At 39.9% G+C, this 63,253-nt stretch overlaps 2 protein-coding genes across 4 annotated transcripts; both read right to left on the bottom strand.

The window, feature by feature from the left end:
* Nucleotides 1-2,874: 2,874 nt before the first annotated feature.
* Nucleotides 2,875-43,947, bottom strand: LOC143023558 (uncharacterized). 3 transcript variants are annotated; one of them, XM_076182127.1, is made up of 5 exons: nucleotides 43,861-43,947; nucleotides 33,099-33,209; nucleotides 14,068-17,302; nucleotides 7,316-7,727; nucleotides 2,875-6,637 (listed from the first exon to the last, which is right to left on the bottom strand). In XM_076182127.1, exon 3 carries the CDS (start codon nucleotides 17,300-17,302, stop codon nucleotides 14,327-14,329), a length of 2,976 nt encoding a protein of 991 aa, XP_076038242.1. In that variant the 5' UTR covers nucleotides 33,099-33,209; nucleotides 43,861-43,947; the 3' UTR covers nucleotides 2,875-6,637; nucleotides 7,316-7,727; nucleotides 14,068-14,326. The 3 variants fall into 3 exon arrangements, with proteins under 3 accessions (XP_076038242.1, XP_076038243.1, XP_076038241.1); XM_076182128.1 differs by lacking the exon at nucleotides 43,861-43,947 and adding an exon at nucleotides 43,046-43,295 and having other exon boundaries at nucleotides 33,091-33,209; XM_076182126.1 differs by lacking the exon at nucleotides 43,861-43,947 and adding an exon at nucleotides 43,046-43,295.
* A 12,788-nt stretch (nucleotides 43,948-56,735) lies between these two features.
* Nucleotides 56,736-58,547, bottom strand: LOC143023540 (uncharacterized). Its single transcript, XM_076182095.1, has one exon. The coding sequence runs from the start codon at nucleotides 58,545-58,547 to the stop codon at nucleotides 56,736-56,738; it is 1,812 nt and encodes a 603-aa protein (XP_076038210.1).
* Between the last annotated feature and the right edge of the window lie 4,706 nt (nucleotides 58,548-63,253).

Genomic DNA, 63,253 nt, shown 5'->3' with positions numbered 1-63,253 from the left:
GAAGCTGTTACTGAATGTCAGTTCCCCATATGTGAAAAGATGAAGACAGTAACCAAATTTGACAGAAAAAGATCTTGCTGGCTATTGGGGGGTTGCAGATTTCCAATTGGTCAATCTTGAGACAACAGATATAATTCTTATGTTGATATATTACTTCCATAAATTAACTATCAAGACTATTTACAGCAGCTACCATCTTCACTTAAACCAAATTATTACAAGCACCTATCACTAGGAAACATAGACAGAAAATCAATCAATCACTTTTGTGGTTCCAGATCTCTTTTGCAGGAGACCCACAGCTCTCAGGTAACCAGCAACAGCCACCATATTGGCCCATAAGTCACTAAAGGAAGAAATATTGAGTTGTTGTTTAAGTGTAGCTAGGGTGGGGCACTGAATGAGGTGGTCAGTGTCTTCTGTGAGATGGTTGCATCAGGGCCAGTTCATTTCTGTGGTGAGGCTTATTCTGCATTAGTATTGTTTGGATGCATGATGGTGACCTGAATATAGTTGGGCTAGCATGGTTCTTGCTTTTCTTGGAAAGGATTTCTCTGGGAGTCTGAAATTAAAACCCTCCCCCATGAAAATGATAGGCACACAGTTCCATGCAATAGTCATCCTATTCACCCATCTCATTATATAACACAAACACAACTGAATACATACTAACAAGCACTATAGCCAAAATTTGTGAGAAAATCATTAAGAATAGATGGGTAAAACATCTGGAAGATAACAACATAATACAACCCAAGACAATTTGGGTTCAGACAAGGAAGATCATGCACCACAAACTTAATATGCTTCTACTCAAGACCAATAGACATTGTGCAAGAAAGAAATGGATGGGCTGATTGTGCATTCCTAGACTTGCAAAAAGCTTTTGACAAAGTACCACACAGAAAATTACAAAAAAAAAAAACTGGAACACATAGGAGGAATACAAGGGAACCTACTAAAATGGATAGAGGACTTCCTGACTGGTAGAAAGATGAGAATAGTGCTCAGAGAAAAATATTCAGATTGGAAAGAGATGATCAGTGGAGTACCGCAAGGATCTGTACTGGCACCAATAATGTTTGCTATTTAAGTGAATGACATGGTCGAGGATGTGAAATGTTACATGAGCTTCTTTGCAGACGCCGCCAAACTGTTAAGGAAAGTAGAAACTGATAAGGACTGTAAAGCACTGCAGGAAGACCTGAATAAGGTATGGAACTGGAGTCAGAAATGGGAAGTGGACTTTAACACTAAGAAGTGTAGCATAATGGAGTTTGGAAAAAGCAAAAACAGAATATCAGGAAAATATACAATTGGAACCAAGGAGGAAAAGAAGGTACATACATATACCAAGGCTTTTTCCCCCTTACAAGGGAGGTAGCCAAAAAGGAAAAGGCATAAAATCATTCCCACCCATTCCATCCCTGAATACACTCCACACCCCTCCACCCTCCTTCTCATCTTAGCACCTCCTGGATGACGGGTCATCCCTGCACCTTGTCCACTGCCCTGGGTCAGAAGCAGTGTCGCAAGACACAGCACATCCACAGCAAGGCCGCTTCATTAAATTGGCGACCCCCCCCTCTCCGTCCCCCCATGCATAAAAGGAGAAGACGGGGAGAAATCCCTTCCAGCTGCGTCAAATTTTGCTCACACATACTACCTCACTCCCCATCCCCCAGCCCATTCCACCTCATGCATCACAACATCATCCATATACAACCATTCTCCATTCACCCCTGTCTTCTGTCCTCTCCCGTCCTTCCTCAACAGACATTTCCCTCTTCCCCAAAGCCCCCTTCACCCCATCCATCCACCTCATCCTAGGACGTCCCTTCATGTTCACTCCCTCCACATCTGCCTTCCATACCTCTTTTACTAGTCTTTCTTCACTCATTCTTTCCATGTGTCCAAACCATCCTAATACTCTTTCATCAACCCTATCTCCCAACCCCCTTTCCACCCCTGTTTTCCTCCTCACCTCCTCATTTCTCACCCTATCCAGCCTAGTAACCCCCATCATACTTCTCAGACACCTCATCTCAAACACATTCAAACTCCTCTCTTATGTTCCATGTTTCTGCCCCATACAGTGCTGTTGGCACAATCACTCCTTCATATAGTCTCCTCTTAGCATCCATTCCCAAATGTCTATTCCTCATTACACTTTTTAATCCACCAAGGCATTTACTCGCTTCTCTCAATCTACATTCTACCTCCACCTTCACTCCACCTTTTCCTGCCACATTTGCACCCAAGTATCTAAAACTATCCACTTCCTCCAGTCACTCTCCCTTAATGCTTGCTCACTTCCAGACTACTGCCACATTCACCCCTTGTACATCTCATCACCTTACTTTTACCCACATTTATCTTTAGCTTTCTTCTATCACACACTCTCCAAAACTCTGTCACCAACTTCCTCAATTCCTCCTCCGATCCTGCCACAAGCGCAATGTTGTCCGCAAACAACAGCTGGATCACCTCTTTCTCCATTTTCTTTAATCATCTCCAATCCCTGACCCAATACGCTTGCATTTACCTCTTGCACTACCCCATCTATGTATAAGTTCAACAGCCAGGGTGACATAACACATCCTTGACGAAGTCCCACCTTTACCTCGAACCACTCACTCTCTCCATTTCTAATCCTGACACAAGCTCTACTACTCTTATAAAAACTCTTGACAGCTCCGAGAAGCTTTCCTCCTATCCCGTATATCCGCAAAACCTCCCACAGTGCCTTTCTGTCTACCCTGTCTTAAGCCTTTTCCAGGTCCATAAAGGCCCAAAAAACATCCTTCCCCTTTCCTATAGCTTTCTCACATATCTGTCTTAACCCCAAAAATAGGATCCACACAACCCCTACCTTTCCTAAATCCACACTGTTCCTCTGTTCCTCTCCTAATCCTCTCAATCAAGACCTTCCCATAAGCCTTCCCAAGTACACTTAACAAGCTAATCCCTCTGAAACTACTACATTCACACTTGTCCCCTTTTCCCTTGTAAAGTGTATACAGGCACTCCTCCAGTCCTCCGGCACTCTACCCTCTTTCCAGCAAACATTAAATAACCTCATCAGCCAGTCCACCATCACTGTACTTCCTTTTTTTAGACATTCTGCATAGCATCCATCCAGACCAGGTACCTTACCTGCTTTCATCATCTTAACTGCCTTCACTTCATCCTTCCTTATTTCTCCTCCATTTTCCTCACTCATCATGGTCATTTTCTTAGCATTTCCCACTGCAGCTATCTTTCCCTCCCTATCCTCCTTCACATTTAGCAACTCCCTAAAATATTCTGCCCTTCTTCCACTTACTGCCTTCTCTTCCATTATCATCTCTCTATCTGCACCTTTTACCTTTTCTTCTCTACTTGATTCGCCTCCTCTTCCTCTCTTAATTTCTTTCCAAAACATCTTTTTATTACTTTCAAAATTTTCTGTCATACTCTTACCCCATTTCACATCTGGGGGTAATTATCACGAATGACTTGTCCTATGATAAACAGATTAACAAAATTGTCACGGAGGCTTACAACTTGCTAAGATCAATAAAAGTGGCATTTGCATACTTGGACGAAGACATGATAAAAAAATATTGGTTACATTGATAAGGCCTAGACTAGAGTATGCGGCGACATTGTGGTCACCCAGCAACAAAAATGGCACCTGCACTTGCAAACCTATCATATGAGGAGAGATTGGCTAAACTGGAGTTATCGATGCTGGAGCAAAGAAGAGAGAGGTGACCTACTTACCATCTACAGAATCATGAAAGGCACAGAGATACTCGATAGAGAGGACTTACTAAACTGGGACAAGAGAAACACAAGAGGACATGGAAAGAAAATAAAAAAACATTGCTACAGAAGAGAACTGAAGAAAAACAGTTTTTCCACACAGAGTAGTGGACACGTGGAACAAACTGAATAATGAATAGTACAACCACTCCTCATTTAACGATGACAATTCGGACCAGCATCGCCATTGTTAACCGAATTGGTCGTTAAGTGAATGTGTATACATATACGTACATGTACTGTATGTACAATGTCCAGTAATACATGTATCTTTATTTTTGTGTGTTTTCCCTCTTTTATACAGTACATTAAAGTTTTATTTACTGTTTTGATAGTACAGAAAGCCCTCAAATAACGCAGTGGTTAGGTTCCTGAAATTACCGTGTATGACCAAATCCGCGTATGCTGACATTCCATATTAAATACCGGGGTATTTTTTTTAGTTTCGACCATGGGCGCAATATAGCAATAGAAAATTAATTATTAATTTTGTAAATTAAAATGTATCAACGTAATATGCAATTTTGTGGGTGGAAATGAAAATAAAAAATACCTTGCTACAAGCAAATATGCTAACGAATGAAGTCGGTAGCATAGGATTGGGACGCCATCTTGTCGTCTGTCAATTGACGGCCTCAGTACTTCCGACAGTACCTCGCCAGGTACATTTTCTTGAAGGAATGTTATGGAGCGGAGATACACGCATTCCTTCAAGCTGCAAGAACTTTGTTTACCCCGCAAGCTGCGAGAGTGGTTGAAAAGCCCGCCAACGTCTCTCACGATGACGACAACGAGGACGAGCCAGATGACATTTAATTTGCAGGTAATGATTTATTAAACTCAGGTTAGGTTAGGTTAGTTTAGGTTAGACGAATTTATCATCCTTTCATTTCTTCGACATCGGCATCTATCATAACAAACATGGCATACCATTCGTCTGACACGACTTCGTTACTTACGAAATCTGTTTTAGCACCTTTTTTTTTTTCGCTCACAAAATTGCATATTACGTTGATACATTATAATTTACAAAATTAATAATCAATTTTCTATTGCTATACAGACGCTCCTCAACTTATGTTTTAGTTACGTTCCGAACGTGAAAATGAATGTAAGTTGTTACTGTACGTTCTAGTAATGTATGACCGTTCATACTGTACTATACATCCATAAATTCTATTACCGTATCTTATAAAACACCCCTAAATAATTAATTATAAATATAACATTGTAAAATAATAACATTAATTTCAAATAAATTAAATTCAAGCAACATAAAGTGAGATGGTGGAGGAGAAAGAGGGGGAAGAGGAGGAGGAGGCAAGGCACGTTCACTCTGTTGTTTGTGCCATGTAAACAATGGACGCAGCATCATGCGTAAGTATTGTTTGAACGTCTCGTACTACGGAGAGCGCGCTAAACTAAAAAATTCACTAAAAATTTTTTTTTTACAATTTTTTTTTACAGTCAGTTCAAACGTAAAATCGAAAAAATGTAAAACAAATGAACATAGGTAGAGGAGCGTCTGTATTGCACCCATGGTCGAAACTAAAAATTTACCAATACTATATACTGTACCCCAGGTAGTTTTTGCAGCTTGCAGGATGGTAATGTAGACCTAAGCTTCAGAACACTTTACCTCACAGCTAATATCCACCATGCAAGTTCATTTATAACAGCATACAAATTTGCCTCAGCCAACTTATCGCACACGATGTCGTAACTTCAGGAGATTTACATTAAACGAATATTGGTCTGTCATAAAGCCCGTCGTTACTCTGCGTTGTTATTAACCGAGTAGGTTGTGAAACGAGGAGTGGTTGTATGCGCAAAAAACATTCATGAGTTTAAAAGCAAACTAGACACTGCGAAATACAAAGGCGGGACACCACGAGCATAGCTCCCCTTCCTGCAAAATACAACTAGGTAAATACATATTACAATCATGTAAATATATGAAATAACAATAGAGTGGTTGCACTGACATCACATATTGACAGCGGCCATATTGGAGCGTAAACAAACAGATCAGACGTGTATGTTACAGGCAAAGCTTTTTGGAAATTTAACTGTGTTATGATGTTTATAGGAAGACTATATTTCAGCCCTGGCTTTTAAATTAGTTGGCCTGTCTATGAAAACCTCGAAACAGTCAATAATTACCACACACTTATTTCCAAAATGTTTTCTAAATTCCATTTGGATGGCCAAAAAACTAAAGGTTTCATCCTGACATACATCACATCAACAACATCAAACAAGATCCTGCATACAGTTGAGTGAGAAACAGCAAATTAATAAGGTAAAAATAAATCTGACACATTCAGTCTTAACCTCATCATTGTCATAATCAACACCTGAAATTTGCTCATATTGTTTTTTACAGGAAGGAAGGGTTCCAAATAAAAAAAAAATGTCCACAAATTTGGAATGTGGGAAATCCTGTGTAATATAACACTTTCTCATCTTTATCCTTAAATTCATCTACATCATACATAGGTGACTGAGCTTCAACTTTGGCTCGAAGCTCAATGTTTTCAGTTCTCAAATTCTGCAATTCCTCAATCATTGAAGACATCACACCTTCTGTCAGATGTTTGTGTTCCACTTCCTGGAGTAGTAGGTTGGACCTGTGTTGTATCCTTAACTTTATTAAGTAATAATAATGACTCGGCTACTGCATAATCCTTTTTCTTTTGAATTCTGTCTTCTCATCGTTTAAACCTTAAGATCTCTGGAGAAGCAACTGGTAGTTTTGCTTTTGAATCAAGCATGTTTACTGAGGGTACCCAATTAGGACTGTCCCTTTGATACAATTCTGCCTTCTTCCCTGTAAAAATAAATAAATACAATGAAAAAACAATAATTCTAGACTAAATATGACATATTTTAATAGCACATCTTAATCGAGACTTTGTTGATGGACAGATAATGTGTCAATTGTAAAATGTAAAAGTTAGATTTTTCACTAATTAAAATTAGAAGAAATAAACAAAGTTATGATAATAGTTATTCATAATTAATTTATCAAAACATATTATTATCTTGCATTTAATTTTTTATTTACTGGACTTATTTTATTTTTAGATTAAATTGTCATACTTACTCAAGTCTATGTACACTGTTAATACAAAATATTTGTTGTTCCTTTGTGCTTCCTGATAGAATATGGGTCAGGCATAGTAAAAAATAATAATAAAATGGCCTAGAAAGATGAAAGTGAAAAAATGTTAGGTTTAAATATTAGCAGCAGCAGACATAAAGAACTAGATTTTAGTGTACCTACTGCCTAGGCCTAGTATCAAGGTTATAATTATCTATATATAACCTTGGCTAGTATTTATTTCCTGTCCTCCACTGTTGCTCAGATTCAGTGCCAGCTAGGCCCTACACCATATTTATTGCCCAGACATGTTTTAATTAATAGGCCATAGCCTGACCACATTTCAAACCTAATTTATAAGTTATGAACAAACCCGTTATTAAAAATAGACCTGGGCCTACTTACCAGAAATAAAGTGAGCTGAACAGATTCTAATATTGTCCAAATTCTTTCCATCAAAGTTCTGCTGTAAGCTCGCCAACCATAAGCGTCGTCGATCTTCACAAAGCTTTTTCCATTCCAATCCTTGATTTTTGATAACTTTAGGGAGTCTGTAAAACTGCAGTTCTTTCTCTCTATCTGACCTATTATGGCATCCCACAACTCTACAGTAATTCACCATTGTTATTTAAATTTATCGCAAAAGACACAATGAATAAATGACAGGTGAGCACGATAAACAGGTCGGGCAAGCACGTTTGTTTACACGACAATGGCTCCAATATGTCCCAGTCCCAGTTTGGTGACGTCACATGAAACCACACTATGAGACTTGGCTGTTGCTTTCAAGCTTTGATCAACTGAAACACCAATAGACCTGAAAATACATTATAGAATGTAACTTACAGAATATAATATATGTGAAGTCAGAAAATGCCACAGTTTATACAATATTTCTAATATCATTTACTGAACATACAGAACTCATCATATGAGTAGACACAACATAATATATATATACATACATATACCAAAGCCTTTTTTCCCCTCACAAGGGAGGTAGCCAAAAGTCAAAGCATAGAAACACTCCCACCCATTCCATCCCTTACATACTCAACTCCCCTCTATCTTCTTCCCTCCCTCTTATCTTGGCACCTCCTGGATGGGTCATCCCTGCATCTTGTCCACTGCTCTGGGTCAGAAGCAGTGTCGCAAGACACAGCACATCCACAGCAAGGCTGCTTCATTAATTCGGCGACCTCACCTCTCCGTCCCCTCATGCAGAAAAGGAGAAGATGGGGAGACATCCTTTCGGGCTGCATCAATCTATTTTTCATACGTACTCCCTCACCCCCTCCACCTCATACATCACAGCATCATCCATACACAACCATTCTCCATTCACCCCTACTTTCTGTCCTCTCCTATCCTTCCTCAACAGACACTCCCCTCTTTTCCAATGCTCCTTTTACACCATCCATCCATTTCATCGTAGGACATCCCCTCATGTTCACTACTTCCACCTTTTCATGAAAGTGGCAGTTGCCGACAAGATTGACGAGTTAAACACCATATGAGGACGGAGCCTTTATTTGTACGACGTTTCGCTTATTACAAGCTGTAATAAGCGAAACATCGTACAAATAAAGGCTCCGTACTAATATGGTGTTTAACTTGTCAAACTTCCACCTTTGCTTTCCACACCTCTTTTGCTAATCTTTCTTCACTCATTCTTTCCATGTGTCCAAACCATCCTAATATTCTTTCATCAACCCCATCTCCCAGCTCCCTTTCCTGTTCTCCTCCTCACCTCATTTCTCACTCTATCCAGCCTAGTTAAGAAATTAACTGTTACATTGATAAGACCAAAACTAGAATATGCTATATCAATGTGAGTACCTAGCACAAAGAAATTAGAAAGAATCCAAAGAACGGCGACTAAGATGGTACCTACACTATCAAATTTGACATACAAACAAAGGTTGGAGAAATTACAACTGACAACATTAGAGCAGAAAAGGGAGAGAGGCGATTTGTTGACCATTTTCAGAATTATATAAGGAATGGAAGTTCTTGATAGAGACGATCTATTAAAATGGGACAAAAGAGAAACAAGAGGACACACAAAGAAACTAAAGAAAGACAGCTACAGAAGATATCTGAAAAAGAACAGTTTCCCACACAGAGTGATTGAGGTATGGAACAAATTGAACAGTGAAACAGTTAATGCCAGAACTATACACGAATTCAAAAGCAAACTGGACATGGAGAGATACAAAAACAGGTCAAAACAAGCATAGCTCTAGTCCCGTAAAATACAACAAGGTAAATACAACTAGGTAAATACATTCAAATTCCTCTCTTCTTCTCGTATGCTCCATGTTTCTGCCCCATACAGTGCTGTTGGCACAATCACTCCTTCATACAACCTCCTCTTAGCAGCCATTCCCAAATGTCTATTTCTCATTACACTTTTTAACCCACCAAGGCAGTTTACATAATAAAGTAGAGCCAATACACACCAGTGATTTTGTCAGCCTCACACCTGCTCGTGCTATAGACTACCATAGTGGTGGCGGCGGTGGTTAGAGGTGACACGCTCTCTTACATAAACCCATTCCTTAATTCAGTGAACATATTTACAATTAACAATTTACACTATCAGGATTACTCAGTGAATGCAAGGAGTACTATTTAGAAGTTTCAGTATGTCCAAGCTCACCAATAACAGCCACGTGGTTGGACCTGTGAGCCATCAGGCCAGAGAGCTGCAGACGACGGAGGACATTCCCTTCTTCCTCTCATCAAGGATTAACCATCACCCGATGAGTGGCCTCCCTGCATGCACTGATGTTCAATCATGGCTTAGTCTCTTAGAGGAACGGTGGTCCCCAGAGGTACACGATTCAGACAAGATTGCTGTCACCCAGCAGAAAACTGCTGGCAACACGGCGGTAGCCGCTCGTCTAGCCAGGGGTAGGCATCCTAATGACTGGGAGGCTTTTAAGCTCTCGTTCCGCAACTTTTTTTATTCGCCCACTGTGGCAGATTCGATTGCCAACCAGAACTGTCCTTTGCACTGAGGTTGGCTGACATGGTCGCGTCCTATGCCGTTTACCGCCTAGAACGGGAGGACCATGCCGTTTTTACGGCTGTTACTAGGCTTAAGCGGGCAATGCCGGCGCAGTTCGCAAGCACCCTCACTCGCGAACAGGAGTCTTCCATCATAGGTGTCCTCCATGCGGCCATTGATTATGTACACCAACACAGTTTAAATATAAAAACTGTGTATGCGGGCGGCGAGGACTCGCCCATGGCTTTATACCCGGCCACGGGCGCCGCTTCGCAACCATACCCGGCCACGGGCGCCGTTTCACAACCACCCATGCCATCGTATCCTATCTCTACATTACACAGGGTTCCAGACTCTTCCTCGCCTCGCAATTCGCGGGAGACAGAGGCGCATCCTCACCATTCGCGGGAGACAGAGGCGCGGCCTCGAGAGGAAGACACCTACTCTCCTCACAGGGCCGGGGGACACAGGAACACGTGGAGGCGCAACCGCGGCCGTGGTAATCAAAACAGGTGGCGCCCCTACTGCACCCGTTGCAGGAAAGTGGGCCACTCGATTGACTCTGGCTATTTTCGCCCACGTGGTCACACAAGCACGTGTTGCCAGACCTGCGGAGGCGCAGTTCGGGTAAGGAAGGCTGACACCAGTGTCGGTCATGAGGGCCAGTTGGGTTTCGCCGAGAGTGGCATCTCAAAAAAATTCCCGCGCAGGGGGTCTGCCCCCAAGGTAACTGTCGAGCAGGAGACACACGTGGAAATTGTCCACGTCGACTTTTCCGGCCCCCGTGGTGCTGGAGGGGGTTTGGCCATGGTGGCAGTTACATTGTTAGAGCCAAACGCTACTCAGTCCGTTTGCGCTCTCCTGGACACGGGAGCGGCGGTGTCTCTTATTCATAAGAGCGTCCTGCCTGTTACCACGAAAGGCTCCCAGGTGGGTGCAATTAGAATCATAGTGGCCGATGGTTCAGAGATGCCTAATCTTTGCAAGTTTACCATTAGGTTTGGTCTAGCGGGTTTCCAGTTTGAACATTCCTTCTTCATAATCCCTGCTGAGAGACTTCCTGATAAATTGAATTTGGGTATTGACTTCCTTGCTGCGCACAAGGTGACTTTAACATTCCGTCCATTAACATTCAAATTCGAGGGCAAGGATATTCCGGTTATCTTTGCAAGGACGGCTGATCACATAACACCAATGCTCACCTTGTGTGAGGAGACCCAGAGTCGTCAGGGGGTAAGTGAGGCAACCACGTTCCCGGTTAAAACCATTGAGGCTCATTGGGTGCCAGGTTTCTCAGGCAGAACATTGGGACTAGTATTAGAGAGGGCAGACAAGCTTGCTCCCACGGGTCAGGCCATCTCAGCGCTGTTCATGGCATGGACATACGCCGAAGGTGCCAGCCTGCTCGGCCAGGGAGTAGTAGAGCTGCTCAGGACGGAAGATGGTGAGGCCTGGTGCAAAGTCCCATTTCTGAACTTAGGCCCTGATACCCTTGAGATCCAGAAAAAACACGTGGTTGGGGAACTTACCCTCTTAGGGGGGATCGCGCTGGTAGATGGCGGAACTAACGTATCAGTGGGAATGGTGCAGGCGTCTAGGGAAGTGGATAGCTCACGTGATGGTAAGCTACGACAGGAAGTAGGGAAATTTTTCCCAAATAGAATTAGGAAGGAAAGTCTAGCTTTGACTGCTTTGGTCAAATATGGCAATGTTTTTGCCTTACCAGGGGATCCACTTACTGTGACACCTCACTTCTTCCATGATATTAGGACCATTGGACCGCCAGTATACTGCAAATCTTATCCCATTCCTGAGAAATACAGGGAAGAGATACGGGAACTGATTGGGGATATGCTTCGTAAGGGGATCATCTGCCCATCCCGTTCCCCTTACAATGCTCCTGTCGTTCCAGTTGTGAAGAAGGATAAGACCATTCGCCTGTGTCTCGATTTTCGAGCGCTAAATCAACACGTGGTCGATGATAGGTTCCCTCTTCCCCATATCGACTCGATGTTGCGGAGTCTCGGCGCCAGTGTCATATTTTCACTGTTAGATCTTAAACAGGGGTATCTCCAAATCCCGCTGGTGGAGAGCAGCTGCGAGAAAACGGCATTCTCGATGCCCGAGGGTCACTATGAGTTTACATCCCTTCCTTTTGGGTTAATAGACGCTCCATCCTGTTTTCAAAGGGTGATGAACCAGGTGTTGATGGGGCTGTTAGGGGTTAGTGCAATGGTGTACATGGACGAAATCATTGTTCTGGGAACATCGTGGGACGACCACCTCAAGAACCTTGAGGATGTCTTTCAGAGGTTGCAAGATGCAAGCCTCTTGTTGAGGCTGGAGAAATGCCATTTCTTCCAGAAGGAGGTCACCTACCAAGGGCATGTAATATCCCAGGAGGGGATAAAGCCTCAACCAGAGAAGGTCCGAGCCATCAAAACTTTCCCACAGCCAGCGCATCAGAAAGAGCTGCTCTCCTTTTTGGGATAAGCGGGATATTACAGGAAATTTATCCCAAACTTTGCCGAGATTTCGCTGCCTCTGGTGCAGTGCTTCTTAACCTGGGGGGCATGACCTTCAGGAGAAAAATGGATTTTTTTTCTCAGTTATATGTGGTATTATCTTGATAAGAGTGTGGGCAGCACTGTGACGATAAATGTATGAAATAATGTTGTGTGTAATCATTTAAAAAGTGTGTTTAATAATAGAAAGTGTGTGTGATATTTGGTGCAACGTGATACAGCGTTCCAAATTCAGAGCGGTGGCATGATGCAGCATAGAAGTTTTGCAACAGCGGCCCAGTGGAATGCCGGGGATGGGGCTCGGTTGCCCGCCACGGTGGCGTGAATTTGTAGGCCGCTGACTGGCTGTGTCTAGTGGCGTGACTCTTGCGCGTGTCCGGCGGGAATAAATGACTGAGTTAGCGACGCGAGACAATCGTCATCATTGTGCTTGAAGGTGTCATCGCACGAGGTAAGAATGCAACTTGAATTTTTCCATGCTTATTTTGTTAGATTTCTGTGTTTTTATGTATAGCTTAATTTTTTCATAGCCACTAATCCACACATTCCAGTCAAGTGATTTGCAATCAATTTAAAGTCCGTCCATATTCGATTTTGAACTTGAGTGCATGTAATAATCGTGGTATTTTGAATCAAATGCCTATTGATGTGCACCAAATGTAAGTTGTTTTGATCTTCATACGAAGTAGTATCAAATGCAGGGGCTTACATAATTTAAAAAAGAACTAAAAAATGTGGCTCTGAGAGGAGACGACGGGGGGTAACAAAGACACAGTACAGTACCTTTGGATCACAGCCCAACAGCCAAAACTGGTTTACCACCACCACTTCATCACATGATGACCCCCTCCCATCAACCATTTAAGACATATGTATACAGAGCAAAAAAGAAATCCCTTTGGGTCATCATTTCCTCTTCTATTCACAACCAATTTCCACTCGCACCTATATTTTTCCTCTCCCTTTCCTATTCAACAGACATTCCTCTTGCATCCAGTGCCACTTTTACCTCATCCATCCACCTCATTCTTGGTCTTTCCCTTAAGTTTCCTCTAATCGCATCTGCCTTTCACTTTCTTTTTGTATCTTGCTTTACTTACTCTTTTCACATTCTTTAAACCATCCAAGGACTCTGATCAACCCTATCTGCCAGCTCTTTTTCCACCCCTGTTCTCCACAGTCTATCCTCCACCCTTCCATTTCATCAACATTATCATAAAATTTGTATCTATCTTTCAAATAACTCGATTCATCAACAATGGTTTTACCTCTTCAGTGCTACATTACTCCCAATGATATGTTGGTTACTGTTGACATAATACGTTATAACAAATGATGAAAAAGAGATAAGACTCCATAAGCATAGTTCCTTTCCTGTATACAGTACAATTGGGTAAATACATACAGACACATTGGAGTACAAAACATAAAACTTTTTAAGTACTCATACTGTCTACACATACCATTTTCCTTTCATAAAATGAAACTAAACCTACTGCACAAACTTGGGATAAGTGTAAGGTGGGTGTATGTTTTGATTTGGCCACCCTCCTTCGAAGGGGGAGAGGGCTTTATCTAAATATGTACTAAAATCTTCAAAAACTTTCTGTAAAACTTACCTGCAACATAGAGGTATGAGCATTTCTTCTCAGTTCTTTAATTCTTTGTAGAGTTGATTGATTTTGACCATGAACAACTGATGAGGAGATGTTGTCAAAGAGACTATAATGAAGTGGTATAGGTTCTTTCTGGTAATTTGAATTAATGTCTTCTTCCAAGCTTTCCTCTTCAGGACAAACTGAAATGGTCTGTGAGGAATTCTGCAAGTGCTTCACAGGTCTTAGGGGATTTTGGAGACCATTTTGCTGCAACATCTTCTTATGTGCAGAACTTTTCCCATTTGTGATTACCATCACCTGTATTCCTTCTACATTCTTTTTCATGATCTTTCATACTGGTACCAAGATCTTTAACTATCACTTTCATGGGACTCTCAACATTTTCTGTTAATTCTCTACAGAATTTTCTCTTCCACACTTTGCATATTGACACATCATCCATGTCTGTGTCTTCCATACCATTCCCACTACTTGACTGTATTTCTCTTTTACTTGGCCTATAAATATGTGATAATTTCCTTTTACCTTTCTTGTAAATTCTCAGTAGTTTAATTTCAGGATGTATCTTTTCCTGGGTTCTATTATTTTCCATCTCATTTTCAATATCTTCTTTTACTTGACAGGTATTGTTCCCTTTCACATTCTTTCTGTCTCCCTTATCTATCCATATTGTATCTTCATCCTTACTCTCAAGGTCAATAACATTACCAAACTGATCACATATTTCAGAGTCTTTCCTGATGTCTTTTCTATCTATTTGAGAACTATCATTTGCATCTGAAGTTGATTCTACTTGTTCATTTTGAGCCTCCAATGGAGATTTATAAAGTTTTTTGGATATGCTTTTCTCTTCAGATTTTCTAAATGAATTATAAAGAGATGATGATGAATCAATCATTATCATCTTTTTCTGGGCTTTATTTTCCATCTCATTTTCAATATCTTCTTTTACTTGACAGGTATTATTCCCTTCCACATTCTTTCTGTCTCCCTTATCCATCCATATTGTATCCCCATCCTCACTTTCAAGGTCAATAACATTACCAAACTTATCACATATTTCAGAGTCTTTCCCGCAGTCTTTACTATTTATTTGAGAACCATTATTTGCATCTGAAGTTGATTCTACTTGTTCATTCTGAGTTTCTACAGTAAATTTATCAAGTTTCTTGGATATGCTTTTCTCTTTGGACTTTCTAAATGAACCCATTTCTTTTTTGGTTTTTGTTTGATTTACTTTACAACATTCTTTTTTATTGACACTTCTTAAAGAATCTCTTTCTTTCTTAGTCTTCCTTTTAGTTACTTTTAATTTTTCTTTTTTATCAACACTTCCTGGTGATGGAGGACTGACAGGACTTTCTTTAGCTTTGGTTCTCTGTTTTGATAGATCCAATAAATTTTCTTGTGATTCTGATATTTCTGTTATTCTTAAATTCTTACCATCATTATAAATGGAAAGCCCACAAATATTGTGCCTATTTTTTTCTACACCAGTATGGCTTGTTACATTTTCTTTAGTCAAAATGTGTTCACCAATTTCTTTTTCAGCCACTGAACCCACTCTACAAATAGAATCTTTATCACTTCCTCTCTGACTAACTTCTTGATTCATCTCATAACTTTCACTATCTCTACTTTGTAACTTGATCCTTTCAAAACAATAGAGAGGTATGCCATTCAAGTAATTTTTTTCTATAACCTCTTTACCTTTAGTGCTACAATTGAAATTCCTTACATAAACAGTAGACAAATCTTTCATTAAAAGAATAGCATCCACTTTGCTTTTACATGAACTCTCTCTATTCTGCCCTAGCTTGGATTCCTTCTCACTGTCCTGATTCAAATTGGACTCAAAGGTAGTTTTCAATAGTGATCTGTTTTCCCCATCTACATGATCTGTTTTATCTTTTCCACTCCTCACACCAGAATAGTCCTTATTCAACTGAGAGCTTTGGTTTTCTATTGGCAAGCATTCCTGATTTTTTCCAGGATTATCATTGTCATCAGAATTTGCAACTGAGACAGGCAGTGTTGTCTTACTGGTAACTTCTTTCTTCTGTGTACTTATCTTATCTTTTTCATAAGCAGTACTACTAGGTTTCTTTGTTTTCTTAGTTTTTTGAATACACATATCATAAGTGCCCAACAACAACTGTAAATTAACAATGTTATTTTGCAAAGAAGTGTTGTTTTCAAATATACTCAAGGCTTCCTTTGGTCTGGCTTCTGCAGTCTTGCTGGTACTTGCTATATTTTCAGTGACAACTGGCAATATTTTTGCTTTCCTGTTGGTTTCATAGTTTTTGTTGGTTACTTTACATTCCAAACTATCTTCATCACTTTTTTTTGTACAACTGAACTTAGAACTACCTAATTTCTTTAGAGATTTTGAATGTTTATCTGACACTCTAGCTTCAGTACAGATGACCTTATCATCTACTATTCTTGTTTCACCAATAGTAGGTTTGGTAGCATTACTAGAAAAATTACTAGCTGCCTCTGAAGGAATATTTTCTGATATACTCCTTGATTTACTATGGGTCCACCTTTCTGAGGTCTGCAAATCTAATGGTTCTTTAGATTGTGCACTACCTTTCAATGGCTGAGATTCTACATCTACAGCACTATCATTACAAAGGTTTTTTACATTTCTTGGAACTTTTAACGTTGCTTCATTTTCCCCTTGCAAGTTATTTGTTGACCTTCTACTGCCATAACCTTTATAACGATGATCTCTTTTACTTTTTATATTTCGTACTGATTTTGACACTGGATTTTTTACTCGGAAAGATGTCTTTTCACCCTCATAATCCTCATCATCAAACGACTCATATAAACTGTCCAATTCCAATACCTTTTGACCTGGGTGATTCACTTCATCAAATATTTGCAATCCAAGCTGCTTTTTCTTTTCATTTACAGATTTTTCCATCTCTCTGGCTATCTCATCTAATTCTGTTAACAACTTTGAGTCATCGACATCATTGGCTTTTTCTGGACTACTTTCTTCCTCCTCCTGGACTTCAAGCCAACCTCCATTGAGGCTATTCATCATGGCACTCCGTTTCCTACTCTTCTCCAGATATGAATCCAAAGGATCTTCTTCATCCAATGGAAGTCCATAGGAAAGATTAGTGTACTTATTGATGATACCTTGGAAGACATTGTAAGCACTTGAATTAATGACGCCCATCACCTTCTTAAATGTGTTTCTGTAGCCTGGTTTCTCCATCTGAAAAGAACAGAAACTGTGTCAGACATGACACTGACAACGAATTCAGACATAGTAACATGCTGATATAATGAAAAAAAAAAAAAAAAAACCTCTTCAATACAATTCTAATATTTGCACATGAGTGTTAGGCAGCCTGATATATGATGATTTGATGATGTATTACAATATGTGCATTATGAAAAGACATGGAAAGTGAAAGGAGAAAGCATCTGTATTTACCTAGTTGTATTTTGTGGGAAGGGGAGCTACTGTGTGATAATTTGTGAACATTTCACTGTGACTATTTATAGTAGCCCTACCTCCTTTATTCATGTAGTAATAATCAACTTTTACTGAGAAACACTTTTTAGTTTATGACAAGATTGCATAATAAATTATAATCTACCTAGATATATTATACGAGAAGGGAGCCATGCTTGTAGTGACCCAACTTTGCTTGTAGTGACCCATCTTTGTATCTTTCAGCATCAAGTTTGTTCTTAAATTCTTCAATAGTATTTGCACACACTGTTGCCTCATCCAATTTATTCCAGATATCCACCACTCTGTGTGGGAAGCTATTCTTTTTCAGATCTCTTCTATAACTATCCTTTTTGAGTTTCTTTTCATGTCCTCTTGTTTTTCTCTTGTCCCACTTTAATAAATCATCTCTATCTAGGACTTCCATTCCTTTCATAATTCTGTAGTCAGTAGATCTCCTCTTTGTTCCAGGGTTGTTAGTAATTTGGACAATCTTTGTTCGTATGTTATTTGGAGTGTTGGTGCCATCTTTGTCAATGTTCTTTGTATTCTTTCTAATTTCTTTATATATTTTTTTAGTACTGGGTGTCCAGTGTTGCAGAATACTCCAATCTTGGTCTTATCAGTGTAACTAATATTTTCTTTACCATTTCCTCATCCAAATAGTCAAAAGCCACTTTCATTGACCTTAGTAAATTGAAGGTTTCTGACTATTTTATTGATATGCTTGTCTGGTGACATGACTTTGCTGACAAGTACTCCTAGGTCCCTTTCCAAGCACATTTTTTTACTTCTTCACCAATTTTATATTTCCTCAATATTCTATTTTTACTTTTTCCAAACTCCATTATACTACATTTCTTGATGTTAAAGTTCACTTCCCACTTCTGACTCCATTTTCAGATTTCATCTAGGTCTTTCTGTAGTGATTCACAATTTTTTCTCTGTACTTACTTTCTTTAGTGTTTTTGCATCATCTGCAAAGGAGTTCATATAACATTCCACACCTTCATCCATGTCATTTATATATATGACAAACATGATCGGAACCAATACCAAATCTTGCGGGACACCACTTATCATTTCTTCCCAGGTTGGGCATTTGTCTCTAATTACTATCCTCATTTTTCTCTCAGTCAAGAAGTCTTCCATCCATTCCAAAAATTTACCTTTAATACCACCTATTGATTAAATTATTCTTAACCCCTACAGTGTCTGCGGCATATGTCGTATGCCACAATTGTTTTATGGATTGAGTGTCAGCAGCATACATCGTATCCTGCAATTTCAAAAGTTCGCCAAAAATAAGCATTACATTAAGGGTCAAATCTATGATAATGTCCAAGTAGCCCTATCCATTGGATATAAAAGGCATCCAATTTTTTTTATTTATTGATAAAACTGGCAACCCCGGCAGCAATTTTTCAGGGGTAATTTGGGGTATAAAATCAGCCTTTAGGATATAATTTAGGCGATTCTGTTGTACGAAACAAAGTATGAGGAGGTTAAGTTGTACTTTGACAGTTAGATAGGTGCTATTTAGTACATATTCAGATGTATAGAACTGGCAATTTTGCACTGCCAATTTTTGCAATAAATGCATAATACAAAATAAGGCTGGGCAATAATGGTGTTATGGATGCTTACTAAAACATCTGCCAAAACAATAAGAAACACCAATCACCTATCCTCCATGAAAACAAAAAAAAAATCAATTTACCACATGACAAAGTGAAAAATATTGGCAAAATAAATCCACAAAAACTATTTATAAACATGTTTTCATGTCAGACTATTATGGGCGACTGTAGATTGACTTGAAACATCATAAATAACAAATTCCCTCACTCTCTGAAATTCTAACAAAGCTTCCCTGAAAAAATATGACGGACGTTCTCGTTCAACCCGTGTGAGGAGCGAAAGCAAGTCTATGGATTTTCTACCAAACTTTTGCATGCATATCTTGAAAAAATCAACCCAGTTGCTCCACTTCTAGGCTAAGGTAAATAAAAATAAGCAAGATTTGTTAGATTTACATAATTTTGAGTGGACAAAAAAAAAAAAAAAAAAAAAAAAAAAAAAAAAAAAAAAAAAAAAAAAAAAAAAAAAAAAAAAAAAAAAAGGGGGGGGTGGGGGGTGTACACAACATTCGTCTGGCAATGTACAGGTTAATAGTTTTTTGTGTGGTACTTTCTCAAATACTTTTTGTAGATCTAGAAAAGCACAATAAACTCATCCATCCATTTCTTATATTATTTCTATTAGTCTCGAGTAGAGGCAAATCAAGTTTGTGGCACAAGATCTTCCTTGTCTGAATCCAAATTGTGTTGGATTCAGTACATTTTTTTTTTCCAGATGTTTAACCCTTCTACTTTTGATAACTTTTTCACATATTTTTGCTATTGTAAGGGAGACCAGTCTATATTTTGTTGGATTTTCCTTGTCCCCTCCTTTATATATCGGTACAATATTTGCATTTTTCCAGTTCTGTGGTACCTTTCCTTGAGTTAGTAAATTATCTTGCATATTTTATCCATCAACTCATCTATGCATTCTTTTAATATCCAATTTGCAATTCCATCTGGACCGTGTGATTTTCTAACATCATGGTTTTTTTATTTGGTCTCTAATTTCCTCCCAGTTTTAACTATCAATTGTGAATACAGATTTAAAATGTTCATAATTTTAGCCATTTCTACATCTTTATATTCATTATTCCCTTTGTGCAGTTTTACTATTTCTTGTTTGTCTTTTAATTTACCATTTAAATACCTGTAAAATAGTTTAGGCTGTTCTTTGCATTTTTTTTATGTCCTTTTCATAGTTTCTCTTTTCATCTCTGCATATTTTTACATAATTATTTCTTAGTTTGATATATGTTTGCCACTTTTTTCTTTTTTTCCCCATCTTTTCCAAGCTTTGCCTCTTCTATCTTTAGTCTCACTACATTTTTTGTTGTACCAGCACTTAATGTATACCCTTTCTTGCTTCTGTTTTGGTATGTATTTGTTTATTCCTTCATTGTAATTTTCTTTTAATATGTTCCATTTCTCTTCCATCTTTGTTTCTTCATTAAAGAAGTTTTCCCAATTTACATTTTGAAATAATTTTCCAAGTTTCTCAAAATCCGTTTTGTTGTACACTAGTTTTCCTTTTCTATGTTTCTCATTTCTTCTCATATCAAATTATTCTTTTAATTCAAACTCTATTAATAAGTGATCACTCTTCCCAAATGGGGTTTTGAATCCTATTCTGTCCACAATTTCAGGCTATGACATAAGTATTAAATCTAGTCTCAACGGCTCCTCATTGTTTCTGTATCTGGTATTTTCCTTTACCAATTGAGCCATTGTGTATTCAATGGTCAGATTCAGTAGTATGTTTCCCCAGAGGTTGTCTCCACCTAAGCTCTATATTGCATGAGTATTTATTTACCTAGTTGTATTTACCAAGTTGTATCTTATGGGAAAGGGGATCCAAGCTCATGGTATCCTGTCTTTATATCTCTCTATATCCAGTTTGCTCTTAAATTCTTTTATTATTTTTGCACACACTTTTTTCATCCAATGTGTTCCATACATCCACCACTCTGTGAAGAAAGCTGTTCTTTTTCAGGCACCTTCTACTATTGTCCTTTTTAAGCTTCTTTCCCTCCTGTGTTTCTTGTATCCCAATTTAGTAAGTCTTTTCTGTCAAGGACTTCCATGTCCTTCATAATTCTATAGATAGTCAACAAGTCACTTCTTTCTTCTGTTTGAGTTAGCAACTCCAAAATTAACAGTCTTTCTTCATATGGGGTTTTGATAGTTCTGGTGTCATCCTCGTAGCTGCTCTCTGAATTCTCTCAACCTTCTTTATATTCTTTTTTGGTATTGGGTGACCACAGTGTGTATTTACCTAGTTGTATTATACGAGAAGGGAGCTATGCTCGTGGTGACGTGTCTTTGTATCTTTCTGCATCAAGTTTTTTCTTAAAATCTTGAATAGCGTTTGCACACCGTTTTTTTTTATCTAAGTTATTCCAGGTATCCAGTACTCTGTGTGGGAAGCTATTTTTTCAGATCTCTTCTATAATTATCCTTTTTAATTTTATTTTTTATGTCCTCTTGTTTTTCCACTGTCCCATTTTAGTAAATCATTCCTATCTAGGATTTCCATTCCTTTCATGATTCTATAGTCAGCAGATCTCCTCTTTCTCTCTTTGGTTCCAGAGTTGGCAATTCCAATTTGGACAATCTTTGTTCGAATGTTAACTTGGAAAGAGTAAGTGCCAACTTTGTTGTTGCTCTCTGTATTCTTTCTAATTTCTTTATATTCTTTTTAGTACAGTAAGTCATCGTTATACGGTACATATGCGTTCCTGAAAACCTTACAGCAAATTGAAATTACCGTGTACCGAACCCATTATAACATGTAATAATAGGATATGGCAGACGTATCTTCTCCCTGCCCTTTGCTCTTCAAAACACGAGCGGATACTGTATCTGTGAATTTTTTCTTACCGTAAATAGAATCGAGAGTAGTAATTACCAAATACCATAACTATGAATTTACTGGATAAAGAATTACTGTATAAGGAGAACTCACTGTACAGTACAGAAGAACTAGAAATGGCAGAACTTATGAGCAACCGTTTCAAATCGGTATTCACAATTGAGAACTCATCTAACTGTGATGGAATAGAGAGAAATCCCCCCCAATGAAGTAAATAACTGTAACACAGAAGGAAATCAGTGACCAAATAAAAAACCTTGATGTCAGAAAATCGCATGGTCCGGATGGAATTGCAAAATGGATACAACCACTCCTCGTTTCACGACCTACTCGGTTAACGACAACGCAGAGTAACGACGGGCTTTATGACAGACCAATATTCGTTTAACCTAAACCTCCCGAAGTTATGACGTCGTATACGATAAGTTGGCTGAGGCAAATTTGTATGATGTTATAAATGAACCTGTACGGTGGATATTAGCTGTGAGGTAAATGTTCTGAAGCTTAAGTCTACATTACCATCCTGCAAGCTGCAAAAACTACCTGGGGTACAGTATATACCGGTATTGGTAAATTTTTAGTTTCGACCATGGGCGCAATATAGCAATAGAAAATTAATTATTAATTTTGTAAATTATAATGTATCAACGTAATATGCAATTTTGTGAGCGGAAATAAACAAAAAACAAAAAAGGTGCTAAAACAGATTTCGTAAGTAACGAAGTCGTGTCGGACGAATGGTACGCCATGTTTGTTATGATAGATGCCGACGTCGAAGAAATGAAAGGATGATAAATTCGTCTAACCTAAACTAAACTAACCTAACCTGTGTTAAATCATTACCTGCAAATTAAATGTCATCCGGCTCGTCCTCATTGTCGTCGTCGTGAGAGACGTTGGCGGGCTTTTCAACCACTCTCTCAGCTTGTGGGGTATACAAAGTTCTTGCAGCTTGAAGGAATGCATGTATCTCCACTCCATAACATTCCTTCAAGAAAATATACCTGGCAAGGTACTGTCAGAAGTACCGAGGCCGTCAATTGATAGACGACAAGATGGCGTCCCGATCCTATGCTACCAACTTCGTTCATTAGCATACAGTATTTGCTTGTAGCAAGGTATTTTTTATTTTCATTTCCGCCCACAAAATTGCATATTACGCTGATACATTTTAATTTACAAAATTAATAATTAATTTTCTATTGACATATTGTGCCCATGGTCGAAACTAAAAAATACCTCGGTACGTGGATTTGGTCATACATGGTAATTTCAGGAACCTAACCACCGCGTTATTTGAGGGCTTTCTGTACTATCAAAACAGTAAATAAAGCTTTAATGTACTGTATAAAAGAGGGAAAATACACAAAAATAAAGATACATGTATTGCTGGACATTGTACATACAGTACATGTACATATATGTATACACTTTTGCTTAACGACCAATTCGGTTAACAACGGTGACGCTGGTCCCAATTGTCGTCGTTAAACGAGGAGTGGTTGTACTGAAAGAATGCATAGAGGAGTTGACGGATAAAATATACAATATAATTAAATATTCACTCAAAGAAGGAAAGGTACAACAGGACTGGAAAAATGCAAATATTGTACCAATACATAAGGGAGGAAGCAAGGAAGATCCAACTAACTACAAACCAGTCTCCCTAACAAGTACAGTAGCAAAAATATGTTAAAAAGTTATCAAAAGTAGATGGGTTAAACATTTGAAAGAAAAAACTATACTGAATCCAAATCAATTTGGATTTAGACAAGGAAGATCATGTACAACAAACCTGATCTGCTTCTATTCGAGACTAATAGAAATAATACAAGAGAGGGATGGATGGGCAGACTGTGCCTTTCTAGACCTACAAAAAGCATTTGATAAGGTACCACACAAGAAACTAATAAGAAAAATAGAATCAATAGGTGGCATCAGAGGAAAATTATTGGAATGGATGGAAGACTTCCTGACTGGGAGAAAAATGAGGGTAGTAATTAGAGACAAATACTCAAATTGGGAAGAAATGATAAGTGGTGTCCCACAAGGTTCAGTACTGGCTCCAATCATGTTTGCCATATATATAAATGACATGGATGAAGGAGTAGAGTGTTATATGAATTTCTTTGCAGATGATGCAAAAATACTAAAGAAAGTAAGAACAGAGGAGGATTGTGAATCATTACAGTTAGACCTGGACAAAATCTGGAAATATACTCAAAAATGGGAAGTGAACTTCAATATCAAAAAGTATAGTATAATGGAGTTTGGAAAAAGTAAAAACCGAATATCAAGAAATTATAAAATTGGTGAAGAAATTAAAAAAGTGAAATTGGAAAGAGACCTTGGAGTAATAATCAACAAAGATGACACTGGATAATCATATCAATAAAATAGTCGGAGAAACCTTCAACCTATTAAGGTCAATGAAAGTGGCATTTGACTACTTGGATGAGGAAATGATTAAAAAACATTAGTTACACTAATATGACCAAAACTGGAGTATGCAGCAACACTATGGACACTCAGTACTAAAAATATAAAGAAATTAGAAAGAATACAATGAGCAACAATAAAGTTGACACCAACTCTCTCCAAATTAACATAGGAACAAAGACTGTCCAAATTGGAACTACCAACTCTGGGACAAAGAAGAGACAGGGGAGATCTGCTGACTATTTATAGAATCATGAAAGGAATGGAAATACTAGATAGGAATGATTTACTAAAATGAGACAATGGAAAAACAAGAGGACACGAAGAGAAACTCAAAAAGGATAACTATAGAAGAGATCTGAAAAAGCTTCCCACATAGAGTAGTGGATACTTGGAATAATTTAGATAAAGAAACAATGTGTGCAAACACTATTCAAGATTTTAAGAAAAAACTGATGCTGAAAGATACAAAGATGGGTCACCACGAGCATAGCTCCCTTCCTATACAATACAACTAGGTAAATACTTGGGGGTGACACAAAGTGGGTCACGCTTGGGAATGACACAAAGAGGGTCACAAAGAGGAGTAAAGTGCAATACTTCATTGAGCTAAAATGGCTACTTTTGTTCTATCACTATATAAAGTTACAGCTATAATATTTTCCTTTCTCTCATTCTCTTTCACACCCTGAATGTGGATAACCAAACAAAATGTGATCAATCCTGTTCAAATTAGTTCACAGAATGAGTGGTGCATGATCAAGCCTGTACATATGATCAATTACTTCTATTTTTATATGAAAAAAGTGAAAAAAAGAAGTAATACACATAAGTCCATTGTTACTACTAGCTACCCAATGGACAATAATCTAACACAAATTGGGGGTGGGGCACGATCTTGTTGATTTATGTGATTGGTGGAAACAGAAGTTGTGGGTGGAGCAGTAGAACCTCAAGGACACTATACGGAATCTCCAGGGAGAGCCAATACAGAATACAGGATCACTTAGCTACAATTACAGACTAAACATAATCAGAATGTCAACATCTGCTTCCTCATATAACTCATGCCTCAGGAAGCCGACATCAGCATCCTCATATACTAAGGGTTAAGTTGTTCCTTTGGAGAGAGAGAGAGACATTGAGAATAAAGAGAAAGAGAGAGAGACAGAGAGGATACAGAGATAATGCACATGGTTAAGCAGTCTAAACAGAGAATTCAGCTTTACTGAGTGAAAAAAATAAATAGATAAATAATATTAATACATACACATACCAAAGGTTTTTTCTCCCTTACAAGGGAGGTAGCCAAAGTTAAAGGCATACACTCCCACCCATTTCATCCCCACATACTCCACTCCCATTCACCACCCCTTCCTCCCTCTTGATTCCTCCTGGACAACAGGTCATCCCTGCATCTCGCCCACTGTCATGGGTCAGAAGCGATGCAGCAAGACACAGCATATCCACAGCAAGGCTGCTTCATTTAAACAATGACCCACCCTCTCTGTCCCCTCATGTAGGAAAAGAGATGGGGAGAAATCCCTTTAGGTTGTATCAAAATATTCACACCTAACCACTACCTATCACCCCCATCCCCCACCATTTCCTTCAATGCATCACAGCATCATCCATACACAACCATTCTCCCCTTACCCCTATCTTCTGTCTTCTCCCAACCAACCTCAACAGACACTCCCCTCTTTTCCAATAACCCTTTTATCCCATCCATCTCATTCTTGGTCGCCCCTTCATGTTCACTCCAACCACCTCTGCCTTCCACACCTCTTTTACAAATTTTTCTTCACTCATTCTTTCTATATGTCAAACCATCCCAATACAGTAAAATTCCTTTTATCCAACCTTCGAACAGCCAACTAGTCCAAACATCCGACTTTTTTCTTCAATGTCCCAAGTCGGATAAAAAGTTGAATTTGTCCAATCATCCAACCATTGAGTGGATGTTTAGTTGTTGCTATCACCACTACCGACTCATGGCACTCAGGTCAGCTGTTATTTTTGTGGGCATTTCAGTGTTTGCTTATGTTTGGCCAGTAATTTTTTTAATCTGTTAGTGTTTGTCCAAACATCCAATCTAGGGTAGGTCCCACCAAGGTCGGATAAAAGCAATTTTACTGTACACTTTCATCAAGTGTTCAATATACTAATACTTATAGATTAAAGACTTTTTTAAGTAACGATACTTAAAAAAGTCTTTAATCTATAAGTATTAGTATATTGAACACTTCAGGTCCATTTCATGGTTGTATTCATGGAGAAACTGTCATGCATTGCCCAAGTCTGCCGCTCTTTTTTTTTTTTATTCCAGCAGGTCACGGTGACCCAGATCTGTGCATTAAGCAATTATCGTCCCGTCAACAATCGACCTGACCTCTCACCTCTCACCTGACCCCCACAAGTTGCGATGCTCGCTCGTGCCCCCGATTTCTACGTGAGGTCGGAGTTAGCGGACGTCGTGACGCATGTCATTGTGTGTGTGTATATATTTACCTAGTTGTATTTACCTAGTTGTATTTTGCGGGAAGGGGAGCTATGCTCGTGTTGTCCCGCCTTTGTATCTTGCAGTGTCTAGTTTGTTTTTAAACTCATGAATGGTTTTTGCGCATCCTATTTCATTGTCCAGTTTGTTCCAAGTGTCCAAAACTCTATGAGGAAAACTGTTTTTCTTCAGTTCTCTTCTATAGCTATGTTTTTTTATTTTCTTTCCATGTCCTCTTGTGTTTCTTTTGTCCCAGTTAAGTAAATTCTCACTATCGAGTACCTCTGTGCCTTTCATGATTCTGTAGATGGTCAATAGGTCACCTCTCTCTCTTCTTTGCTCCAGTGTCGGTAACTCCAGTTTAGCCAATCTCTCTTCGTATGATAGGTTTGCAAGTGCAGGTGCCATTTTTGTAGCTGCTCTTTGGATTCTTTCTATTTTCTTTATATTCTTTTTGGTACTGGGGGACCACAATGTCGCTGCATACTCTAATCTAGGCCTTATCAATGTAACCAATATTTTTTTCATCATGTCTTCGTCCAAGTATGTAAACGCCACTTTTATTGATCTTAGCAAGTTGTAAGTCTCCCCGACAATTTTGTTTATCTGTATATCATAGGACAAGTCGTTCGTGATAATTACTCCCAAATCTTTTTCGGATCCTACTTTCTTTACTTCTTTGGTTCCAATTGTATATTTTCCTGATATTCTGTTTTTGCTTTTTCCAAACTCCATTATGCTACACTTCTTCGTATTAAAGTCCACTTCCCATTTCTGACTCCAGTTCCATACCCTATTTAGGTCTTCTTGCAGTGCTTCACAGTCCTCATCATTTTCTATTTTCCTTGTGTATGCATGTATGTGTATATATATGTGTGTAGATGTGTATGTATCATACTTACATGTAACAAAAATAAATAAATAAAAATAATTTTTTTCCTTAAGGGAGAGCAACTCCCCATAAGTTTTGCTTCTCGCTCTCCCTTTTCAACTACCAATTTTGTAAAAAAAAAAAAAAAAAATGTATATATGTCTAATTGTATTTAATATTGTTGAATAAACCTATAATAAAAAATAAAAAATAATAATAATAATAAAAAAAAAAAACCCATCAACTCCCTTTTCAGCCCCACTCTCCTCTTTTCTCACTTTATCCAGCCTAGTAACCCCTACCATACTTCTCAGGCATTTCATCTCAAACACATTTAAATTCTTCCTCTCTTATGTTCCATGTTTTTACCCTGTATAGTGCTGTCAGCACAATCACCCCTTCATACAATCTCCTCTTAGCATCCATTCCCAAATGTCTATTTCTCATTACACTGTAATTTCTTAAGGCATTTACTTGCTTCTCTCAATCTACATTCTACCTCTATTCCTCCCTTTCCCATCACATTCACACCAAAGTATCTAAAGCTATCCACTTCCTCCAGTCTCTCTCCCTTAATACTCATTTCTAATTTGATGCCATCCTCTCTCCTTGTACATCTTATCACCTTACTTTTACCCACATTTATCTTCAACTTCCTTCTTTTGCAAACCTTCCCAAACTCTGTCACTAACTTCCACAATCCCTCCTCTGATCCAGCTACAAGTTGGTTTTCACTAGAGAAAAAATAAAACATTGGGTTGAAGGGAGAGAAGTGAAATCCCCCCCTACCCAATGAAGGAAATAATAGTAACATGGAAAGTAATAATGGATCTAATAACAAACCTTGGTGTCAGGAAATCGCATGGCCCAGATGGAATAGCAAATTGGATATTAAAAGAATATAAAGATGAACTAGCAGACAAAATATACAACATAATAAGTTGCTCGCTCAAAGAGGAAAAAATGCCATAAGACTGGAAAAATACTGATATTGTACCAATTTATAAAGGAGGAAATAAGGAAGACCCAACAAATTATAGACCAGTTTCCCTTACAAGCACAGTAGCTAAAATCTGTGAAAAAGTTATAAAAAGTAGATGGATAAAACATATGGAGGATAACAATATACTGAATCTGAGACAATTTGGATTTAGAGAGGGAAGGTCACGTACCACTAATTTGATCTGCTTTTACTCCCCCACCCTTATGGTGGGGGGAAAGAATACTGCCACCAAGTCTTCCCACTTGAGCCATAAGAAGCGACAAAAATGGGACGGGGATTAGGGCTAGGTATTCTTCTCCTTGTAGCCCCAAAGGGGACATTCCTAAAAAAAGTAAAGACATAAGACGGTAGGTTTGGGTCTTTTAATGTGCGTGGATGTGGTAGATGAGAGTAAAAGGGAAGAGATAGGCGGTACGTTTTTGAGACGAAAGATGGATGTGTTGGCACTGAATGAAACTAAGTTGAGAGGGAAGGGCAAGTGTGAGTTGGGAGGTTCTTAGGAGTGAAGAGAGGACAAGGGAGAAAAGGGGTGGTTATACTAGTGAAGAGATAGGTAAGCGTGTAGTGAAGTGGAAGGAGGTTTCTTCAGTTAATGTGGATGAAGGTGAAACTGGGTAGATGTAGGTTTTTGTAAGTGTATGTGGGCCTGGTAGTGAGAAAAGTGTAGAGGAAAGGGAGGCTTTTTGGATGGATTTAAATAAGTTCATTGAGGGATTAGGGAGAAATATCAATGTAGTAGTGTTGGGAGACCTTAACACTAGGGTAGGAAATGAACCAATAGACGGAGTGGTTGGGAAGTGTGGAGTTCCAGGAAAAAATTGTAGTGTAGAGTTGATGGTGGAGATGTGTCTCACAAGAGAATTGATGATAGCAAATGCAGTGTTTATGAAGAAAGTCAAGCATAAGTACACATTTTTTTATGAAAGTAGCAGTTACCGATAAGACTGAAAAGAAGGGGGGGAAATCAGATCATTTTTTGGTGTAAGGTATGTTAAGAGTGGAGAATAGATGGAGAAAGAGGAAAAGGACAAAAGGTAGGGAGGTGCTTTGAGTGAACTGCTTAAATGAGAAAGAAAAGGAGATGGAGTATAAGAAGCTGAGAGAGGAGTGGGAGGGAGTGAAGGACAGAGTAGATCTAAGAGTGGAGGAGGAATGGGGATGGTTCAAGGAGGGAGTCACAAGGTGTGCAAAGATGATGTGTGGAACAAGGAGGAAATGGAAGGAAGAGTAGTGAGTGGTGGGATGAGGAAGCAAAGAAGGTTGTAGAAGAGAATAAGCAAGTTTTCACAGATTGGTTACAAAATAGGATGAGGGAATCATATGAGGTACAAAGAAAAGAGAAGAGAAGTAAAGCATAAAGTAAAGGAGGCAAAGAGGAGAGCAGATGTGAAATGGGGTAAGAGTATGACAGAAAATTTTGAAAGTAATAAAAAAAAATTTGGAAAGAAATTGAAAGAAGAGGAGGTGAATCAAGTAGAGAAGAAAAGGTAAAAGGTGCAGATGGAGAGATGATAATGGAAGAGAAGATAGTAAGAGGAAGGTGGGCAGAGTATTTTAGGGAGTTGCTAAATGTGAAGGAGGATAGGGAAAGGCAGTTGCAGTGGGAAGCGCTACGAAAATGACAGTGATGAGTGAGGAAAATGGAGCAATAAGGAAAGATGAAGTGAAGGTAGTTGTTAAGATGATGAGAGCAGGTAAGGCACCTGGGTTGGATGGATGTCATACAGAATGTCTGAAAAAAGGAGGTACAGTAATGGTGGACTGGATGGTGAGGTTATTTTATGTTTGCTGGAGAGAGGGTGGAGTGTCAGAGGACTGGAGAAGTGCCTGTATAGTTCTACTTTACAAGGGAAAAGGGGACAAATGTGAGTGTAGTAGTTTCAGAGGGATCAACTTGTTAAGCGTAGTTGGGAAGACTTATGGGAAGGTCTTGATTGAGAGGATTAAGAGAGGAACAGAGGGAGTAATTGGTGAGGAACAGTGTGGGTTTAGGACAGGTAGAGGTTGTGTAGATCAGATTTTTGTGGTAAGATAGATATGTGACAAAGCTAAAGGAAAAGATAAGGATGTTTTTTGGGCTTTTATAGATTTGGAAAAGGCTTATGACAGGGTAGACAGGTAGTCACTGTGGGAGGTATTGCAGATATATGGGCCAATTGCACTTTCCTAGATCTACAAAATGCTTTTTATAAAGTCCCTCACAAAAAAAACATACGAATATTGCAGAGGACATACGCATGGAAATACTTATAACGTTTGTGCCATGTAAACAATGGATGCAGCGTCATGCGTAAGTATCGTTTGAATTACGGAGAGCGCGCTAACCTAAGAAATTCACTCAAAAAAAAAAAAAAAAAATTAGTCAGTTCAAACGTAAAATCGAAAAAACGTAAAACGAATGAACGTAAGTAGAGGAGCGTCTGTATATGTATACACTTTCGCTTAACGACCAATTCGGTTAACGACGGCGCGCTGGTCCCAATTGTCGTCGTTAAACGAGGAGTACCTGTTGTTAACAAGCCCTGAAAAGGAAATATTGGTAAAGCAGAAATTACAATTTTCACAGCTGAAACAAGTTGTGGCATTTTTTCTGAGCACCCGTAATTAGTGGAGTCCCACAAGTATCAGTATTGGCTCCAATAATGTTTGCCATTTATGTGAATGACATGGATGAGGGTGTGGAATGTTATATGAGCTTCTTTGCAGATGATGCAAAATTGTTAAAGAAAGTGAGTACTGAAATGGACTGTGACTCACTACAGAGATCTAAACAGGGTTTGGGAATGGGGTCAGAAGTGGGGAGTGGAATTCAACATTAAAAAATATAGCATAATGGAGTTTGGAAAAAGTAAAAAAAGGATATAAGGACAATATAAAATTAGTGAAAAAGAAGTAAAGAAAGAGGGATCTGAAAAAGACCTGGGAGTGATCATCACAAAAGATATGTTCCCTAACAAACATATAAACAAAATTGTCGGTGAAACCTATAACTTGCTAAAATCAATAAAAGTGGATTTTACTTACTTGGATGAAGAAATTGTAAAGAAAATACTAGTCACATTGGTAAGGCCTAAATTGGAGTATGCAGCAACACTATGGTCACCCAGTACAAAAAAGAATATAAAGAAGATTGAGAGAATTCAGAGAGAAACTACAAAGATGGCCCCAACATTATCAAAACTCTAATATGAAGAAAGATTGTTAAAATTGAAGTTGTCAACTCTGGAACAAAGAGAAAATTATGAAAGGCATGGAAGTCGTTGATGGAAAAGACTTACTAAATTGGGATAAGAGAAATACAAGAGGACATGGGAAGAAGCTCAAAAAGGACAGTTATAGAAGAGATTTAAAAAAGAACAGCTTTCCCCACAGAGTGGTAGATGTATGAAACATATTAGATGAAACAACAGTGTGTGAAAAAACAATACAAGAATTTAAGAGCAAACTAGATATGGAGAGATACAAAGATGGGACACCATGAGCATAGCTCACCTTCCTGTAAGATACAACTAGGTAAATACAAGTGCAGTGTTATCAGCAAACAACAACTGGCTCACCTCCCACTTTTCTCCATTTTCTTTAACCACTTCAATACGGGACTTAAATCTCGCGGGCAGCAGCCAATGCCAGCCGTACGACGTAACGAAATAATATTCGCATCATAAAATATAGTCGCCGCTTATATCGATCGTTCTCTCTTTCACCCGCGAATTTTGAAAACCACAGAGAATGGGATTCAGGGCGCATTTGGGAGAATGTAAAAACACAGGGGCGACTACAATAAATATAATCAAGACGCCGATATGGCAGCGTCGCGAATCCACTTGCTCCTCATGACGCCTACGTGTGCGGCACCGTATGGAAGGGGTTAAGCATCTCCAATCCCTGGCCCATTACCCTTGCATTTACCTCTTGCATCACCCCATCCATATATATAAACTGGACAGCCAAGATGACATGACACATTCCTGGTGAAGTCCTACCTTTACCTCCAACCTCAAACAACTCACTCTCTCCATTTCTAATTCTAACACAGTAATATTAATAATAAAAAATAAATATATAAATAATGCAGTCATCACTGATGAAGAGGGGAGGTACAAAAGACAAGAACTGCTAATTTTGAAGGACAGATGTCAAAAGTTGCATTGGGGCACAAAGACAAAATTTTACATAGCTCCCGTCTCATGAAATACAACTAGGTAAATACATGAACTGGTCAGAAGTAAACAATTTACAATTCTACCTTTAGTGAGTTAGTATGTCCAGTTTCTCCTCTGTTTGTTTTCTTTCAGTTTTCTTGCATATATCTTTTTGTCCATTAAGCTTTCTTTTCGCTGTCCTGCTGGGATATATTCTGTAAAAATGAAAGAAAATATATATACATATATCAAATATAAACTTCTGTCCAAGGGGCATTTTGGCCCCCCTCCCCATACCTTGGCAACATGCATCCACTAGGGGTCCTCAGGTGTTTGCCTCCTATGCACACACGTAAACCACTGGGGGTCCAGCTCTTGGGAGAGAGGTTACTAATACCCACCAAGCTAGGTAATGGCTGGAGAATTTTAGGTTAGGTTAGGTTGAACTATTTAGGTTAGATTAGGTAAAATTAGGTCAGTCTATACAAAACTAGATTAGTTGAGGTTCAATTGTTAGGTTAGATAAGATTAGACTGTTAGGTTTGATGGTGTAGGGCCAACTCTGCTTACTGCAAACTCAGCCAACCAACTTGCCCTCAGCCAATTACTGTCATTACAAACTGCATGTCTTCAATTACTAACCAGTTTCATTATTTTCAGAAACTGCCTAATATTTCATGGCAGTCAGTGAAGAATAACTTGTGAATCATGGAGTTATTATAAGTCTTACGTCTATGGCAAAACTGAAGTAAATAGCCTTGTACACAAGTGTAGACCAGTTCAGCTACAGTTTTGCAATTGTTCGAGTTGCACTTTCTCTTGGTTGTTTTTCAGTACTTTTGCTAGTACTTTATGAGGAAAGACAGTGAATAAGAATCAATTATGGGTTATTATGTACATTTCATAAATGGGATAGTAGGTTAAATAAAGTTATCAGCTGTATCACACATGAGATGAATTAAGATAAGTCTGCATCAACAGTATCAAGCTGCAGCTGATGTGGAATTGGTCCATGTGCAGTTTACCAAAAAGAAAAGAAAAAATGAAAAAAAGAAAAGAAAAAAGAAAAACACTTGGGCTCTGTCAACTATAGTGTGGACAAGCTGGACACCCATCATCAGTTATGTCAATTCACGAGTTATTCTCCTTCACCGACTGCCATGGAATGTTCAGGAAAAATAAATAAATAAATAAATAAATGAATAAATAATAATAATAAAATAAATAAATAAAAAATAAATCCATTACACTGACCAAGTGGCCAATCAAGTCAGTAAGAAAATGGGCAGATTTGGTTGGCCGAGTTGGCCTGTAACCAGGCTAGGCTGGGTTAGGTGGTTATGCAAGATGAAGTTTGGTTAATGCAATTTTATTCTATTCTATCAAACTGCTACATTTTTTCTTCTGCAAATGAACCATTTATGATCCAATTACTGGCTGGGCTTTTCGAAATGTTATGCTTACCCTAGAATGTTTATTGTATACACTTTTGATAGTGGAGACTTAGAGCTAATTTTCACACTTATAACCTATAAATGGCACACTTGCAATAAAAATTTTAATTTCACAATGACAATCAAGCTATGCTACACCATAAAAAAATCAAAACTAAATATCAAAGTAAAATATGGCAAAAATTTACAAAGTTTAATTGGTTGATTTGAAACATATGTACAGATACTCCTGTCAACATGATGATTTCTAATGAAAAATGTACCAGACACATTAAAAATTTTCCTGAAATCTGGATCTGTTACTGTCAATAAATATAAACTGTACAAGTTTTTGGAAATCCCAGCTAATAACTAACAATACCTAACCAAAGATAAAAATGACTAGCTTTTATTCAATCCAAAACATAGCCATGTAGTAATTCTTCTTTTTACTTACAGTTAGTATATGTTATAGTATAGTCATTCTTCTCTTTGTAAGTAGTAATTATTCCTTATATAGTATATGTAGTAATTAATCCCTATATATATATACATATACCAAAGGCTTTTTCCCCCTTACAAGGGAGGTAGCCAAAAAACAAAGGCACAAAAACCGCTCCCACCTATTCCATCCCTAACATGCTCCACTCCCAACCATCCCCTTCCCTCCCTCTATCTTGGCACCTCCTGGATGACGGGTCATCCCTGCATCTCGCCCACTGCCCTGGGTCAGAAGCAGTGTCGCAAAACACAGCACATCCACAGCAAAGCCACTTTATTAAATCGGTAACCCCTCCTCTCTGTCCCCTCATGCAGAAAAGGAGAAGGGGAGAAATCCCTTTGGACTGCGTCAATTTATTTCTCACACATACTCCCTCACCACCCCATCCTCCACCCACTCCATCTCATGCATCACAGCATCATCCATACACAACCATTCCCCATTCACCTCTATCTTCTGTCCTCTCCCACCCTTCCTCAACTGACATTCCCCTCTTTCCCAATGCCCCTGTTACCCTATCCATCCATCTCATCCTAGGTCGACCCTCATGTTCACTACTTCCACCTCTTCCTTCCACCTTTTTTACTAATCTTTCTTCACTCATTCTTTCCATATGTCCAAACCATCCCAATACTCTTTCATCAACCTTATCTCCCAACTCCCTTTCCACCCCCATTCTCCTCTTCACCTCCTCATTTCTCACTCTATCCAGCCTAGCAACTCGTATCATACTTCTCCTCAGGCACCTCATCTCAAACACATCCAAACTCCTCCTCTCTTATGTTCCATGTTTCTGCTCCGTATAGTGCTCTCAGCACAATCACTTCTTCATACAATCTCCTCTTAGCATCCATTCCCAAAGGTCTATTTCTCAATACACTTTTTAATCCAAGGGATTTACTCACTTCTCTCAATCTACATTCTACCTCCACCTCCACTCCTCCCTTTCCTGCCACATTTGCACCTAAGTATCTAAAACTATCCACTTCCTCCAGTCTCTCTCCCTTAATACTCACTTCCAGTCTGCTGCCACTTTCTCCCCTTGTACATCTCATCACCTTACTTTTACCCATATTTATCTTCAATTTTCTTCTTTTACACACCTTCCCAAACTCTGTCACTAACTTCCTCTATCCCTCCTCTCATTCTGCTACAAGTGCAGTGTCATTAGCAAACAACAACTGGCTTATCTCCCAATTTTCTCCATTTTCTTTAATAATCTCCAATCCCCAACCCCCTACCTTTGCATTTACCTCTCGCACCATCCCATCCATGTATAAACTGAACAGCTATGGCAACATAACACTTACCTCAAACCACTCACCCTCTCCATTTCTAATCCTAATACAAGCTCTAATACTCTCATAAAAACTCTTGACTGCTCTTAACAGTTTTCCTCCTATCTCATATATCTGCAATACCTCCCACAGTGACTACCTGTCTACCCTATCATAAGCCTTTTCCAAATCCATAAAAGCCCAAAAAACATCCTTACCTTTTCCTTTAGCTTTCTCACATATCTGTCTTATCACAAAAATCTGATCTATGCAACCCCTACCTGTCCCAAACCCACACTGTTCCTCACCAATTACTCCCTCTGTTCTTCTCCTCATCCTCTCAATCAAGAACCTCCCATAAGCCTTCCCAACTATACTTAACAAGCTGATCCCTCTGAGACTACTACACTCACACTTGTTCCCTTTTCCCCTGTAAAGTGGAACTATACAGACACTCCTCCAACACTCTACCCTCTCTTAAACAAACATTAAATAACCTCACCAGCCAATCCACCATCACTGTACCTCCTTTTTTCAAACATTCTATATGACATCCATCCAAACCAGGTGCCTTACCTGCTCTCATCATCTTATCAACTGCCTTCACTTCATCTTTCCTTATTGCTCCTCCATTTTCCTCACTCATCATTGTCATTTTCTTAGAGCTTCCCACTGCAACTACCTTTCCCTCCCCATCCTCCTTCACATTTAGCAACTCCCTAAAATACTCTGCCCATCTTCCTCTTACTGCTTTCTGTTCCATTATCATCTCTCCATCTGCACCTTTTACCTTTTCTTCTCTACTTGATTCACCTCCTCTTCCTCTCTTAATTTCTTTCCAAAACATTTTTTATTACTTTCAAAATTTTCTGTCATACTCTTACTCCATTTCACATCAGCTCTCCTCTTTGCCTCCTTTACTTTATGCTTTACTTCTCTTCTCTTTTCTTTGTACCTCTCATATGATTCCCATGTCCTATTTTGTAACCAATCTGTGAAAGCTCGCTTATTCTCTTCTACAACCTTTTTTGCTTCCTCATCTCACCACTTACTATCTTTCCTTTTATCTCCTCCTGTCCTCCTTGTTCCACATACTATCTTTGCACACCTTGTGACTCCTTCTTTGAACCATCCCCATTCTATTCACTTGAGTCATATGAGGTGACAAAAAATGGGACAGGGATAGGACTAGGTATCCTTCTCCCTGTAGTCAAGGGGACATTCCTTAAATAGTAATTCCTATATAGTAATTGTTTTACATATGTAGTCTATGTGCTTCGTTAGTACCTACATAGTTTAGTAGTGCTCCATATACACTTAGCTTTGGCACTGTTGCCATATCTATATTTCATAAGCATCATTAAGCATTCATGTATTTTGTATGACTACTTCTAATCATTATGCATGCAGGTTCCTCATTTATGTGTGTTTCCCTTATCTTATTATGTCTTTATATTGTACATATACGAGGTCTGTTAGAAAAGTATCAAAACTTTATTTCTTTTTAGAAAACCTGATGGATTTGAATCAAGCACACTCGCATGAGCCGACCTTAAACCTTTGTGCACATGCGTGAATTTTTTCCTGCCTGTAGATAGTGTCAGTTGCCTGCAAGCAGCATTTGCGTGAGGTAGTGTGTAGTACTCTCAGCAGTTTTTCATTGCAAGGAAAATGACGGAACGACCGGAGCACCCAGGACTCGTCACCAGTACATACATATACATACATATACCAAGGCTTTTTCCCCCTTTCAAGGGAGGTAGCCAAAAAGGGAAAGGCACAAAAACACTCCCACCCATTTCATCCCTAAATACACTCCCCACCCTCCCTCTCATCTGAGCACCACCTGGATGACGGGTCATCCCTGCACCTTGCCCACCGCCCTGGGTCAGAAGCAGTGTCGCAAGACACAGCACATCCACAGCAAGGCCGCTTCATTTAATCGGCGACCCCCCCTCTCATATAAGGAGAGGACGGGGAGAAATCCCTTCAGGCTGTGTCAAAATTTACTCACACATACTACCCCACCCCCCTGCCCATTCCTCCTCATGCAATCACATCATCATCCATATACAACCATTCTCCACTCACCTCTGTCTTCCGTCCTCTCCCTTCCTTCCTCAACAGACATTCCCCTCTTCCCCAAAGCCCCCTTCACCCCATCCATCCACCTCATCCTAGGACGTCCCCTCATGTTCACTCCCTCCACATCTGCCTTCCATACCTCTTTTACTAGTCTTTCTTCACTCATTCTTTCCATGTGTCCAAACCATCCTAATATTCTTTCATCAACCCTATATCCCAGCTCCTTTTTCACCCCTGTTCTCCTCCTCACCTCCTCATTTCTCACTCTATCCAGCCTAGTAACCCCCACCATACTTCTCAGACACCTCACCTCAAACACATTCAAACTCCTTCTCTCTTCTTCTCTTATGTTCCACGTTTCTGCCCCATACAGTGCTGTTGGCACAATCACTCCTTCATACAGTCTCCTCTTCACATCCATTCCTAAATGTCTATTCCTCATTACACTCTTTAATCCACCAAGGCATTTACTCGCTTCTCTCAATCTACATTCTACCTCCACCTTCACTCCACCTTTTCCTGCTACACTTGCACCCAAGTATCTAAAACTATCCACTTCCTCCAGTCGCTCTCCCTTAATGTTCACTTCCAGTCTACTGCCACTTTCACCCCTTGTACATCTCATCACCTTATTTTACCCACATTTATCTTTAGCTTTCTTCTATCACATACTCTCCCAAACTCTGCCACCAGCTTCCTCAATCCCTCCTCCGACCCTGCCACAAGCGCAGTGTCGTCCGCAAACAACAGCTGGCTCACCTCCCACTTTTCTCCATTTTCTTTAACCATCTCCAATCCCTGACCCACTACCCTAGCATTCACCTCTCGCACCACCCCATCCATGTAATTATGGTATTCATGAAGTCGGGGTCCCTATTTGTGGAGTCCAGCATGTCCTGCGAGACTTCAACACGAAGTTGCTTTTGCTCTGCTGTCAGCAGCTTTGGCACGAATTTTGCCGCCACTCTCTTCATGGCCAAATCTTCGGTCACAATGGAATGTGCCAAAAAAAGTGCTGATGCCCACCTCTTCCACAATTTCTTGGATAGTCACACGACGGTCCCACATCACCACAGCATTCACTTTGGCAATGACCTGGTCATTTTGGCATGTTGATGGCCAACTGGAGCGTGGCTCGCTCTCCACCATTGTGAGGCCGTCTTTAAACTAGTTGTACCACTTCTTAATCTGTGTGATGCCCATGGCATCGTCACTGAAAGCCGTTTGAATCTTCCGAATAGTTTCCACCTGGCTGTCGCCCAGTTTCTGGCAAAATTTGATGCAGTAGTGCTGCTCCAGTCGTTCCATCCTTTTCCTTGCAATGAAAAACCGCTAAGAGCACTACACACTACCTCACACAAATGCTGCTTGCCGGCAACTGACGCTATTGACAGGCAGGAAAAAATTCAAGCATGCACACTAAGGTTCAAGGTCAGCTCATGCAAGTGCACTTGATTCAAATCCATCAGGTTTAAAAAATAGATAAATAAATAAAATAAAAAATAAATAAATAAATACAATAAAAATAAATAGAAATAAAGTTGGATACTTTTCTAACAGACCTCGTTTAGGTATGGGCACAAAATTAAAAAAAAATTCTAACCCTTAAATTCTTGTTGCATATGAAAGACCATTTCATTAGAAACAAACTACTTTTTTAAATTTTTGGAATAGCTTGAAAAATAAGGGAGATACGATCTTTTTAAATTATTAATCTATTCCGATTTTTTTAATCGACTTTACCATAACAAAGTGTGAAAATTAAGTGTGGTAATTTGTAAAGATTTTGGGAAAGAAATACACATAAACTCTAAACCACTAGTCCAATTTTATTGAAATTTGGAATACTTTGGTTTTATGGGTCAAAAAATCACCTGAGTATGTCAAAAACAAAATGAAACATCTTCATCATACCAAATTTGCTTTTTCATGGCAACTATCAAGTTGTCAATTTAGAGATGATCATCTGTAAAACCCAAACTGCTGCCCCAATTGACATGCAACTTGGCATGTAAATGTTTTATGGGTTTACAAATCACCTGAGTATGTAAAAACCAATGCAGGACCTTCCTTTTATACTATTCTTACTAACACCTTTCATGTTGCCATGGCAACTATTGTCAATTTAGAGATAATCATCAATAAAATCCAAATCCCTGGCCCAATCGGTATGCAACTTGGAATGTGAAAGTTTAATGGGTCAACAAATCATCTGAGCATATCAAAAACAATGCAGGACCTTCCTTTTATACTATTCATACTAACACCTTTCATATTGCCATAGCAACTATTGTCAATTTAAAGATAATCATCCATAAAATCCAAATCCCTGGCCCAATTGACATGCAACTTGGCATATGAAGGTTTTACGGGTGAAATCACCTGAGCATGTAAAAATTAATGTACAACCTTCCTTTCATACTATTCTTACTAACACTTTTCATGTTGCCATGGCAACTATTGTCAATTTAGAGATAATCATCAATAAAATCAAAATCCCTGTCCCAATTGACATGCAACTTGGAATGTGAAAGTTTTATGGGTTAACCTGGACAAGTGTGCTGTACTACATTGCCAGAGGCTCAACAGACATCAACCCAGGTCCCCAGCATAATTATATAATGGACACCACCGCCCTCTCTATTGAGACTGCACATAAAGACTTGGGTATCACAGTTGATTGTAACTTAAATTCCATACTCATATTTCAAAAACTAAAGAAGGCAGCAGGTCTAGCAAATAATTTACTAAAATCAACACTCTGTCGTGATAAGGACTTCATGATCACCCTGTTTAAATCCCACATCAGACCACTGTTGGAGTTTGGATCCACTGTATGGAACACTGGATACCTAGGTGACCTTATGCTCCTGGAATCTACGCAACACAGGTGGACTAAACAAATAATTGGAATGGCAGAGCTTAGCTATGCAGACCGTCTGCTAACTTTATATCTTTATTCAGTCCATGCCAGATTAATCAGGGCAGATCTCATAAAATGTTGGAAAAATTTTCACAAGCAGTCTTCTATTTCACCCCAAGATCTTTTTTTCCTTATCTCCAACAACACACACCAGGGGTCACAGATTTAAGCTAGCCAAACCCCATACATCTCTAGAGTGTAGACGCAGATTTTTTAGTGTCAGATGTATTGACCTCTGGAACTCCCTGTCTGATGATGCTGTTAGGTGTGACTCAATTACATCTTTCAAAAAACACCTTCACATAAAGTTGGGCCAAACACTCTTTGAATATGTTGATTAATCATTATCTACATATTCCTTCCTGGCTGTCTACTTTCTGTGCACATGGCACACAACTCAGCCCTTTATCCTGTACTTTTCTATTCTGATGTATATTGAACAAGGGCTGGCATGCCAGCAAGATGTGGGCTATCCCTGTGTACCCAAAGCTTATCTCCCTCGAGCAGTATGCTGGTCTAGAATGGGGTGGCCAACCAGGTGAGTTAATCTGAGCATGTCAAAAACAATGTAGGACCTTCCTTTTATACTATTCATACTAACACACCTTTTATGTTGCCATGGCAACTATTGTCAATTTAGAGATAATCATCCGTAAAATCCAAATCCCTGGCCCAATTGACATGCAACTTGGCATATGAAGGTTTTATGGGTAAAATCACCTGAGCATGTAAAAAACAAGGTAGGACCTTCCTTTTACATTAATCTTACTAATACCTTTCATGTTGCCATGACAACTATTGTCAATTTAGAGATAATAATCAATAAAATCCAAATCCCTGGCCCAATTGACATGCAACTTGGAATGTGAAAATTTTTTGGGTCAACAAATCATCTGAGCATGTCAAAAACAATGCAGGACCTTCCTTTTATCCTATTCATACTAACACCTTTCATGTTGCCATGCCCATGGCAGCTGTTGTCAATTTAGAGATAATCATCCATAAAATCCAAATCCCTAGCCCAATTGACATGCAACTTGGCATATGACGGTTTTATCGGTGAAATCACCTGAGCATGTAAAAACCAATGTAGGACCTTCCTTTTATACTATTCTTACTAACACCTTTCATTCATAACCACATCTTTACAAAACACTATGGTAAAAGCAACCATCTACATGATATAGATACAAAATAAGCTGACAAATTATCATTGTGCTGTTCTTAAACATGACTACATGCCATTGCTGTGCCATTATCCTATTCTATTTCTTCTTAGGACGGAGAGGTTACTGTGACTGTAGCACCCTTTGGTAAGCTTAATATGATGAAATAGATCTTCTTAACATAAACATACTATGATATTTCTATCAAAAATATACTGAACGCCGTGTAAGCGGCGGAATACGGCCGAGAAACTCCAACTACGTAAGAACGTACGTAAAAAGTATGCCGTATATCCCGCCCATTATGATGATTATCATAGATATCAGTAATGTTTCCCAGACCTAGTTTACTATTTAATTCTAATCCAGTCCCTCCTACAGCAGTGTTATAAGTTCTACTTCATAAATGGGTTTAAACTGTTTCATCAGTGTCTGGGTTTTTATAAGTACCGCCGTATTGCAACTATTTACAAATTATTATTCAATTTGAATAACTCCGAAGCTACTAGCCTACTTGGTAACTTGTACTACGATCACTTTCATGACTTTATCAGACATTCATGTTTGCCATATCTAACTGTAGAACCCTTAATTCTTATCCCATAAGACAGCATGCTGTTTTTTATTCTCGGTGACAAAATTAGTATACAACTATTATACTATACCTTTGATTTCAGTTCGCGCTCAAACTGGTTATTTTTCGGGCATTTTATTTGTAAACAGAGACCCTGAATGCAAATATTCAGTGTTGATAAGACACTTGTTCGGCCACACTTAGTTATACTGCGACACCATCTGGGATCCTCTATCAATTGACTAAATCTAGTTTATAGATATACTAGCGTTAGTATAATGTTAGGTAAGGGACCCATCCATTTGTTTGATATTTTGACATCAAAATTCTTGTTGATAAGACACTCGTCCAGCCACACTTAGAGTATTGCGACTCCATCTGGGATCCTCACACTAACAGTGACATATACAAATTAAAGTCCACACAAAATGAAGCAGCAAGATGGATCAGACGTGACTACTGACACCCTACATCAGTCACTGGGTTAAAAAAGACATTAAACTTGAACCACTTGAAACAAGAAGAGAAACAACAGATGATTTACAAAATCACAAACAATTTAGTTGACACAAAGAAACTTAAAAAAAAACCACACGAATAACTAGAACCAATCATAACCTAAAATACCACACATGCCAAACAAGCACCAACATATTCAAATACTCATTTTCCCCTCGACGCAGCATCCAAGAGTGGAATCATCTCCCATTTCACATAGTCTATAGTCCCACTCTTGTTACTTTTAGAAATAGGATCACTCATCACAACGACCACCAACAGCCCCTGAACGCTCGCTTAATCGCCCGGTGGCAATAGCCCTCTTTTATACACTACTATCTTTTCATTTTCTTACAGACATTCTTCCCCTCCCACAAAAACCGATCCCGTGCAAGCGGGTGGTCTTACCTAGCAAATCAGAATCAGAATCAGTTCACTCAACAAGCGCCCAGCAATCTTCGCCGGCCGGTGGTGGCGAGAAGATATATATCCTTTTATTCCTTTGCTGCTGCCGGTCTGGCATAGGCCGACCTCTTCGTTGACGTCGGCAGGCAGGTTTACACCAAAGACAAATACACACATTTCCCAAGTCACGTAATTCTCTGTTTTCAGAGTAGTGCTTGGAAGAAAAGAGGCACACGCACACTTGCTCGCTGGCTTAGCAGAGGCCCAACCCAACTCTTATTCAGAACCCTTATCTGATCGCCGGCTGGTCGACAGAGAGGAATTGGGGAGCCTCTCTGTCCAACCGGCCCGCACCCACGCGCTGGCCTCTTCGCTGACGCTGGCGAGCGGGTTTACACTTCTGACATTTACACACAATTCCCAGTCACGTAATTCTCTGCTTTCAGAGTTGTGCTGGGAAAGAGAAAGATAATACAACACCCGCCCGCCTTAACCCCCCCCCCCCGCACCGTCACTGGATCAACTCTACCGACTCTCAAACCCATCCTGGGGAAAAGTAGGAAAAGCTCAGGCCTTACCTGGGGCTAAACAGGGACGCGCTCTTTACACGCGCAAAGTGAACTCTATTCACTTCCCGTAAGATACATACACACACCTCTCACGAACATAGCAACTATCCACGCACAAACATCTACACTTACTTTTTCTTCGACTAAAATTCGCTTCTTTTCTAACTTTCTCTTATACTACATCTTCTCATTTCAGTTTACCTCCCACTAAACATTTTTCCGTTTTTCCACCTTTCTCTACTATTACGCCTCCTACCATTTTCTGAACATTTGGTGATTGTAACCCCGGCGTCGGTGCCGCCGTCCGAGTTCCCAGTCCATTTCTCTCGAGTCACGACCACCAACAGCCCCTGATCGCTCGCTTAATCGCCCGGTGGCAATAGCCCTCTTTTATACACTACTATCTTTTCATTTTCTTACAGACATTCTTCCCCTCCTACAAAAACCGATCCCACGCAAGCGGGTGGTCTTACCTTGCAAGTCGCAGTTCACTCTAGGGCACGACATCTTCAAGCAGCTCTTCCCTTCAAGCAGCTCTTCTCTACAAGCAGCTCTCCCCATCAAGCAGCTCTCCTCCACAAGTAGCTCTCTTCCACAAGCAGCTCTCCTCCACAAGCAGTACTCCTCTCCAAGCAACAGTCATCTCCAAGCTTCAAGTTCTCCTCTGCTCTCAAACTCATCCCTTTACGAGTTTAGAGTTAAATGAAAACCGAGTGCGTAGTGTTATCGTGAGTTTCATTTCCCTGGCTTGTCCGAACCATATCACAACAGTAGCAGGGTCAGAGAAAAGGTTAAGGGACTTAGTGAGAGTTTGGGAAGGTATGCGATATGAGAAAGTTGAAGGTACGAGTAAATGTGGGTAAAAGTAAAGTGATGAGATGTACAAGGGTAGAGGATGGCAGTGAGTTGGAAGTGAGTCTAAAAGGAGAGAAGCTGGAGGAAGTGGATAACTTTAGGGGTCACACGTGGCAAGAAAGAAAGGAGTGGATGTAGAGGTAAATTATAGATTGAGAGAAGCAAATACCTTGGGAGATTAAAAAAAAGTCATGAGAAATAGGCAACTGGGAATGGATTCAAAGAGAAGACTGGATGAAGGGCTGATTGTGCTGAAGGCATTGTATGGGGTAGGAACGTGGAATTTAAGAGTGTCAAAGAGGAAAGGTTTAAATATGGTTGAGATGAAATGTCTGAGAAGTATGGTAAGGGTTACAAGGTTGGATAGAATGAGAAATGAGGAGGTGAGGAGGAGAGCGGGAGTGAAAAAGGAGATGGCAGATAGGGTTGATGGAAGATTATTAAGATGGTTTGGACATATAGAAACAATGAATGATGAAAGATTAGGAATAGAGGTGTGGAAGGCAGAGGTGAAAGGAGTGAATTTGAGGGGAGGACCGAAGACGGGATGGATGAATGGGGTGAAGGGGGCGTTGAAAAAAAGGAGAATGTATGTTGAACAAGGAAGGGAGAAGGCAGGAAATAGGAATGAGTGCAGAGTAACTGTGTATGGATGATACTGTTATGCAAAGAAGGAAGGAGCGGGAGATGGGGTGGGGTAGGAGGTGCTTATGTGTGAATCATATTTTGACGCAGCCCAAAGGGATTTCTCCATGTCTATTATCTTTTTCTGCATGAGGGGACGGCGAGGAGGGGTCTCTGATTAAGTGATGGGGCCTTGCTCTGGATGTACTGTCTTGCTACATTGTTTCTGACCCAGAACAGTGGGCGGGATACAGGGATGACCCTTCATCCATGAGGAGCTAAGATGAAAGTGGTGAGAGGGTGGTGGATGGGAGTAGGTATACGTGCCTGTGATTTGGCTACCTCCCTTATAAGGGGGAAAAATCTTGGTATATAAGTTCACAAAATTAATGGGGTAAAATATTTATTCCCACTATTATATTGTAGTGATCAGTTAAAAGTTCATATTGATTTTTGTCTTGGGCCTGCAAAACCACTGCCATGAAAATATGTTATTTTATAAGATATGTAATATTATTCTTTTTTGTCAGTCAATTTGTAGGGTCACTAACATTTTCACCAGGTCTCCCATTTCTGGGGAATTTGTCCCCAGACTGAGTTTTTATGCATATAGTGACAATCTGGAGACTTTATCTATTTGTTTATTTACATATTTATTTACTTATTTGTGTACTTATTCATTTATATTCATTTATCTATTTATGATTTATTATTTATTTACTTACTTATCTATTTATTCTGGGGGAATTCTGGTCGTCTTTAGTGACTGATTGATATTTGAAAGATGTAACTTCACTTGAACTGTTCAGGCGGATATGGAGTGACGCAAGCAAACATTGCTATGACGTCACATGTTATTGCGCGGGAAAAGTCCTTGTGGACAAACGCCTTGTTACATTATTTATTTATTCTTTAATATACACATTTATCAGCTATTTTGACGGGATCCGACTTCATTTAACTTTTCAAAATGCCACCACTAAATACTCCGTCTATGGATTATGTCCTAGTGACTCAGGTTATGAGGATAGACATATGAAGGGTGTTACTTTATGGGGTACGGACAAAACCCCAACGGACAAACCCCTAATGGACAAAAACCCAGCCCAAAACTTCCATAATAATCAAAGCGGACAAAAACCCAGGAGAGACTTTCCCCTGCGAGCTCCCCAGTGAGCTCATAGTTAGTGTTTGCCAGGCAGCGATCAAATGTTGTTGTGTCACTAGATCATCATGGAGATTATACGTAACAACAAGGGTGGACAAAAATTATGCTACCTTGGCCATATGTATACCAAGAAGGCTACCAGCTCCAAGACTATACGATGGGAATGCTCTAAAAGAACATCGGAATCATGCCAAGGAAAACCCACCACTGACTTGGAAATCCAAACAATGATTTCATCAACTGATCATTGCCATCCACCTAGTGATTTTGATGTACAAGCTGCTCGTATCCGGCAGACCATTTTGGCCAATTCAGCAACCAACAGGGCAAGTACTAGTCAGGTTCTGATTGACCACATGAATGGAATAAGTGCTGGGGGAAGACAGGCTCTTGGTCAGTTAGACACCGTTAAAAGAAGTATCCGTCGGAAACGACAAGCTGCGCGCCCACGGGCACCATCGGCCTTAGAAGACCTGACCATTGAAGGCGAGTGGAAGACGACCGGTGGAACAGATCCTAAGCCTTTCCTCATCTATGACCATGGAAACAAAGCACAGAACCGCATCATTGTGCTTGCAACTGATGATGGACCGCGTCATCTAGCCAAATCCGACACATGGTATATGGATGGCACTTTTGAAATTGCACCAACTCTCTTCGAGCAGATGTATGTAATCCGTGCCCCACTTGGAGATTCTGCCGTTAGTTGCGTGTATGCCTTCCTGACAAGCAAATCCCAAGAAACCTATGGAAAAGTGCTAGCTACTATTTTGGACAAGGCTGAAGAACTCAACATCGCCATGACCCAACGACGATTGTTACCGACTTTGAGCATGCAGCAATGAATGCCGTCTACACATTTGGCAAATGATGCAGTTGGACAGAGACTGAAGAAGCAAGTGCGGTAGACCACAAAAGGCCTGCAAGAGGGACTACGCAATCTTTGTGTAGACTTAGACAGCGGTCGGAAGACACTAGAAGAAACAATGAGAGACCTTGGGTACAACATCAGGCTCTACTAAGGTATAGAGAACGATACAGAAGAAAATATATGCCACAAAACAACTGCTGTGAACATATTTGTGCTACATGTAAAGATTTATAAAACAATAAAACATGTCTTGTACCTGTTGCCCCGCGCAAACCTGCAGGTTGCCAGCCACTTCTCGCATCTCGTCTTTCATGACTTCCCTGATGGTTTTTCCTATTATTCTTCTCAACACCTCGCCTATATCAATTGGGCGACAGCCAGGCTTCTTATCCAGCAGGATAAGTCTGCACGCTGTGTATGCCTCCAGGTGCTGACAGTCCTCAGTCGCCAAACCAGCGATGGCTTCCTGCAGCCACCCCACCCCCACCCCCATCCCACTCCCGCTGCCGTTCCAAATGGGCTGGTGCAGATGCTCAAACGCAGCATGTTTTGCCGACCATCTCGGGTGGGACTCCTAGTCCTTGAGTGACTTAAATGGACAGTGCTAGACTCCCTAGTCCCCACCTGTGCCAGCTCCAATTGACATTTTCTGTTTGTCCCCTGGCTTGCCAGTACCCATTTTTCGCATGATAGATCACAATTCCCCTTCATGCTTGTCAGAGAGGACTCATGCAGGTCTGAGAGAAATTGTGGGATAGAGAGGTATATATAAGGCATTTGGAAAAGAGGGATGAGAGAGGTAGGGGTGCCCGCGAATGCAAATGCGCATATATAATGCGAGGAGCAGCTAGGGAAAGAGAGCCAGGGCGTGAGATTCGATGGTAGTTATGTATGATGGATATATATTTAGAGGGCGCAGGAGGAGAGGAACGCTAAGGGAAGTGAAGCGACAGGAAGGATGGGGAGGACAGGAGAGGGAGATGGGAGAAGGGGTCAGGAGGTGGGTAATAGGAGGGGATGAGAAAGTAAGAGACAGCGTGAGGGAAAGAGAAAGGAATAGATAGATAGATAGATAGATAGATAGATAGATAGATAGATAGATAGATAGATAGATAAATAGATAGAAGAATAGATAGATAGAGAAAGAGATAGGGTGAAAGACAGACAGAGAGATAGAGAAAGAGAAAGTGTCAGAGAGAGAGAGAGAGAGAGAGAGAGAGAGAGAGAGAAATAGTAAGGATGAGAGAAGTAGAAGAAGAGAAAGAGGAGGAGAGAGAAGGAGAAAGAGAGTGGGAGAGGGAGACAGATGGATAAATAGAGAGAGAGAGAGAGAGAGAGAGAGAGAGAGAGAGAGAGAGAGAGAGAGGATTGTAAAATAGGAGGGAGTTTAGCGGGTGGGTTGCGGTTAGCGTCGGCTCTCTGGGGCTGTGGGGCTACTGCTACTACTACTACTACTACTACTACTACTAGTAGTACTACTAGTACTACTACTAATAGTTTTTTTTTTTAAATAAACACGACCTCCATCCTCGTGGAACTGTGTGGTGGAAGCAGCAGGATCTGTCTCCCACAGACACAGTTCATTGGCCCCTCTCCCGCCAATGACTGTGGTTGACAACCCTTTTATTTATCCATTTAATTCTTATTAACAATGCCTAATACAAATGTTCATTTATCCTACTGTCAACCACCGTCTGCTCAAAATCTAGGTTTTGTATGTGTGCCGATTTAGGCGGTGGGGACCTTGTATCTCTCAGGCACTACTACTACTACTACTACTACTACTACTACTACTACTACTACTACTACTACTACTACTACTACTACTACTACTACTACTACTACTACTACTACTACTACTACTACTACTACTACTACTACTACTACTACTACTACTACTACTTTTTTTATTTATTTATTTATTATTATTTTTTTTTTTAAACGACCTCCATCCTCGTGGAACTGTGTGGTGGAAGCAGTAGGTTCTGTCTCCCACAGACACAGTTCATTGGCCCCTCTCCTGCCAATGACTGTGGTCGACGACCCTTTTATTTATCTATTTATTTATTTAATTATTTTCAATAATGCCTAATACAAAAGTTCATTTATCCTACTGTCAACCACCGTCTGCTCAAAATCTAGGTTTTGTATATGTGCTGATTTGGGCGGTGGGGACCTGGTACCTCTCAGGCATAGGAGGGCTGATCTTAGGAGTGAGAATGACAGTCTACACCTCATCCATGAAACAATGCTGCTTTTTGGTTGTTGTTTCTTTTCAGCCATTACCTCAGCCAGCCGAGCGTAGAATGCCTTTGATCTAGGACCCATCCCACCTGAGGTCGTAAAGGTTATAGGAGTGAATGAGCCCTGGTCTACATTCTGTATGCGCTCTTCGTACATCCTGATCTTCTCATACTCGTTCCGGGAGTGGGATGCCTCAATAGTTAGGTTGCTGTAACAGGAGGCCATCGGATCAAATATTCGCATGTCAAAGAAAGCCAATTGTCCCCGTGTCCAGAAACCTCTTGCGCTGACATCCACTCTTGCTTCATCTGATGTGTTGGAACGTGCGGTATCTGAAGTTCTCCCCACCTAGTGGGAGTAATGTTGGTTCGATAGTCACATCCTTGCACACCTCCTGAAGCATTTGGGCAGTGAGATCTCTTACCTCATCATGTCGCATGCAAATGAAACCACCCTGCTTGCATATCATCGCATGGTCTGGAGTAAATTGTACACTACAGGAGCATCTGTTAGGCAGCCCTCCCAATGGCCATCCATACCTCAGGGCAATGGCATCCGTGAATTCTCTTTTGTTTAAGGTGAATCCCTTTGCCCTGATTGGTAGTGCTGTCAGCCAATTGGACGCCCCAACTTCCTGCGCCATTGTTATCTTTCTTTCTATATACTACTACTACTACTACTACTACTACTACTACTACTACTACTACTACTACTACTACTACTACTACTACTACTACTACTACTACTACTACTACTACTACTTCAACTACTACTACTACTACTACTACTACTACTACTACTACTACTACTACTACTACTACTACTACTACTACTACTACTACTACTACTACTACTACTACTACTACTACTACTACTACTACTACTACTACTACTACTACTACTGCAACAACTACTTCTATCGTATTAACATACACACAAACCCTACGACTACTACTTCTACTACTGCCACTATTATCTCTACTACGTGGCATAACTCGAGCAGTCTAGGGGGGAGTTAATTGATTTTCTACTGATTCAGTGATAAGCGGGGGTTACTTTTGCCTTACATGTGGGCAGTCAGTCAGTCAGTCAACGGTCCGTTGCATGACTGCGTTGCATGCCAGATGCCACGTTGCAGAAAAAATGACATTCGGCTACGTCACAGTTGCACTTGCCTCGTTCGTTAGGAATAAGCAGGAATGTGTGTGTGTGTGTGTGTGTGTGTGTGTGTGCGTGCGTGCGTGCGTGCGTGTGTGTATGTGTGTGAGTGTGTGTGTGTATGTACGTGCGCGTGTGTGCGTGTGTGTGTGATTCACCACGGTCTTGGATCACGTGTTGAAGTTCAGAGCTTATATATGGACCGATCAATGGGTAATGCTATGACCTAACACACACACACACACACACACACACACACACACACACACACACACACACACACACACACACACACACACACACACACACACACACACACACACACACACACACACACACACACACACACACACACACACACACACACACACACACACACACACACACACAAACAAGTGCGACAGTGACTTTCCAACTAGGCCTAGTTGGAAAGTCACTGTCGCACTTGTTATGAGGATACCCGGTTCGAGTCCTGGGTAGTGCCACATTTAAATTTCAAGCATGCTGGTCTTAAAAGGCTTAGAATCAAAGTGCATTGTGGTTGTTAAAATCTATATATATATATATATATATATATATATATATATATATCTCCATATATATAGATATATATACAATATATACATCTACATATATATATATATATATATATATATATATATATATATATGTATATATACGTGTGTGTGTGTGTATGTGTGTGTGCATGTATATATATATATATATGTATATATATGATATATATATATATATATGTATATATATATATGTATATATATATGTTTGTGATTCACCTTGGTCTTTTAGATCACGTGTTGGACTCGTGATTGATAGCTATTTCCCTCCCAGAAGAGAGCTCGTATGACCGATCTGTGGGTAATGTTTTGACCTTACACGCACCCCCCCCTCCCCAACTCCCCGCCCTCGAGAGCTGGAGTAAAGACTCGAAGCGCAGCGATACTGAAATTATTTTTAGCCCTGGGCAGGATTCGAATCCGGACCGCCGTAGTGACAGTCTGTGACTCTACCAACCGCGCCACCGAGTCGTATAATAGATATCAACAGCATCTGGTGTTCCCAGGCGGTCAACCATCCAAGTACTAACCAGACCCAACACTGTTTAACTTCGCTGGCCGTATGAGTGTGTGTGTGTGTGTGTATTGTTTTCAATCCAACTGCTACTATATGAATGACATTTGCATTTCATTATTATTTGTACATATTTATATGTTGTGCAATAACAACTTAGACCTATTTATAGATTTTATCTGGCTTAAACCTAGAAAAAGTTTTGAAATGTTATTTCATACTAATTTGTTAGTCTTAAACCTAGATAAATTAAACCTAATGGTTAATATTACATTTTTATGGTAATAAGTAGTAAATTGTAAGCAAATATATGCTCACAGTATAAAGGAACAAGCCTTTTCATTTGTATAAGGCAGTTTCTATTAATGTACGAAGGTCCTGTCACTAATTGCTGTAGTTACCCATAAAATATTTCCGTTTTTTCTAATGCACACAACAAAAAGAGCACGTTCATAGAAGCTCCAGTGACCAAGTAGTTATAATGATCTTTTCCGGGTTTTGCTGCAACAGTTGTTTATGTGTCCTTCTGTCAGAAATGGTCACACAAGTAAGGCTATCGCCAGGATATCATTCAGTGACATATCCACACATACTCCCTGCCCTATAATTTTTGATAAGACAATTCCACAAGATTACACAGTCTTAATGAAACACTTCCATTTTTTCTAACATTGATAACATATGTCATTATGTTATATTATCACCATCCAAAAATAATCCTTCAATGACAATCACAAGAAGCTAAGATAAAAGGGAAAACAAACGGGTGTTGGATGGCTTAAGCAAAACAGCAAAGCATAATTCTTGCACAGGTAGTGCCAAAAGCTGGGGGCGATTTATAATTTTTAATCATCATATGGTAGTCCCCCACACTTCTCATCTAATCAAAAATATTTATGAATCAGAAGAAAACATGGCTAAGAGCTGCATAATTTTTCCTCTCGTTCTCCCCCTCCATTCACTCCTATAGATTGCAGTTCCTGCTCAACAGACATTCCACATCCATCCACCTCACTCTTGGTCTTCCCTCAATTTCGTTCCATCCACTTGTTTTCCAGTCTTTTCTATGTACCCAAAACACAATAGCATTTTTTAATCTACCCTGTCCAAAAGTTCCTTTCCCATTCATTTTCTCTTCACCTTCACCTGTCTCATTGGGTAATTGGTAACGATTCGCCGCCCGGAAGTATATGTTATATGTGTATGGTCATTTCCCATAATACCTGTTCTTTATATTTTAGTCCTTTTTATCTATGCTACTGCATGCGGCATATTATTATAAAAAATGTAAAATGAAAATTTTATTGGTTTACACCTTAATTAAATTTTTCTTAGATAGACAAAAAAATTGGGGTTACACATTAATTCTATTATATGAAAGATAAAAACAAAAAAAAAGAAATAAAGATATAAAAAGTTAAAACCTTGGTTCGTTTGATGGTTATGCGCTATTCCTTTGAAATATCCCAAAGGGTTTCTTTCGCCGTCGTATTCAAGAACAATGGGTTTTATTCTTTCGTCCGTGTCTCTTTATTTATTTTTTCTTTAGCTTTGTTGGTGGTGGGTAACCCGCTATCAGTTGTTCTATACATAAATCTCTTGATTTTTGTATTTTCATTAACGTACAAATGAATTTCCATATGGTTGGGTGCTGAGCTCTTAGTTCGAAAGCAATCCTTCGATGAGCTGCTTCAGCATGATTGTTTGTGCGATCTTCATCATTTAAAGTTGTCTCATATTGCGACCACAAACCAGGGTGAAACATAGGTACCCTTGGACAACTACCACGCCTATTGTAGATGCCAATATAATCAAATTCAAACGAATCTAGTATTTGTCGGGTGAATGATACGTGTGGGAAGCTCGTACACACTGTTTATTGTTATGTAAGATCGGTCAACATAGGCATGAACATCGACAATAATACAACATCCCCCTTCAAGTTTACAAAATCTCAAAATAAACTTATCAGTAAGTAACAGTTAGTAATTCCCCAAAAGGGCTGCAAAAGAAAGCATAGTGATGACATATCAACTAGAGTAAACCTTTAGAATAAAGTACAAAATTAGATACTAGAAACTGTACTTGTGATACATACACAATTAATAATAGACCATCTCTGGATGTACATTGGGTTTAGGCACTCTGCCGGACCTTCTAACTTCAATTTGTGATGGGCTAGGTACACTAGGTTTAGTGCTAGGACAAACAACAGAAGTAGATGCACCTTTAGGAATATCACTGACATGGATGGAATTATCAGAAGAACCGAGCAGGGTGGGAGTCCCTTCTTTGGGTTCATTGTTAGGCAATTTACTGTGTTCACCTGTGTGTATGAGAGAGTGTCGGTTTCTTCTTATTGTGGAACCTGCATCAGTCAGGACTTTGTATGATCTCGGTTGAGTCAGTCTCTGTGTTACTTCTCCATAACGTTCTTGGTCTCGTATGTATACCTTATCGCCTGCTTGAAGAGCTGGCAATGTCTGGATATGATGGTGGTTGTTGTAGTTCTTAGAGTATTTCTCTCTATAGAGTTCCTCTTTTTCTAGTAGGTCATCTTGGTTATATCCCTTTGGTCTCAACGTATCAGGGAGTACTGGCAACTTTGTTCTTATTTTTCTACTCATCAGTATTTCACTTGGGGTCAAACCATTTCTAAGTGGAGCTGAACGATAGGCAAGTAGTCCTAAATAAGGGTTAGCATTCTTTTTAAGGATGTTTTTAGCTGTCTGGACTGCCCGTTCTGCCTCCCCATTTGCTTGTGGGTGTAGGGGTGATGAGGTAACATGGGTAAACCCCCAACACTTGGCAAATTCTTTGAACTCCTGGCTGGAGTACTGAGGTCCATTATCGGATACAACAGTTTCAGGAATTCCATGTATGGAGAAAATATCTGCAAGAGCTGTTGTGACTGCAATAGTTGTGGTATTTTTCAGTTCTCTGAACTCAAACCATCTACTGGAATAATCAACTGCAATGATGTATGACTTACCCTCTAATTCAAAAAGATCTGTACCAATTCGGCTCCAAGGTTTGTCTGGAAAGGACATCGGTAAGAGAGATTCCTTTGGTTCAGGTCGTAGCTTAGCACAAATATGGCACTTGTTAACCATAGATTCTATCTGCTTTGTGATGAGAGGCCACCAAACTGAGTAACTTGCTCTTCCTTTGCACTTAGTAATTCCTAAATGACCTTCATGTAAAGAATTGAGAATATCCAGCTGTAGGGAGGTTGGAACAACAATGCGGTTGTTAAACATTAGTAGTCCTTGGTTGACTGTCAAATGCTGTTTCTTCTCCCAGTATGGTTTCAAGAGTGGCTGAGAAGGCATTATTGAAGGCCACCCATCTAGACAATAAGCTTGTACTTGTTTGCAGATGGCATCTGCTTGTTGAGCTGCTTTGATCTCTCCCAGGCGTCGTTCTGTAGCTGGGATAACTTTAAAATTACCTTCTTGACTTTCTTCCACTTCTTCTATAAGCTCTAGATCAGCTTTTGTAGGAAGACTTGTAGGAGCTCGCGATAGAGCATCAGCTGTTTTCTGATGAACGCCTTGTACATATGTCACTTCTGGTGAATATCTTGCTAGTCGAAGACGGAAGCGAAGAATTCTAGACGGAAGTTTTGACAAATCAGTACTTGAGAGCAAAGGCACTAAAGGGCGGTGATCTGTTTCAAGCTTGAAGACTGTTCCTAAAACGTAGTCCTTAAACTTTTCACAAGCCCAAGTAGCTGCTAAAGCCTCTTTTTCAATAACTGCATACCTCTTCTCAGTGTCACTGAGTGATCTTGAAGCATAAGCAATAGGACGACGGTGCCCTGTGTCATCCATTTGTATAAGAACAGCGCCAAGGCCGTCTTGACAAGCATCTGCAGCAACAATGCATTCCTTGTTTGGGTCGTAATGGACACAAGTTTCTGTTTGATTGTTTGAAATGCAGTTTCTTGTGGTTGGTCCCAGAACCATTGTTGACTCTTCCTTAGAAGCTGGCGAAGTGGTTCATTTACATTGGCTAGGTCAGGAATGAACTTGGCAAGCTGATTTACCATACCGTTGAACCTTTGCAGTTCAGTTACATTCCTTGGTCTTGGGAAATCTTGGACAGCTTTGGTTTTTCCTGGATCTGCTTCAATGCCTTTCTCTGAAATGATGTGGCCCAGGAATTTCATGTGTCCTTTTGAAAACTCGCATTTGTCGTTTAGGGTGATTCCTGCTCCCTGTAGTCGACATAACACTTCTCGAACTCGATTGTCATGAATCTCCTGTGTGGGCCCATGGATGAGGATATCATCCATGTGTCAAACAACTCCTAAACCTTCCAGTATGGTAGACATGGTCCTTTGGAAGATTTCTGGGGCGGAGCTAATGCCGAAAGGCAAACGATTGAAGCAATAACGCCCAAATGGAGTCGCAAAGGTTGTCAGCAACCTTGATTCTTCATCAAGTGGTATCTGCCAGAATCCAGAGTTGGCATCAAGTTTCGTAAAAACTTTACTACCTCTTAACTTGGCAAGATTCTCGTCTACACTGGCCATAGGGTGTACTTCCCTCTTCACGGCTTTATTCAGAGGTGTCAGATCCACACAAATTCTCACATCACCATTGGGTTTAACAACGTTAACCATCCCTGAGCACCACTCTGTAGGTACAGTTACAGGGGAAATGACTTTTTGGTGGACCATGGACTGTAGTTTCTTCTTTACTTTTGGTAGCAGAGGATGGGGTACCCGTCTTGGGGTATACAGGCAATGAGGAGTAGCATCTTCGTGCAAAGAAATTCTGTATGTAGATTTGAGTAACCCCAGTCCGTTGAAGAGCTTGGGAAATTCTTCCTTGAAGTTCACTGCCTTGTCTATGTTATACACCTCTTTAGCAGGTTTAAGGAGTTTCAGAGCTTCTATAGCTGATTTCGACAAAAGATTATTACTCTGACCTGTCATAACATACACATTTTCTATATGTCTCCTACCACCTAATTCAAGTACAGCATCTACAATTTTCCCTTTAATAAGGTGATTGAGATTCACTTCCCCTGGTCCTCGGAAGTCACTATCTGCTTTTGTGAGATTACACTCCTTAAGCCAAGGTGTTTTGTCACTAACAATTGTCACTTTGGATCCACAATCAAGTTTAAAGTTAGTCACTTTCCTATCTATTGTCACATCAACTGACCAAAAATTCTCACTAGCAGATTTGACTTCCCCTAACATAAATGAATTGTCTACAAGTTCATCGCAATCATCCTCATCTATTTCATGAATAGATTTTGACTTTAGGCAAGCCGAAGCATAATGGCCGACATGTGCGCATATGTGACATTTGGAATTTCTGGCTGGGCAGTTTTTCCTGAAATGTCCATCTGTGTTCCCACACCATCTACACCTAGGTGGGCTAAACCCAGACGCTTTGAAAGGAGATTCACCTCTCTTCTTTCCTGTCTGTTTCGGTTTCGGTGGTTTGCGTACATCTTTGTGTAGGTTTCTATTGTGCACAAGTTTCTTCGTTGAAGATGTACTGGCACCTTTCCGCTTGTTTGTGTACTCAACTGTAGCTTCCACTTTACCTGCAATTACTTGTTTGTGCAATCTGGAGATTTCCGCTGCTTTGAGGCTTTGGATCACTTTGTCGAGGTCCGGGACTGGCCGTTCTCGGAGTAGTCGTTCTCTCCCTGCTTCATCCGTTGTACCTACAACAGTCCTGTCACGGATGAGTGAGTCTTTCACTGTGCCGAATTCACATGACTCACTCAGCTGACGAAGACGGAGCACATACTCATCCACTGATTCGTTGCTCCTCTGCGTGGCGGAGTGGAAGAGAAACCGTTCATACAGAACGTGTCTCTGGGGCACGAACTGCTTCTGCAACTCTTCAATGATTCTAGCAGGATTCTTCTTGTCTTGTTCAGTCAGCGAAGGAAGAGAATTCATAACTTTTTTGCACTCGGGTCCCATGACAATACAAAGCGTTGCAGCAACTTTCTCCATTCCCTTAGTGTTATCTGTTCCATCATCGTTTTTCAATTTTAACTGCAGATCGGTGGCAATAGTATAGTAATGCCACGAGTTCTCAAAATCCTTCCAGTTCTCCACCACGTCCCCTTTCAAAGACATGGGTGGGGGTGCTGGAATCTGGTATGTCGACATTGTAGACAAGTCTTCCTCGAGAACGTTATCCGCGACAGCCAAGAGGAAGACGGTCACTGCTATGGATGTCGTCTACGCCGTCAAACGCCAGGGCGGAACTCTCTACGGTTTCGTAAGTTAAATTAAGAAAATATGGCATTTACTGTGTCGAACTTTCGCCGTCAGTAGTAGGAAATATGCCTACACTGTTCACGATTAGTCTAGGGTAGCGTAACACTGTCAGTAGTACCGATACGAACGATTTGCGATCGTCCGTCGTGGGCAAGAGGGGAAACTTATGTAACACTGAGGGAAGGGCACGCTCTCTCTCCGAACTCGGTAGTCTGGTACAAGTTACACACGCACTTCTTGTCCACAACGGTTATTTTTCTTCGTGATTTTCCCAATTGAGAATGTTCACTGAAGTTTATAGCATATCTTACGAGACGTGGCGTCTTGATATATGACTATTGTTCACGTAAATAGTCTATAATACACCCGCTGCACTTGCTCGAACTCGGTAGTCTGGCACTGTTTTCACACGCGTTTCGTATCCACTACAGCTATTGTTTTCGTGATTTTCCCAATTGATGATGTTCACTGAAGTTTATAGCGTGTCTTACGAGACGTGGTTTCTCGGTATTCGACTATTAATTGCGTAAATAGTCGAAAAACCACGAGCTGCCACCATGTCGGGTGAATGATACGCGTGGGAAGCTCGTACACATTGTTTATTATTATGTAAGATCGGTCAACATAGGCATGAACATCGACATGCGCAATAGTAATAAGAATGTTATGCAAAGCAATAATACAACAGTATTGGTTGCAGTTCTTGAGGCAAAAAATCTGCAAGTGCTTCTGTGTAGGTATCAAGGTTAGAAAGTGGCACAAAAGCCAAAGCAAGTATCATTTTGGCGTTTAATGCAAAATCAAGGTCGGTGTTGTATTGGCGAGTTGTTCCTACTGTAGCTATATGTCTTTGCATACTTTGTACCAAATGAAAGACACAACCGTTTATTTTGATTTCAGGAAAACATTCTCTAATAGCACCAAGAGCTGTTTGCTCAAAGTCGCAATAAATGCACTGTGATCTTAGATTAGGTACCAAGATTTTAACCATTTCAAGCACACATACATAAGTAACCTCCGGGTACTGATGCAGGAGGGAGGGAGGGGAGGAGAGGGGGAGTAGGGGGTGGTAGGGGGGTAGCCAACAAGCTTTAGCTTGTCGCTTCCACCACCCGCGCCGTGCTATCGTGAAATTTTACCGCCCTAACCTGTTGAGGTGTAATGTATTTGGTCATACACGGTAATTTCAGGAACCTAACTCCCGCGTTATTTGAGGGACTCCTGTATATATATATGTATATATATATATATATATATATATATATATATATATATATATATATATATATATATATATATATACATACGAGGAATTCGCTAGTGGACAGCGACATTAATCAGTGGTCGAGCGGTGTAAGGCGGTAGTCATGGCGGGCCTCTTGTCGTCATGTACAGCGCAGGTTCGAATCCTTGAGCGATGGTCATAAAAATTATCTGATATATACATATATATACATATATATATATATATATATATAACAAAATGGTATTTTGTCCAACAAGTAAAATTTCACATGAGGCTGTTTATGATTATGGCATTGCCGTGTTTTTCATATAACTGATCTTGCTGATTTCAGTTGATTTTATTTATTCAGCTAATTTAGTACATTACATTTTTTGTATGAGGAAGTTAGTGACAGAGTTTGGGAAAGTGTGCAAAAGAGGGAAGTTAAAGATAAATATGGGTAAAACTAAGGTGATGAGATGTATAAGGGGAGAATGTGGCAGCAAATTAGAAGTGAGTATTAAGGGAGAGAGAATGGACGAAGTGGATAGCTTAAGATACTTGGGTACGAATGTGGCGGGAAAGGGAGGAGTAGGGGTGGAAGTGGAATGTAGATTGAGAGAAGCAAGCAAATGCCTTGGGGGATTGAAAAGTGTAATGAGAAATAGACCTTTGGGAATGGATACTAAGAGGAGATTGTATGAAGGAATGATTTTGACGATAGCACTGTATGGGGCAGAAACATGGAACATAAGAGAGGATGAGTTTAAATGTGTTTGTGTTTGAGATAAATTTTCTGAGACCTATGGTAGGGGTTACTAGGATGGATAGAGTGAGAAACGAGGAGGTGAGGAGGAGAGCAGGGGTGGAAAGGGAGTTGGGAGATAGGGTTTGATGAAAGAGTATTGGGATGGTTTGGACACATGGAAAGAATGAGTGAAGAAAGATTAGTAAAAGAGGTGTGGAAAGCAGAAGTGAAAGGAGTAAACATGAGCGGCGGCCAAGGATGAGATGGGTGGATGGGGTAAAAGGGGCATTGGGAAAGAGAGGAATGTCTGTTGAGGAATGAAGGGAGAAGACAGAAGATAGGAATAATTGGAGAATAGTTGTGTATGGATAATGCTGTGATGTATGGAAGGGAGTGAGGGAGTATGTGTGAATGATATTTTGACGCAGCCTGAAGGAATTTCTCCCCGTCTTCTCTTTTTCTGCGTGAGAAGACGGAGAGGGTAGGTCACCGATTAAATGGAGCGGCCTTGCTGTGGATGTGCTGTGTCTTGCTACATTGCTTCTGACTCAGGGTAGTGGGCGAGATGCAGGGATGACCCGTCATCCAGGAGAAGCCAATATAGAAGGGAGGGAGGGGGCTAAATGGGAGTGGAGTATGTGGGGATGGAATGGATGGGAGTGGATACCTCCCTTGTAAGAGGAAAAAATCCGTTGGTATATGTTTGTATGTACCTTTTTTGTTTTCTCTCTAGCTGATTTGTGGCCCTTCAGATTTTGTTTGCTTGGTTCTCCCGAAAAAAAATACATACATTTTCTCAGATAACTCAGTAGTTTTGTCATCGAATGGAAACCAAAGTGATAGATCCTAGTATCTCAAAATAGCAGGTTCAGGATGTTGGTCTACATCAATGTTTTTGGCATCGTGCTCCCATCAAACCAACCCTGTTTGCTTGACGCTCACCACCATCTTTAGAATGAAAATTCCATTGCAAATCTAAAGAAAGAAAAAAGTTATGTAATGAAAAATGGAACATATAAAAGTTCATGTAATGAAAAGTGATTATCATGAAAAATATATGTACAGTATATCTGGAAGAGTGTATGACAAGCATCTCATTCTTTTCCCCTAATACTAGAAATTCCATACACTCACTACGGGGAGTGACTGACTGAGGATACCTTATCATCTCAAATACCATGTTGAACATTTCATTCCCCATTCAACCCCTGATACCCTTCACTACAAATACCCTTTAGAAAAAAAAAAAAAAAAAAAATCTGTACCGCCGGTCTTTTTTGTTTTGTTTTTTGCTAAACATTCCCCGAGTGAGGACGACAATCACTTTTAGATTCACGTGCTGCCCAATTCACAGTCAAGACTTGGTAATTATTACTTTACTTTAACAATTTATGGTGAAGAGGACTATTCAGTACCTAAACAGAATCACATGGCGGCAGCTAGATTAAAGATAACCAAAACATCCGTATATAATTAATCCAGATAGGTTTATCTTATTGACCTGGGGTGGGGTTTCCCTCAGCAGAATAAAAAATCATCCAGTGGCGGAGAAAAGAAATATATAAATCAAAATGTATAACTAATTCATGGAGACAATTGATGTTTCCAAAATTGCGAGTGTTAGGACCCAAGTGGGGCATGTGCATGTATGAGGTTCAGGTAGTCGACCACACAAATGACATAAGAGCTGAAAATGTATCGGTCATCAAGAATTGATTGAACTTGCAAATCTCATGAAAATTGATGAGGTACAAAATTCCCTGGCTGTCAGCGAAATCATGTTTCTGTAAAAAACAAAAGCCTTTGACCCTGAACTTTCCTTTGTGTTTGTTTTTATGATAGTCTGCTGAAAACTTAAGTTTTGATTCTTATGGTGTCATTTGTGTGGTTGTAGTGTTTCAGTCAGTCGACCCCCTTTTTTTTATCCATTTATTTCTCTTTCTCCTCCATCACCATCACTTTTTCCTCCAATTCTTCATCACTTCCTCCTTTTTTCCCATCCTTCTCTTTCTCATCCTTTTCAACTTTCTCCTCCACTTTCTCTTTTTTCTCCTCCACTACCCATCTTCTACCTCTTCCTCCTCTTCCTCCTCCTCCAATGTTCCGTTCACTTCCTCTTTCATCACCCCAAAATCCTTAGCCTTACTTCATTCACTTATTCCTTTTCTTTCATCCTTCTCCTCCTCTGCCACTTCAGGCTCTTAATATTCATCCTTCCTTCACCCCCTCCCACTCCTCCATCTACTCCTCCCTTTCAACCTTGTCCTCCTCTTCAAATAATTAAATCCGATTCCTGCCTCCTCTGCTCGTGTTCCTTTACAGTTTGTTCTTTGTAAATTTGCCTCTGTTTCAGTCTCTTCCTCTTCTTCCTTCTCCTCCCTTCTCCCCATTTCTCTCATATTTCTTCTTTTTTAACTTCCTCTACCTGGCCCCCTCCGTTTCACTTCTTCCGTTTCACTTCCTTCTTTCCTTCCTCCATTTTTTCTTCCTCTTCTTTCCCTTTTCTTGTCTTTCATTCCCCATTTCTCCGTCTTTTGGATTTACCCTAATCTCCTGTCCTTTCCTCCATCTTCCACTCCCTCCTTTTTT

The sequence above is a fragment of the Oratosquilla oratoria genome, unplaced genomic scaffold (assembly GCF_046742065.1).
Source record: "Oratosquilla oratoria isolate Oo_2021 unplaced genomic scaffold, ASM4674206v1 SCAFFOLD50, whole genome shotgun sequence".
In the NCBI taxonomy this organism is placed as follows: Eukaryota; Metazoa; Arthropoda; class Malacostraca; order Stomatopoda; family Squillidae; genus Oratosquilla; species Oratosquilla oratoria.
Note: the sequence above shows the minus strand (reverse complement) of the source record. Positions and strands in the feature narration are given on the sequence as shown.

Excerpts from the sequence above, each read along its gene's own strand:
- LOC143023540 (XM_076182095.1), bottom strand. The coding sequence starts at position 58,547 with ATGTCTTTGAAAGGGGACGTGGTGGAGAACTGGAAGGATTTTGAGAAC.
- LOC143023558 (XM_076182127.1), bottom strand. The coding sequence starts at position 17,302 with ATGGAGAAACCAGGCTACAGAAACACATTTAAGAAGGTGATGGGCGTC.